Here is a 60,425-nt window from a genome sequence, read left to right as displayed (position 1 = left end):
CCTTAGAAGAATATGCCTTTCTCCCAATGTGCTTGTGAATCTCTTAGTAAGGGATCTACTGTGTAACAAAGGGCTATGATATTCCTTACTGTGGATGTAGTGTTTCTGGACCACCTGGGATGCAAGGCATCTAGGCTGGTCAATTTTTGCTTTCTGAAACAAAAGGGGCCATTGGAGAGACTCGTTCAATACTGAAGAAGCACACTCAAATTACAGGAAATAGATCTATCTTTATGAGTCCTCAGAACAAATTATAGCAATTTAATAAAAGGGATTAATCCCATTGTTATAGCTTACAGTAAAGAAAACCATGGCTGTGTATAGAACATAATCTCTATGTCGAGCTCAAATACAATGTATAAAACCAGTAATTAGAGAACTATAAAAACTGGACATAATAAATAAGGGATATTTACCTTCCATTCTCCCATATTATGTGAGAAAGAAAGGAAAATTTGACAAGGATGGTCAACTTGTTCACAGATTTGTACGTGACCTCAGAGAAATAAGTTGTGATTCCTCTGACATCCCTAAGACCCAACCTTATACTGTATTTGCATCTATGTCTGAGTCTGCTAAATATTTTTCTGTATTAGATTTATTTATGTTTAGCTTTCTTTTCTTCACCTTAGGTAAGAAGACAAGGTTTCTGTCTGAGTTTACCCATGGAGGCTTTCAATTTTTGTGGTAATTGATTCCCCAGGAACTCAGAGATTTACCTACTGTAAATTCTAGGCATTTACAAGAAAAATTAAAGAATTTTCTCCACGTTGGTTTTCATACTAATTCAATATTGGTTGATTTGCTCAGAGTTGCGAATACCTTTCATGCTAGCAAAGAAGATACGTTAAGTTTCACTAAATTTCTTAGACTCCCAGGACATAAAGCATTCCTGGATAAGTTGCAATATTATCAAACCGAAGTCAAATATTTGAAATAGGTATTGTTGGCCAACAGAGGAAATATGGTTGTATCTTGAACTCAGCTTAATATACAAATGAAACAACATACAACAAAACAATAACAGCAACTACAACTCCCATCAATTTTGAGGATTGTTTGTGAATTCCTAACTTTTATGAAAAGGCTAAGTAAGTCTCTCCTGAGATGTTTCACAAAGTATCAAAATTGTAGCCAAAATAAGCTGAAGAAACCTTTCATACTCTTAAAATAGCGAATTGTTTCCTCATGTGTATTAGTTTTTAAGTTTAATAAAATCTTCCACATTTTCTGTCATGAGATTAAGGGTGCTTCTAATAGTTTGCTTATTCAAAAATAGGCCCTGATTATAGGCAAATGCTTATATTTCTGTGCTGTTGGATTTTGTTGCTCTGGGAATGCAAGGGTAGCACCCACTTTCCTGATAGAAAAGTTTCAGGCTTTGACCTTGTGACTCTTTACAGATACCTCATGCCTTTACTATTTTACAACTGCTTAAAACTCATTCATTTCTCAATGTGCTTCCAGATTAGCTATAAACAAATTTTATTGTCTAATCTTAATTCTATTCTGGGCCACTGTAAGCTTTCGAGTGCAGATACTAAGTTTGCTAGATCCTCAAAAAATAGCTTGAATATGACTGTCTCCGTTATTGAATGTGATACTAGACTTTGATCTGATTTAACTAATTCGTTTATTGAAGAATAGTTGACATAAAATATTATATTAGTTACAGGTATGCAACATAGTGATTTGACAATTATACACATTATGAAATGCTTACCATTTTCCGCCATACAAAGTTATTACAATATTATTGACTATATCCCCTATGCTGTACTTTTCATCCCTGTGACTTATTTATTTTCTAACTGGAAGTTTTTACCTCTTTATCCCCTTCACCTATCTTTCCCATCCCCCTACCTTCTTCCTGATGGCAAACACCAGTTTGTTCTCTGTATTTATGAGTCTATTTTTGTTTTGTTTGTTTCTTCATTTGTTTTGCTTTTTAGATTCCACATATAAGTGGAATCATATGCTATTTGTCTTTTTCTTTGTATTTCACTTAGCATAATACCTTCTAGGTCCCTCCACATTGTTGCAAATGGCAAGATTTTATTCATTTTTATGGCTGAGTAATAGTTTATTGTGTATATACATACACCATATCTTCTTTATCCATTCATTTAATGATGGACACTTAGGTTGCTTCCCTATCTTGGTTATTGAAAATAGGGTAGCGATAAACATAGGGGCACATATATCTTTTTGAATTAGATTTCTTGTTTTCTTTGATTAAATACCCAGAAAAGGAATTACCGAGTTGTATAGTATTTCTGTTTTTAATATTTTGAAGAAACTCCATACTGTTTTCTATAGTGGCTGTACCATTTTACATTCCCACCGACTGTACTTGTGTACAGTTCCCTTTTCTCCACATCCTCTCCAACACTTGCTACTTCTTGTCTTTTTGATAATACCCATTCTAACTGGTGTGAGGAAATAGATATCTCACTGGTTATTTTTCTTTTCCCTGGTGATTAGTGATGTTGAGCATCTTTTCATAAGTCTGTTAGCCATCTATATGTTCTCCTTAGAAAAAGTCTATTAAGTTCCTCTGTCCATTTTTAAATTTCATTATTTGGTTTTTCTTCTGGTTTTGAGTTTTATGAATTCTTTATATATTTTGGATATTAACTCCTTATTGGATACATCATTTGCAAATATAGTTTTCTATTTAGATTATCTTTTCATTTTGTTACTGGTTTTCTTTGCTGTGCAAAATCCTTTTAGTTTGATGTAGTCTCATTTGTCTATTTTTACTTTTGCTTCCTTGGCCTCAGGAGACATATCCAGAAAAAAATTGCTAAGGCCAACGTCTGAGAGTTTACTGCTTATGTTTTCTTTTAGGAGTTTTGTGATTTCAGGTCTTTAATCCATCCCAAGTTTTTGTGTGCGGGATAAAAAGTGGTCCAGTTTTATTCTTTTCATATAGTTGTCCTGTTCTCCCAACACCATTTATTGAAGAGACTGTCTTTTCCCTACAGTATATTCTTACCTCTTACATCATAGATCGATGGACATATGTTTGGGCTTATTTCTTATCTCTGTACTCTGTTCAGTTGATCTATGGGTCTACTTTTGTGCCATACTGTACTGTTTGGTTAATGTAGATCTGTAGTATAGTCTGAAATCAGGGAGCATGATAGCTCCAGCTTTATTCTTTTTCAAGATTGCTTTGGATTTTCAGGATCTCTGAGGTTCCAAACAAAATTTAGCATTATTTTAGTTCTGTTAAAAATGGCATTGACATTTTGTTAAGGATTGCACTGATTCTGCACTTTGCTTTGGGCAGTATGGACATTTTAACAATCTTAATTCTTCCAAACCATGATCATGGTATATCTTTCCATTTATTTTTGTTTTCTTCAACGTATTTCATAATTTTCATACAGCTTTCAGAATACTGGTCTTCTACCGTCTTGGTTAAGTTTATTCTTAGCTATTTCATTCTTTTTCATGCAATTGTAAGTGGGATTGTTTTCTTAATTTCTCTTTATGCTAGTTCATTATTAGTATGTGGAAGTGCAATGGATTTCTGTGTATTGACTTTGTATCATGTGACTACTAAATTCATTAATAAGTTCTCATTTTTTTTCTTGCTGTTTTTTCTTTAGGGTTTCCTGCATATATAATATCATGTTATCTACATCTAGTGACCATTTTACTACTTCTTTGCCAATTTGGATGCTTATTTCATTTTCTTATCTCAGTGCTATGGCTAGGACTTCCATTACTAGGTTGAATAAAAGTGGTGACAGTAGACATTCTTGTCTTGCTCCTAGTTAAGAAGAAAGGCTTTCAGCTTTTCAACATCGAAGATGATGCTAGATGTTGGTTTGTTGTATATGGACTTTATTATGTTGAGTCATGATCGCTCCATACCCACTTTGTTAAGTTTTTCTTATGAATGGATATTGAGTTTTGTCAAATGCTTTTTCTGCTTCTATTGAGATGATCATATGGTTTTTATCCTTCCTTTTGTTAATGTGATGTATTTCTTAGTTTGCAGATGTTGATCCATGTGAGCATCTCTTGAATAAATCCCACTTGATCATGGTGAATGATCATTTTAATGTATTTTTTATTTTGCTTTGCTAATATTTTGTTAAGAATTTTTAAATCTATTTTCATCAAGGATATTGGTCTGAAATTTTCTTTTATTGTAGTATCTTATTTTGCTATCAGTGTAATGCTGGTCTCATAAAATGAATTTGGAAGCATTTGTACCTCTTTTATATTTTGAAATAGGTTGAGAAGGATAAGAAGTAGCTATTTTTTAAAATGTATGGTAGATTCACCTATGAGGCCATCTGGCTCTGGACTTTTGTTTCTTGGGAGTTTTTTGACTACCATTCAATTTGTTACCAATACTTGGTCTGCTCAGATTTTCAGTTTCTTACTAATTCAGTCTTGGAAGGTTGTGTGTTTCTAGGAGTTTATCCACTTCTGTGTTGTCCAATTTGTTGGCATATAATTTTTCATAGAATTCTTTTATAATTGTTTACATTTCTGTGGAGTCAGTTGTAACTTTTCTGTTCATTTTTAGTATATAAAACAACAGATTTCTGTACATTGAATTTGTGTACTGCAACTTTACAGAGTTCATTTATCAGTTTGAACAATACTAATATCTTTAGTAGTTTTAATAATTTTTTTTTGTTTTACTTATATGAATCCTTTTTTTCTTGATGAGTACACTAAAAGTGTATCAACTGTTTGCCTTATTCAAGAACCACCTCTTGGTTTCACTGATATTTTCTTTTGTTTTCTTAGTCTCTGTTTCATTTGTTTCTGCTCTGATTTTTATTTTTTCCTTTCTTTTACTAACTTTGCGCTTTGTTTGTTCTTTTTGTAGTTCCTTTAGTTCTAAGTTTATATTGTTCTTGTTTCTTGAGGTATGCCTGTATCACTATAAACTTCCCTCCTAGAATTTATTTTGCTGAGTCCCAGAGATTTTGAAAAATTATTTGTTTTCATTTGTCTTCATATCTTCTTTTATTTCTTCTGATTTCTTCATTGACCTATTTTTTTGTTCAGTAGCATGTCATTTAGTCTGCATGTGTTTGTATTTTTTCCAGTTTTATTCTTATAACTGATTTCTAGTTTCATACCATTATAGACAGAAAAGGTATTTGATACAATTTCAATCTTCTTAAACTTATTGAGGCTTGTTTTGTGGCCTAATATGTGATCTATCATGGAGAATGTTCCATGGCACTTGAAAAGCATGTGTATTCTGCTGATTTGAGATGGGGTGTTCTATATATTTCTGTTAAGTCCATCTGGTCTAATGTGTCTTTCATGAAGTTACTGTTTCCTTATCAATTTTCTGCCTGGATCATCTATCCACTGATATAATTTGGGTTTTAAAATCCTGTACTATTGTTGTATTACTGTCAATTTTTCTCTTTATGTTTTTAAATATTTGTTTTGATGCTCCTCTGTTGGGTGAATATTTACAATTTTTAAAACCTCTTGTTGGATTGATCCCTTTATCATTATGTAATGCCTTTCTTAGTCTCTTGTTACATCGTTTGTTTTGAAGTCTATTTTGTCTGCTATAAGGTTTGCTTCTCCAGCTTTTGTTTGCTTCCATTTGCATGGAATATCTTTTTCCATTCTTTCACTTTCAATTTGTATGTGTCTTTAGATCTGAAGTGAGTTTCTTGTAAGCAGTATATGCATGGGTCTTGTTTTTTCTCCATTCATCCATCCCTATGTCATTTGATTAGAGCATTTAATCCATTTCTGTTTAAATAATTATTGATAGTTATGTGCTTATTGCCATTTTAAAAATTGTTTTCTAGTTATTTTTGTAATTCCCTGTTCCTTTCTTCCTTTGCTCTCTTTCCTTGTGATTTGAAGACTTTCTTTAGTGTTATGCTTGGATTACTTTCTTTTCTTTTCTTGTGTATCTATTATAGGTTTTTGGTCTGTGTTCACCATGAGGTTCATATATATTGTCCCATATATTTATACATGGCTGTGTATATTATTACATTGATGGTTGCTTGATTTCAAACACATTCTAAATGCACTATTTTTTATTATTTTTCCCCTCTTCATTTTCTGTATATGATGTCATATACATACTTTTATTTTGTGTATCCCTGGACTAATTTTTGTGTATAGCATTGATTTTACTATTTTGTGTCTTTTGAATTTCATACTAGCTTTTTAAGTGACTGATCTGCTACTTGCACTATGTTTGTTTTTAGCCGTGAAGTTTTGTTTTCCTATCCTAGTTTTCTTATTTCTAGTTTTAGTGTTTTCTTTTCCACCTAAAGAAATCGTCTTAAAATTTTCCTTAAGGCCCATTTAGGGGTGATGAACTCTTCTAACCGCTGTGCAGGACATTCTCGCTCTCTCAGTTCTGAGTACCTTGCTGGGTAGGTGACTCTTGGTTGTAGTTTTGTTTTTTTTCCCCTTTCAGCACTTTGAAAGGAAAATCATGCCACTCCCTCTGGCCTGTACAGTTTGTGCTGAAAATTAGCTGAGAGCCTTATAGGATTTTCATTTTATATAACTGTCTTCTTTTCCCTTGCTGTTTTTATGATTCTCTCTTTATCTTTAATCTTCGACATTTGATTATTATGTGTCTTGTGTGGACTTCCTAGACCTCCCTGGTTCATCTTGTTTGGGGCTTTCCTTATCTCCTGGACCTGGATGTCTGCTCCCCACGTTAGGGGAGATTTCAGCTCTTTATGTCTTCAAATAATTTTTCTGTCCCTTTCTCTCTGTCTTTTCATTTTGTGATCTCTATATGCAAATGTTATTTCACTTGAAATTGTCACAGATATATCTTAACATCTTGTTTTTTTAAAATTATTTTCCTTTCTGTTGCCCAGCTTGGTTGATTTCCACTACCCTGTCTTCCAGAATATTGATCCATTATTCTGTATCCTCTAATCTGCTGTTGATTCCCTCCAGTGTATTTTTCATTTCAGTTATTGAATTTTTCAGCTCTCACTAGTTCTTTTTTATATTTTCTTTTTGTTGATGTTCTCACCGAGTTTATCCACTCTTTTCTCCAGTCCCATTAGTATGTTTGTGACCATTACTTTGAACTCTTTATCAGGTAGATTGCTTATCTCAGTTTCATTTAGCAATTTTTCTAGCATTCTATATCATTCTTTCATTTGGAACATATCCTTCTCCCTCCTAATTTTCTCTGGCTGTCTGTGTTGATTTCTGTGTATTAGGTATATCAGCTATGTCTCCTGATCTTGAAAGAAGTGGCCTTACTTATTAGGCATCCTGTGGTACTCAGAAGTGCAACGCCTCCTGGTCACAGGAGCCAAGCATTCCAGGGTGTCCACTTGTGGGCTGCATGCACCTCCCTGTTGTGGCTGAGCTGTGACTGCTGCAGGCGGCCTGGTGGCTGAGGCCAGCCCTCTGGCCAGGTGTCAGCAATGCAGATGGAAGTGCTACTAGTGTGTTGTTGGGCGGAGCCAGCTCTTCCTCTCCCTGTGACAGCACTAGTCCCTTGGGAGGGTCACCTGCATGGTGGGCAGGTTCCATGGTGCAAGTCCGCAGGGGAATGTTTTGGCAGGGCAAGCAGTGCTGGCACAGTAGATGGAAAGCCTCAGGGCTGGCTCCTGCCGGTGTCTGGACAGCTAGGCTGAGGGAGGGCAAGAAAAATGGTGAGTGCCAGTGCCTCCTCCTCCAGAGAAAGCGCCAACAGATCCCTACCCCTCCAGCACATGTCCCAAAATTAATCCAGAAAACTCCTTCATGTATACCTCATGGGCTTTTCAAACTGCTGCTTCTGCATTGGGTCTCAGACCAATTGATACAGAACATCAGCCCTTCAAGAGCAGAGACTAAGCCTCCCATGCCCTCCAGCTCTTCTGGAGTTACGCCCTACTGATGTTTTTCAAAGCCTCCAAAGTAAAGCCCCACTGATTTTCAAAGAGATGTTATGAGAGCTTATCTTCCCAGTGTAGACCCCCAAGGGCCAGGCATGGCCGGATAACCTCACCCTTCTGTACTTCCCTCCCTCCTACTTATGGGCTGGGTGGGGGAAGGGTTTGGACCCCAGTCATGACTTTGCCCCTTTTGTAATTCTTGATGTAGCCTTCTCTTTGTCATTAATTGTGGAAGGTCTGCTCGGCTAGTCTTCAGGTCATTTCCAGAATAAGTTGCTGCCTTGTTTTTTATGTGGGAGGAGGTTTTCACAGTGACCTCTTATTCTATCATATGCCCAGCATCCTTCCCGAAAAGCTTCACACTTTTATTAGCCCCCCACACACTTTATATTATTTGTGTCAGAGTTTTAAAAATTGTGAATCCATTAAATAGTTTTTGTGGTTATAGTTACTCTTAACACTTTTGACTTTTAATTTCTATACTTGGGTTAAAGTGATTTATGTGGCAGTATTCAGTATTTTGATATTGTCTGTCTATATATTTACCTTCATGAGTGGGATTTATACTTTCATATGCTTTTGTGTTTCTGTTTAGTATTTATTCATTTCTACTTTAAGAACTCCATTAAGCACTTCTTATAAGACAGGTCTGGTGGTGACAAACCCCCTCGTATTTTGTGTTACTCCTTCATTACGTGTTTATTTGAGAATCTTTCTCTCTCCTTCATTTCTAAAGAGCAGTTTTGCCAGGTTTAATATTCTTGGTTGGAGGGGGTTCTTTTCTTTCAGTTTTTTGAATATACCATCCCTTTCTCTCCTGCCCTTCAAGATTTATGCTGAGAAATCCACTCATAGTCTTGTGGGAGTTCCTTCATGTGTGAGGAGTTGCCTATACCCTGCTGCTTGCAAAATTCTGTCTTTGACTCTGACAACTTAATTATATTCTGTCTTAGTGTAAACCTCTTTATGTTCTATCTACTTGGGGACTTTTGGGTTTCATGAATTCCATTTCTTTCCTCAAATTTTGGAAGTTTTAAGCCATTACTTCTTTGAATAGACCTTCTGCCTCTTTCTTTCTCTTCCCCTCTGGGACTCCTGTAAAGTGCCTGTTGCTTCACGCACGGTGCCAGTCACCACTGACTGGTGGTGACTATGGCTGGTCCCCTAGGTTAGGTGGGACCCCAGGATTAGCTCTGTTGGGCAGAGCTACTGGCTGGGCTCCGTGTTTCAGTGGGGCTGCTTACTAGTCATCCTGCCTGAACAGGGCTGCTGACTGGGCTCTGTAGTTAGGTGGCCTGCTGGTCAGCTCCCCAAGCAGGTGGAGGTGCAGGTGGGCCTGTGGTTGGGTGACTACAGGCTGGGCTCCCTGGTTGGGTAGAGTGGGTTGGGGGAACTCCTTGTCCTAGCAACACTGCTGGCAAGCTCCTTTGCTGGGTAAGTCCGCCGGCGGGGACACAAGTCTTCTGCCAAGATCTGCAGCATCAGTCACTGTGAGCCCATCTCCCTTTTCCCTGTTCCCGGCTGTCCCCAGGTAGTTTACCAGTGCCAGTTCCTCAGTGTTCCATGTGAGGCAAGAGATAAGTGCTCCTCTGAATGTCCCAAACACTGGGGAAGTTGAAGGTATGTCATAGTCTGTCCACCCCCTAGAGAAATTAGGGGACAAAGAGATCCTTCTCTGTTTGGTATAGAGCCATCTTGGGGGTGGGGGATAAAATGGAAAAAGTGAAGCATTTTCTATAACCGTTCTTGATGTGTTTTTTTCTGGGGTTTTGTTCTCCACCACCGTGCTGAGACCTGAGGTCTGGGATTCTCATAAAGGCATTTCAATCTGCGTATAGTTGCTCAGTGGTTTCCCGTGAGGGAACTGGGGCCCGGCTCCTCCTACTCTGCCTGAAGTCACTCCAGATTTGCCTTCAGTCTGAAAGTGAAGCTGATAATACATGTTTGTGGGTCTGTTATGCAACTAGACAACTGGAAAAATTGTTTTTTAAATATTGATAGGAACTATAATATTACATGAAAATTAATTACTGATTATTATTAGAGTCATTGAAAATTGTCCAGCAGATATAGATAGTTTTTATTATACAACTCATACTGGAAAACAATGCAAACTACCTAAAAATAATTTCAAACCAAGCTGTGAAAAGATTAAGTTTTGTACTGGGGAAATTAAATGCCTGTTTCTCCTATCCAAGAACTCCTATTCAGACTTTCAGAAAAACATAACTCTCTAAAGATTAGAAAATACAAAATCAAGGGACGCAAGAAGAATACTATGGGAAAATGAGAATTACATGATGGGATTTTTCCTTTGTCCCAATCATATGCTTGGGGGGCTTTCTCATGCCACCAACAAACTGTCAAACAGAAGGAATATGCTGAAAATGTTGGAATCTTGCAATACTTGCATAGGATTAAATAAAACAGGAAAAATACAAAGATGTGCTGTTAGAAAAATTCTTTACAGGGAATACCTAAGATAAGTCAAGAAAGCCCTTTAAGGCTGGTGTTACCTGGGAAATGGTGGCAAACAGACTGTATTTGCTTCCATCTTTAGAAGGTATTAAATATTTTTGGCAATGCTGTGTATGATGTCTAGATGGCCAGACATGGTTCCACAAATGAAAGCTGATGCTCTTTCAGTGAGCACCACCTTACTAAATTATATCATTCCAACTTTTGGAATTCCTTGACATCTAGAATCCAATAGGGGAAGTCATCAAATATCTGAGGTAACTCGAGCTTTGTAATATCCTATGAACACTCAACATTTTCCTACTTTTTATCATCTCCAATCTTCTGGACAAGTAAAATGAATGAACCATACCCTAAGAAATTATTTAACTGAATTACATCAAGCCACCGGCTTACACTGGCCCCAAACCTAATAATTGGTTTTAGTAAAAACAAGGTTAACCTACTCTAGTAAGTATGGTATTTCTTCCTTTGAATTTGGAAGATCTATGAAATTAAGGTTTAAGCTTCACCTATTATCTGATATGATGAAAACAGTCATGACCAATATAATACTCGAAGAATTTGTGCCTTTCCCTGAGCTAATTTTGCCACCAAGTGGCCAAGCGCTAGAAAAATCACCCACAGAGGTGTATTATTAATACTGAGCAGGTGACCTTTTATGTATCTATATCAAAGTGTTCCATGACAGACTGGTGATCACTACAGTAGAAAAGAGTCCTCCTGGCTGTTGCTGACAATACACTACCTTTAAGGTGAAAACTAAACCCAAGTGACTGGATTCTTCACACGTGAGACCAACAATTATGACTGAGCAGGCTATGATTCCCATTAAGGACCTTAAGGTTAAATTCTCAAGATAGTAACTTAAAGTAATAGACAAGCTGAAGAGGAAGTTCCTCTAATGGACAGACAGAAGGAGAAAGAGAGTATTTTATTACATTCATCTCAATGATCTTAACCATTATAAGTTGATACTTATTCTATTTCACATCAGTTGGTCATGAAGCTTATGGTATTAGCCCTTTTTAAAAAGAGTATCTTAACCTCAAGGAATGTTGAGTTGATTACAAAATGCCTGAATATGGGACAAGGGCTCATGATATCCCTATTTTTGTCATAATACAGACCCAGCAACTAGGTGGTTTAAATTGAGAAGAAATGAAAAACTTCAAGTCCCATAGACTGATCCGTATTACCCAAATAAAACAATCTTAAATATCACCCTTTGGTTATTGAATATGCTGGTGGGAGGAAATTTTTAGCCAATCAAGCTCAATACAATTATATTCAAATTGAGAGTCCCTGAGCAATAACACAAACCTCCAACTGCTCTCTGTCTTATACTGACACTGGGGTCCAGGCTCACAAAACCAAAATGGATGTACAGTTGAAGAAGAACTATCTATCCCAACCCAAACGATTAGAGTTAGTTTCCTCAAAAGTCCCCAAATATATTACCCCATAAAAATGAGTATACTATTTATAACTTGGAAATCTCCAGACCCCATATTTAAGGTTTCTAGAATCATTAAATGGATTGTGTTATTAAATATTACTATTTTTATAATATGAGTAAATTCAATTCTACTTCTATGTAATAGGTTTTTTACCACTATGAAAAGTTTTTGTAAGGGGATTAAAATGGTGCCATCATCAAACCAAAAGAGATTTATTAAATACAACCTTTATATGTAAATAGAAACTGTAACCACAATTGCAAGCTCTCTTAATAGAGAAATACTGACAAACATATTTAGTTCCTTGGTACAACTGTAGAAACATGCAATTCAGATGCAAGCAGGATGGAACAAAAACCAAATACATGATATAGTAATAGAGGTAAGTGAGTAGGGAATTGAGGAAGAATTTGGAATTGCATATCTGGGAACAAAATCTTGCAGCAATAAAATATATAGCTAAGCAATTTACACAAGTCTTTACTTGTAAAACTGAACAACAACTAGTTATTCAACAAATATAGTATATACTTACTAGTACTGAACTACATGATTGTGCCTACTTGGGGAAACAAATAGATGTTGGGCATGTCACTATTTATGGAAAGATTAAACGACATAAAAAGATAAATCATATTGTAAATAGAAGAGCTGAAAGTTGGCAATTACAAATTGAAACTTCTGCAAAGCAAACTAACAAAACTAATTTCACTAAAAAAAAAGTTTTGTCCTGTACATCTATGAAACTAATATGTCAGATGTGTGCCTGTCCTTCAAGGAAATAGACTTGAATTGAGACAATGGAACCTAGAGAGAAACGTTTGTGGCTCACCCAATGTATGTGCTTGTAAGTGAAGGATAAATGCTCATCCTTTAAATTTTATTTAAATAATTTGTAATACCAATAGAGTTGCACATTTTGGTTCTATTCCTGGCTCTTCTTCTTTGTGTCTTACAGTAAGATGTAACTGCTAAGAGTTTCACCTTTGTGTTGATAAGGGGTGAGTGACTTCATTTCATCATAGATTCATCCCAAATAATCACTGGACTAATGAAGATTCACCCCAAAGCAGTTAGGTTTACTCATTTAGTCAACCTGAATATAGATACAAAGTGTTATTCTTATTGAATGACTGGTCTACTTGTTGTAGACCTAAAATATTTGCTTATTACCTGAATTTGATATGATTAACAATTAAGGAAATTTTGATTCATCAGTATTCAGATCAATGTTCATTACTCATTTGAGTCTCTATACACAAAAAAAGTCAATATCTCTACAAACTTAAATGGAAATCTAATGGTGCCATGTTGCTTTAGGGTCACTGAAGAACATTCAGTGAATAAAGGACCCCACAACAAAGATGAGATTGTAAGGTTCAGTAATTTTCCATCACTATTAAAACCAAAATTGATTATATTAATGAAGAACATATGAGCATGAGCTCCTGAATATCATGTAAATGCATTATTTTCAGTATAATAAAGTACATGCTATGAATTATGGAAGCTGATTAGAAATGAATATTATTACCAGTGACCTTATACTTGATTTATAAATCCTGAGTTTCATGTGGCTTTAGTTGTGTCATTTTAGGAGAGTTCATATATAGTGTACCATTCCAAATCTCACTAGTATGGTCCTTTGATATATAGAAAATGGATGATAAATGGTATGCTCTTGTGTTTGCCTGACATCTGAGTGGTTTGGCAAAGAAACATGTATTGTATTGGGTGCGTGTTATTCCTGTATAGGCTGAAAAATAGTCTACAACCTTCATAAAATGTCATTTATTTTAAGTGGTAACCATATTGGTCCATTAAGGAAAATAACTTGAGCCATACTCCATTACAGACTTATTTCTATGTTTTGATACCTGTTCGCCTATATAATGACTACAGAGGAAGAACACAATTTAGTTTGTCATAGAGCCTTGGAGAATTAATGTGAATCAGGTGCTAAGCACTAAATATATCAAAACTACTGCCCGTGATAGTAGCATAGTTGCCTGGAAATTGTATGCAGGTTCAAGGGTATGTATACTTGAAGAGTGCCGCATCTTGGGTCAATAATGAGGCCTTACTGTCTTGAAGAGAGATGATGACCTGAAGAAGATAAACCTAGGTAGCAATCTGGACAGTATATAGAGAATCATTATTTCCTTTCTAGGCATTTTATTTTGGGCTTGAGATAAGGACCTGAAAAGAAACTCATGTCAAACAATCCTGTCTATGTGATGAAAAGTGAAACAAAATTATAATTCTATAAGCTTTATTTCAGGGATTTAGAATTATTACTAGTAAGGCACCTTCAGGGCTCAGCCCTTCACTGTTTGCTTTCAATGTGTCTTTGAGTAAGACAATCAACGAAGACTTGCAGCCCTGCATTTATATTAGGTTTGTTTTACTTTGGTCACAGCTAAATAGACATTCTAAATAGACAATTGACTGAGAAAGAAGCACTGCTGAGGCAAATCTGCATAGGGATGTGGGATTTTCTTCTGAACAAGTGACTGACTTACATGGTGTGATCTTATGACGAAGACTTTCATTTGAACTTGAAATTAATAATTGAAGTCAAGAAAAATTTAGATTCACCGGTTCCCAGTACAATGCTTAATATTCATCCCATTCTACATAAATGATGAGATCAATATTCTATAATTTTAGGGTATTCTGCTTTGGGCTACTTTGGGGTCACTGAATAATTTTGATGATTATATTAAGAACCATTCCACTGAAGAGGAGATTTGAGATTCAGTAGTTTTATTTGTTGTAGGGCTAATATTTGAAACTTACAACTGAGTATATTCATGAAGAAACACATATCAGAATTCCATCTCCTGCTGCAGATCCATTATTTCATATAACAAAGAATGTGTTATGAATGATGTTAGAAGTTCCTGATTTACACTTTGAACTGGCTAGTCATCGAAAGTCACCAAATCAGCATATTGAATTATTCTTAATAAATGACTGACCTACAAGCAGGCATTCTCATTAGGAAAACATTACTTTTTCTTAAATTTCAATGAAGTGATGTGAGACTTTTTTCTGAGCTACTCCTAATGTGATTTTTTTTTTGGCCAAAATATATCAGTAGACATGTTTACACTGATTACTGAATTTTTGTTTTCTCTGTTTTGTCAAGTTTGTGAGACATTGAAGAAAACTCACAACATAATAAAATGGATGACTGGCCATATTCTGAGATGTCCTTTATAGGGCCTAAGAATATTCAGAAAAATAATGACAATTGCAGGTGCCCTGGCATCTGTTTTCTAGATCCAGAGTTTCATGTGCTTAAAGAGAATGATTAATCAATTGGCCGTATCGAAGACCATGGTATTACCCCTTGACTGGGTAAAAAAGAATGACCAATGAAATGCTATCATGTTGCAAACACCACATGAATGTTTATCCAAAGTCAAGAAACCTTTGTACACTGTCCTTCTGCTCAGTGAATGGAGGCTACATAAACTCTGTAAAGAGCCATTCTGAAAGAATGGTCCTATTATCACTGAAAGAGCATGGATGAACCAAAGCCCGTAAGAGATGCAGTGCTGCACCTTAGAGGCTGCCCGAATGAGTCCGCCCAGACTGTGGTTCTGAGGAAGAACACTGTTTGGCTGCCACCATAGGACCGATCTAGGACACCCAAGAGTTCATAAGAGTCTATGACAAAACTCATGTAAACCTTGGCATAAAAAATTCCAGAGTCAGACTCTGGCAAGAGTATTTGAGTCTAAGTGCATGCATGAGTGGTATTGCCCTTGTAGAGTCAAAGAAGAGACTTTACATTGTAAGTCACAATGTAGGTGACAATCATGGGGCAGGAAGTTGCAGCTCCTCATCCCCACTGTAAAGCAAGGAAGCAACCAATCCCTTGAGGGAATCCCTTGAGGATCAGCTAGATCTATGGGGTTCCAAGTAGCCAAGATGTGTTCATTTCTTAGGCGTTCATTTAAGATAGATGTGTCTTCACAGGGCCATTCCTTCGCTATTCCTCTCTCTCGTGTCTTTCAGTTGGATGTTGTGTGAAGGGGGATGTCATTTTCTGAGCAATCCCAAGTGAGAAGATGCTTTCTTCGTAGATATGGGGCCTCAACATGAGTTAACATGGGGAGAACTGCCTGAGCAACACATGAATTTGAGACATTTTGGAAACCTAAAACATGGCTGAAAGTTGATTCTTCATGAGTGTCGCCCAAGGGAAATAAAAGAGTTTCACTTTGCCCTCAAATGGCAGACTCCGAAGGGAGGAAAGTTTTCCTTCATAGAACTTGGGCTATGTTTACATCTGTCTGTGCACAGGATGAAGCAAACAACTAAAAGATCCTAAAGGAACAGTGCTAGGGTCTGCATTGAAAGTCAAAAGCATCACTCCAGGGAAAAACCATGCACATGGCCTTGGGAGGCACAGATGCAGGAAGTCCCTCATCCCAGGAGGAATCTGGAACTAGGAAGATGGAGGACACTGGTGAGTATTTAGGGGAAGAATGGCCCCTGAATAAAAAGAGGGATTCAACATGTCAAATTAAGGAAGGGTGGGCTCAAGCTAATGTCTACTGTCTCTCACTGGGCCATGAATCTATCTGCATTCCCCAAATAGTGCCTTTACCATCCCATTTGGTGTTCTACAACTCTAGGAACATTGCCTTAAATGTTGGCACATTTAGGAGGAAAAAACATTTTGCAATGTACTGTTGAAAAATCCTCAGAGCACTGAGATCATGTCCATCATGGCATCGCATTTGCCCAAATTAGAGGAGTGGGCCTGTATATCCCAGAAAATGTACATATGGGTGACTGGGGTTATTAGCAGAACAGGCAAAAGAATTTTAAAGAGATGGTCTTGGGCCTGGCTTCAATTTCCCATTCATTGGAAATTCACTGGAAAACAGGTGCTGAGCACATATAAAGGCCTCCAGGTACCTGTTTTCTATAAAGTAATTTCCATGGGAATCCTTAGTGTCATTTTCTATGGTTTATGGGCAATAACTCAAGACCAACGTTCCATCTAGCAGACATGGTTCCCCATAATAAGGAAGGAGAGTAGATAGCTATCTATTCAGTAAACCACAACCTGAGGTTGTAACATGATAAAAGACATGTACATACTAGGCCTTGTGTGTGGAAGTCAATTATTGCTGCTCATTATACCCTGTAGTCCCAGGAGTTAAAAAGGCACTGTATGTTTTAATCATTTATTCAAATATGTGTGTCCTTGTGCCATCATCTATTTCTTCACTTATTTATAATTTTCATTTAAGTTTATTTATTTATTCATGCATTGAATCATTTGATTAGTTCAAAAGTAGGATGAATAAACCACTTGCTCAAATATGATGGAAGGAATATGTCGTTTAGATACTGGTCCTGTGTCCACTGAGAAACTGTCACGAGAGAAGATCCCACATAGGCCCGCTGCCACTGAGGCAATGCATGTTGCCCTCTGGTATTTGTACCCCTGGCATAAGCAGAAACTGAACTCCAAGTGAAAGCATTGTCAGGAGCAAGTACCAAGGTGCAAGCCGTGCGGATGAAGGCAGCCTTGAGGTTCTGTTAGGGGAATGGCAGCCCCTGGGGGGACCAGGCATTCAGCCTGTGGCCTGGGGTAAGGGTGGGCTCGATTTGATGCCTGGCGCCCCTCGCTGGCCTTGGATCCCTCTCCCTCTGCCACGGGTCACCTCCCTTGACACATTGGCTGTGCTCCTCACCTGGGAGCCACCGCCCTGCACCCTGGGAGGGAGAAGCCCATTGCGATGTCCTCTCCTCAGGGCCCTGCCAGCCTGTCCCTCGTGAGGTGGGGCTTGCCCAGGTTGCAGGACTGGGCCTGTGTATGGTGGTGATGGCTGTCCACGTGCAGACCTCTGGCAATGTTGGTGGGCTAGGAAGGGGAGCCCTGCAGCAGGCAAGACGGTGGTTCGCATGCATGAGCGTTGCTCGGGACGCCTTGTGCTGGGCGTATTTCCAGGCCCCCAGGTATCTGTTTTCCACACCATGATTTCCAGCGGGCTTGCCGGCCTCCTTTTCTGCTTTGGCCAGCGCCTTGCCGGAAGCCGCACGTTCACCTCATGGAGGGCGCCGTGAGCAGCCCTCCCTCCCTCCCGTGCAGGCCAGCCTGCGGGGTTCCGTGGACAGGACCAACGTGCCTGCCAGGCCGTGCACGCGCGCAGGCCCACCCGTGGCACACGCTGCATCTTTGCATCGCCGGCCTGAGGACGTAGGTCTGCCTTCCTCCGTGTCTGGGGCTCCTTGTTGACTGTGTCCTTCCCTGGCCCTTTGGCGCTTTGCTCCCCGCCTCCCGACGTGGCCTGGGTGAGCCCCGCGCCTCAGAGTGAGGGGGCGAGCGGGTGGTTCTCACAGTCCTGCTCCTCTCCCCCCAGGCGTGGGACCCGGGGGAGGGTCGCCGTCTGGGCCGCTGCCGCATCCCCCTCCCACCGCCGGGCCTCCCGCGTCCCCCTCCGCCAGCCGCCGGCCCTGCAGGGACCCCCGCAGCCTGGCTCTCCCGAGGACCGGGAACCCTCTCCGGTAAGCGCGGTCCGGGGCGGGCGTATGGACGCTTGGCGGGCGCCTCGGGGCGGGGGGGGGGGGTCGGTGACGAGAGCTCATATTGTCTTGAAGACGATGACCTAAAAACCATGCTCAATAGGATTACGCTGGGGCCCAGTGGAGGGGAGGGTCCCGGGGCAGGATGCGGGGGACCCTTGACCTGGGAGAGCGGCAGCGCCTGGGCCTGGAGGGGATCCCCGCGGTCCCCACTCGGCCTGTGGGGCTCCCCGGGGCCAGGACCTGCCCCTGTCCTCAATTTCTGTCCCAAGGCACAGTTCCACGCGGCACTGCTTTCTTCGGGCCGACCCTTAGTTCTTCCTCTCTTCTGAGCCCCCAGGTATCTGTTTTCTGCACCATGATATCCACGGGGCTTGCCGGGACCCATTTTCCTTGTCAGCCGGGTCCCCCCTCCAAGTCCGGGGTTCCTTGTGGCCGCCACAGTGTGCAGTGCCCTCGAGGGCGTTGTGGTAAGCTTTTCCTTCTGTACAGGCCTTCCTGGGGGTTTTCTGTTTACTAATCAAATATGCCTGCTTTGTCTTGGGTGCAGCATTCTACTTTTTAAAAATTTTCTCATCTTTATGTTTTTTCTGTTATTCATGTCTTCATCGGTATTTCCATGCTTAGGAAATCTCATGGATGAGTTGACATTCTCATGAGTGTGGAATGAGTAAGTCGTCTTGACAGCTCTCTTCGCTTCCTCTTCTCACACATGTGCCCCCACGAAGATCTCCATTCGGCCAGGTACTCGTTTATTCAAATTTTGTCCACCTGTAATATTTCTGCCCTTGGTATGTGAAGTACTCAGGTATACCTGAGATTCTCATGGTCAGAAATCCTTTGTATTTAGCAAATTTGAGCAGGTGAAGATATTTTACCATGGTGTCACAGTCTTATAGCTAGACTGCCAAACTTTCACAGTGCAATTTTTAATCCATGGATTGCCCTTAGTTCATTGTTTTATGGGGGCACAAATGCTAGGGGTCTTCTACATTACCATTTTGCTCTGTCTTATGTCTTTTTACTAAATGTGTGTGCATTTTGAATGACTATATAAAATTCTAGAATCCCTAATTGTTCTTTATTATAATATTTTTTCTTATGTGATTTCCCACATATTAAGACACTTTTGCCACCAGTTCCTATGCATTCTTTTAATGAGATTTAAAAATTTACTCCTAAAATGTGGGTCATCTGCTGTAAAATCATATGCTACGTTTTCTTGTTTCATCTTGTCACATTTTCTTGTGTATATATATATATATATATATATATATATATACACACACACATACTGTGCTTTTATTTTATTGTTGTATTATTATCTTGTGTCTAGGGAAAAAGAATTATTCAAATTATCATAGCATAAGTCCAGTTCTGGGAATGAATAGTCAATTTTATATTATACCATTTACTTAGCCTCATATGTACATCTTTATTCCTCTCTGTTTATAAATACATAACATAATTTTTATCTGGACTCTTCAGGTATCTTGGTGTCTTTATAAATGTTTATTTTATATTTAACAACTTTCTAAATGAATTTTGAGTCTTTATCCAATAATTGCTGATAATTTGTTCATTTAGCAGATGTAGTTGTTTATATTTTACATTTATTCATCAGTTATGTATATTGTATCTATTTCTTATTTTCATTTATTTGCTGTGAACACTTGTTTTTTTCAGTAATTGTGCTTTAAATAGAACTCAAGTGTTGAGAAGTCTTTAGATCAAGAAATTGACAAATGCTTTCTTTTCCTAAGAGACTTTGCATGGCTTCCAGAATGAAATATATTTTGTACAAGAGCAATGAGGAATGGATTTAATAAAAATCCAGATAATTGGGAATATTTTCATGTTAATGAAGTCAAGAAGTCATGAAATAGAATTGGCTTGCATGTATGTATTGAAATAAAGTTGTCCCTAGACAGATAAATCTGAGACTGGTGTAAGAAGATGATCCTATGAATCTCCATTAACATACATTTTCTCTAGTTAGGGAGTATGGATGGATCAGGCAAAAGGAGTATACATTGCATAGATTTGTCAGATGGATCTTAACATACTTTAATAATCTTTTAAATGATATAGCCAAAGTTCACCATTTACTCCTGATTCTTTGGTTCTGTCATATTCTGTAAGTATATCATCATTGAAAACAATCTCACTGCAATATCACATTATGCAGAGAAAAGGACCTCGGGCCACTTCTGGAATTACTGTTATACCCAGATTCCTGAAAGTCAAGTCAAATATCCACCTGTGCTGTTTGCACCTTAAGTTGAATACAAGTGGCAAGTCATTAAGAGCATTAATACGATGTGAGGAATGCTTATTGGCTGGTTGTGGTCCTGTCTGAATCAAGGGTAGGATGAGTACCTGAGATTGCTAAGGTCCAGCCCAGTGGCCTTCTCATAGGATTCTTGGTTTAATTGATGACCTCCTTAATAATCTCACAATACCCCTACCATGTGCCTTGCTGTTTCACATCATAAGGAATCTTTTACATTACAAGATATTTTCATAGCCTTTAGTGGGTGAAATAACACCTTAGAATTTTCTGTTAAGGAGACAACTGCTGTGTCACTTAATGAAGCACAGCTTGATAGAGAGGATTACTGGCTCTTTGCAAAGTATTCAGAAAGGAACAAGTGAATAAGTGAACTGACAAAGGTGACAAAGGATTGAGCAGATGTAATGTTTGTGGCAAAGGATGCTTGTACAATTAATTAGGATGGAACCAATGTTATGCTTCATTTTTATTAATTTAATACATTGTATGATCTAATCTATTTCCCTTGTGATGTTTTGCTGCAGGTCAAAAGCTAGAACAAGTTACTGTTCTTCTAAGTGAACAAGTTATTTTCAGGGAAGAAAGGTGAGCAGCCACCCTGGTGCTTTTGAAATTGTTAATGTGTTTTATGATCAATGATAGCAGTACTTCAAAGTCTTTGAGTTTAATCTTCCAGAGGCTCAAGGAAGAATATTATTATAATAGATATTCTTTCCTGTGAGTGTCCCTGTATGACTCAAGGAATCCTCATTATTGTTCCTTCCCTTTTTAAAATCTCTTTTTTTAAGTAACCTGAATAATGTGGGCCAATCATTGCCATATTTCCTTTTCTCACTATTTTTATTGGATGAAAATGATCTTGTAGTGAAATCTGAGTGTGCTATTGATTTCTTTATCTTTATCGGAAACATTCACAACACAAATGTCTCTACTTATATTTATAATATAATCATGCTTTGTATTATTTTTGCTACTTTATATATTGTTTAAAATTTTGGTTGATTAAGGGATTTCTTAATTTTCCCGACAGATTTTATCTTATTTTTTAGAACAAGCAAAGGTCACATTTTTAATGCTATGTGTGTATAAGAGTTCAATTATTCAGATACTAAATAAAATGTGTCCTCCTTTTTTTTTTAAACTGTTCTTTATTCAAGCCTGCCCAAAGTAAGCCTGGCTATAGAAATGCTTATTTGTTGGGAGGGTGCTCATCTGGATCAATGATGAGCACAACTGTCTGAGGATGCTGAGGGACTCATTCCAGATGTCAATCTGAGGTCCAGATGAGTGGCCCTTTAACAGGACAAATAAGACTCTCAGAGCCCGGCTCAATTTGGTGACCCCTCAGTGACATAATAACATATTGCCTCTGTTAGTATGCTTTTCCCCTCTCAGAACAGGGTATTAGTGTCTTATCTTATAAGGCAGTATGTACCTTTAGATATGATCAGTGATCCAAGCCTTGCTTCATTTTGCTCACTTTGAACAAATAGTTGTAGGCAGATACTTGTAGACAGGAAATACATTTCTGAGCAATGAATGAAGAAATGAAAAGATTGAATTAAAGGGACAAGCAACTGTGATGAGTACTGAAATTTTCATTCATGTTAGACTTAAATTAATATTGCATGTCTATATTAATAACAATGCAACTAAATTTTCTTTGTTTTTACTTTGGAATATTTTCTGAGACTGTCTTTGCTTTTCTTTTTCTGTCATGTTTTGCTGAGATAGAAGGGCTGGAGTACAGTGGTGAGTAGCTACACCAAGAGCCTTTGAAATTCATGTCATGTCATCTGTGCCAGGTGCTCAGGTCTCTATGTTCATCTTTTCAGAGGCTTATTTAATAATATTTTCACAGCGTGTTGTTTTCCTCATTGAGACTCTTACCAAGATCACCTACATTATTGAATCCTTATAGTTTCTTATTTTATTTTAATTCTCTTCTGCTTTGGTGGAAAAAAATGTAGGTTCTTAGAGGATTGTTTTTTGGCAATTTCATATTGGATCAAAAATTATTGTAGTGAAATTCAAATGTGTCAAAATATCAGATTTTCCTCATCTGTTTAATTATTGGGATTTCAGAAAACAGAATCCATTATTAATAAGGTCTTTGCGCTCACATGCATTATATTCCTGCTTCTACTTTAATCTTTGCAACATGGGAAGATATATGTAAAATACTGTTAAATCTCTCTAAGACTATGAAGTATTTGTATGATGAAATTTGCAATATTTCTTTTGAAACACAAAACAGTTCAATTTTTCTGTGTTAGGCTAAAATGGATATTATGCTAGATGTAGCAAATGGAGAGATATAGAAATACCACGTATGACATCATTATTTATTACTAAAACTTAAAATATGCATCACTAAAATGAGTGGTCCATATATGTCCCAACAAGCTATGTTTGAAATTTTGCATTACCTGGGACCCAGTGATTAATGCCATCAGGATAGGTAAACTTTTTCTTGACAAAGTTCTGTCACAGATCCTATCAAATAATGTTTACTTTTGTATTCATTTATTACATATTGTTTATTTCTTCATTTTTATCCTCTAGAACCATAGAAGATAACTCTAAAGAGTTGAGTAATAACTAAAAGTAGTCATAAATCAATTAGCTCTGGTAGTTACTGAAATGAACTCTGGAACCTCAATCATTTACAAACCTTTGATGGCATATGGATAGCAGGAACAATGAGGCATGTTGTTACTTAAAAAGTATATGTTCTCACAAACCCTACTTGTATATTTGTTATCATGCAATAGGGACTATTCTCTCACTCAGCAGTATAACAGCACATTGATGTAGCACGTATGTAGGAAATTGCCTATATTATTATACTACAATAGTGCATGACTCAGACATAGAAGCAGAATAATACTAGCATAATAGAGCCCTCCCTTATGACAGCCTTTTTCACCCAAATGCTGCTCCTTCTGAAAATGTATTTCATTTTTCACTTGACTTTTTTGTTTACAAAAATGGAATTATATCATTTTGTTCTCTTTGTGACTGCATCGGTTACTCAAGACTTTTTCTAGTCAGATGAATATTTTTTTTTGAAACATCAAATTCATTGTAAGTTTCTTAGTAATATGCTCTTCTTATTTTGTATGTCTTTTAGATATCAATATTTTCTGTTATCTTTCATTCTTGATTAATCTTGCTGGGAAGGTGTCAACCGTTATTTCAAATTACTGTTTCTGTTGTTTTTTCCAGTTGTATGTCTGCCTCTATTTTGCTGATTTCTGCTCTGAACCTCATTGATTTTTCCTTGGAAACTTACGCATTTTGACTTTTAAAATCTAGCTCCTTATGAAATATAATTTATTGATTTTCATTCTTCTTCCATTCTAATATATTGGTTTACTTTAAATTTCCCTGCAAGAACTTTTCAGTTGTATGGGCACAAGTTTGCCATTTTGCATCTTTTCTCTTACTCATATAAATATGTTTTCTAAATTCCATGTTGATTTATTTATTTATTTATTTTTATTTTGGTATCATTAATATACAATTACATGAGGAACATTATGTTTACCAGACTCCCCCCATCACCAAGTCCCCCCACATACCCTATTGCAGTCACTGTCCATCAGCATAGTAAGATGCTGTAGAATAACTACCTGTCCTCTCTGAGCTATACAGCCTTCCCCATGACCCCCCCCATATTATGCATGCTAATCGTAATGCCCCCTTCCCTCCCCTTATCCCTCCCTTCCCTCCCATCCTCCCCAGTCCCTTTCCCTTTGGTAACTGTTAGTCCATTCTTGGGTTCTGTGAGTCTGCTGCTGTTTTGCTCCTTCAGTTTTTATTTTGTTGTTGTTCTTATACTCCACAGATGAATGAAATCATTTGATACTTGTCTTTCTCAGCCTGGCTTCTTACACTGAGCATAATACCCTCTAGCTCCATGCATGTTGCTGCAAATGGTAGGATTTGTTTTCATCTTATGGCTGAATAATATTCCATTGTGTATATGCACCACATCTTCTTTATCCATTCATCTACTGATGGACACTTAGGTTGCTTCTATTTCTTGGCTATTGTAATTAGTGCAGCGATAAACATAGGAGTGCATATGTCTTTCTCAAACTGGGCTGCTGCATTCTTAGGGTAAATTCCTAGGAGTGGAATTCCTGAGTCAAATGGTATTTCTATTTTGAGTTTTTTGAGGAACCTCCGTACTGCTTTCCACAATGGTTGAACTAATTTACATTCCCACCTGCAGTGTAGGAAGTTTCCCCTCTCTGCACATCCTTGCCAACATTTGTTGTTTGTCTTTTGGATGGTGGCCATCCTTACTGGTGTGAGGTGATATCTCATTGTGGTTTTAATTTGCGTTTCACTGATGATTAGCAATGTGGAGCATCTTTTCATGTGTCTGTTGGCCATCTGAATTTCTTTGGAGAACTGTCTGTTCAGTTCCTCTGACCATTTGTTGATTGGATTATTTGCTTTTTATTTGTTGAGGTGCATGACCTCTTTATATATTTTGGATGTCAACCCTTTATCAGATCTCTCATTTATGAATATATTCTCCCATACTGTAGGAAGCCTTTTTGTTCTATTGATGGTGTCCTTTGCTGTACAGAAGCTTTTCAGCTTGATATAGTCCCACTTATTCAGTTTTGCTTTTGTTTTCCTTGCCCGGGGAGATATGTTCATGAAGAAGTCGCTCATATTTATGTTCAAGAGATTTTGCCTATATGTTTTTTTTTCTAAGAGTTTTATGGTTTCATGACTTACATTCAGGTCTTTGATCCATTTCAAATTTACTTTTGTGTATGGGGTTAGACAATGATCCAGTTTCATTCTCCTACATGTAGCTGTCCAGTTTTGCCAACACCATCTGTTGAAGAGGCTGTTATTTCCCCATTGTATGTCCATGGCTCCTTTATCATATATTAAATGAATGTATATGTTTGGGTTAATGTCTGGAGTCTCTATTCTGTTCCACTGGTCTGTTGCTCTGTTCTTGTGCCAGTACCAAATTGTCTTGATTACTGTGGCTTTGTAGTAGAGCTTGAAGTTGGGGAGTGAGATCCCCCCTGCTTTATTCTTCCTTCTCAGGATTGCTTTGGCTATTCAGGGTCTTTGATGGTTCCATATGAATTTTAAAACTATTTGTTCCAGTTCATTGAATAATGTTGTTGGTATTTTGATAGCATTGCATTGAATCTACAGATTGCTTTGGGCAGGATGGCCATTTTGACGATATTAATTCTTCCTAGCCACGAGCATGGGATGAGTTTCCATTTGTTAGTGTCCCCTTTAATTTCTCTTAAGAGTGTCTTTTAGTTTTCAGGGTATAGGTCTTTCACTTCCTTGGTTAGGTTTGTTCCTAGGTATTTTATTCTTTTTGATGCAATTGTGAATGGAATTGTTTTTCTGATTTCTCTTTCTGTTTGTTCATCATTAGTGTATAGGAAAGCAACAGATTTCTGTGTATTAATTTTGTATTCTGTAACTTTGCTGAACTCAGATATTAGTTCTAGTCCATGTTGATTTATTTTTGAGTATGGATTATTTAGAAAGACACTGTTTTCCAAACAGCTGGGCTTTTTCTATTTGTTTTTTTTACTGACTTCTAACTTAATTTCATATGATGAGAAAACATACTTTGAATTGATCTCATTACTTTGGAATAATTTTCTATCTCTATAATGGCCCAGGGTATGGTAGAATTTACTAAATACTCCATTTGTGTTTTTAATTATATTAGCATCATATCATTAATAAATATATAATTGTGGATTCAATGTTCTATACATGCCAGTTAGTTCCATTTTGAAATTGCCTCATCCATATCTGATGTATATTTACTAATCTATGAACTGAAAATAGATTTAGTGACAGAAAACCATGTGGGAGACAGTTATGGAAATAAGACACCTGGGTGGTTTCTGGAATGCTTGTAATATTTTTATATTGATCCATGTGTTGATTAGTCACTGTGATTGGATGGTGCTAGTTTTTAAGCTGTACAATTTTAATGCATGCACTTTTCTACATGTTACATTTCAAAAGAAAGTTTTAAATTCCCCATAAAATTAGTCCAAAAATTAACTAGTAATTTCCTAGGAATGTTGTCTAGTAGATAACATGTTATTTGGGATCTAATGATTGATGTCTTCAGGATAGGTTAAGAGTGTTCTCCTTTAAATACACACATTTTCAGTAAATCAGATATTATAGTAGCATTTAACAATGACAGCTATACAAGATTAGCCTTTCATTTCAATTATTTCAATAGTAACATGAATTGCAAAGCAAAATTTGTATACTGATATTCAGATACTCTAAAAACGTTACTATCTGGGTAAATCATGTAGGCTTCAATTTTATTGAATATAATGACATATTCTGATAATCAAACCTAGGTAGCAATGATAGGGAAAAGTTGATTACACTGATTTTGAAAAGTGTTAACAACAAAAAAAATGTTAACATGATGGAATTAATCAGGATGGCTTCCACAGCGGGAATTTTTAAGATTCTAATGTTATGTGTGTTTCTTTCCCGATAATTTGAGCAGATTTATATTTAATATATGAGACTTTCTTTTCACTCCTTTGTCTTTAGTCCTGACAATACATGTTTGAAGGTGAACAAATAAGAAAATAAATGTAACATTGTAAGTTATGGCCCCAAGTTGAGGTAGTAGATGAATCACACAGGATACAAAGAATTAATCTAGCATAATTTTTACTTAGCTTTATAGAAGTGATTAGAATGGGACATACATGTGTACATTATTACCATCTCATTTAAGGACCTAATAGCTACTGATACACACAATTTTATTTTGCACCAACTACCCTATGAGCAATTTAAGGCTTATTGAGATGAGAGCCAGGTGTGTGTTTGTGTGTATGCGTGTGTGTATGTGCATGAGTGTATTTGTGAACTTGACAAAGAGAAACAAGAACATCTGGTTGCCAGTGTGCTTTGTGTGTATATGATTAGGGTCATGTTGACTCAGCTGTACATATCAAATATGGCATACCCAACTCCACAGGTAAGCAATCCCGGTACACATAACAGGCTAAGGTCTCTTTACACACAGTATTTCACTATTTATCTTATGTCATATTTTCTAAGTATACTCTCTGCATGAAGATAAATCCAAGGTCATTTCTCCAGGCCAGCCTACATATGTGGTCAATTATTTACTTACAAAAAATGATAATTAGATTGAACAACTGTGGTAAAGCAAGCATAATGGAATAGAGATTGAAGTGTAAGTTCATGATGCTTTTGGTTGGGCCAAGACAACCCAGGAGAACATTGGAAAAAACATACAGCAAGATACATTTACAAGATATGCAAAACATACAAGCATTGATATGACTCCTTTATCTACAGAGTTTAGCTATTTTTTTTTTGCAGACTAGAAATATGGCTTGTTGTCCCTAAATAGGGAAGTTAAAGTTCTTATATATTAATGGAACCAGAAAAATAAAGAAGTGAAATGTAAGTGCAGATTGAGTAAAAATATACAGTTAGATCTAGTGACACAGTCAGTAGATGGGTGTTGCTTATTGTTCCAATGTGGGAAAATATTGCTTAAGATTCTGCAGAGAGACAAAGTCATTGAAATAAGTTTACATGGGGTTTGTTTTGGTGTTAACTCTTCTTACTCCAATAACCTAAGTGGCAAATCTTGAAGATCAATTCCTGTCACATTATTTATTATGTTCTAATTTTTGTGCATGTCAGCATTGCCATATCCTTAACTGTGCCATCCCCCTAGAGAGAAGTGGTTCTGTAGAAGCCTATGAGGTTGCCATATTGCCAGTTTTAAAAAACTAAAGCTGAAATGTTAACTGTATTGTTAATAAAAAATAACAACTCTGTAGGAAAGTACCCCAGTTAGAGAAATACTAGTTTGTCAAGAGCTTCCTTATGAAGATCAGTGGTGAGCATAATAGTCTGAGGATTCTGAAGAATTATTTCCCGATAGCAATCAGAGATACAACTAAATGTCCTTTGATAGGAAGAGAAGACTTTCAAAGTTGTTTTATGAGGTGACCTCCACAGTTATTTCCCATGCCTATATGCATGTGCTTTTCCATTCTCTCATTAAATTGCATTGTCATAATAGCTTCCTTAGGCAGATTTCATAGTTTGAGTTTCACATGAAAGAGAGTTCTGGTGTTTCACTTATTTTAAACTACTTATTAACTGTGAACAAGTATGTGCATGAAAACTTGAGTATAGAAACACATACAGAAAGAAATTAAAAAGTGGCCAAATGACTGTAATGTGGCTTATCAATGTCAATAATATTTGGAGATCATAAGGGAATACAGGACACTCAGGTGTTACATAATGACAATGGGACCAAATTGTTATGACTGTTATTTGTGCAGTTTTTCAATTGATAAGTATTTTTTATTTCTGTGATGGTTTTTGCAAATAGAATAGCTATAACTAATAACAGCACATCAGAGAATAGAAATAAGCAACCCCTTGTTCCTTTGGAATTCTTCATATGATGAATTGTGCCTCAATACATTTAAAATGATTAAAGTAAGATAAGCCATGTTAATTTAATTCAACAATAGGATGAAATTAGAAATCAATAAAAGGAATATCTCTTAAAAATCCTCCAAATATTTAGAAATTGGAATAAGCATTTCTAACTTACTAATTGGTCAAAGAAGATATAAGAAGAAAATTAAACAGTATTTTTAACTGAATAAATATAAAAACAGCATATCAAAATGTATGGAATGCTGCTAAAGCTGTTTAGGAGAAAATTTGTAGCACTAAAATATCTATGTTAGACAAGAAGAAAGATCTCAAAGATCAATGACTTTATTCTCCACCTTAAGAAACATTAAAAAGAGCAAATTAAACCCAGAGTAAGAGAAAGAAAAACAATACAGCTGAGAGCAAAATCATAAAATAGAGAGAATGAAATTAAATAATCTAAGTCAATTGAGAAGATGAATAATATTGATAAAATTCTAATCACTGTAGGGAAAGAACTTTTGGAAAGTCAGAGTAAAACCTCCAAAAATGTGATCCTCCATAAAAATTAACAAAAAAATAACTAACAAAAATCGTCTGGATTAATTTTTCAGAACTTTGGAAATTAGACAATGGCTTATAATATTCCAATGATAATTTATTCAAGAAAAATGGCTGACTCTCAGTAAGAGCAGCCAAAGCTCTGTTGCATTTTACCATGCTCTCTTCCAACACTCCTGTCCCATGCACTGCGGCAGCCCTCACAAGAACAGATTAGCAGCCACTGAAGGAGGAAGAGCAAGTTTGGAATTCTGCAAAAAGCCTCCTCTCCAGAGAATTACCTCCAGGTGACCTCTCTGGAAACTCCCTGAAAAAGCCCCATTCACAGTATTTGTATTTATTTGGACTAACTCAGAGATCACCCAGTGGAGCAAGCCCAATCCCAGGGCATTAGTCAAAATAAAAAATCTATGAAAATGGTTGAGTACGACATGTCCATGAAGTGTTGACAACAGCTGGGTCCAACAAGGAGCTAGCCAAAAAGAAAAAAAGGAAGATCATAGGAATGAGATGTCCAGTGGATGCTTTGACAAGCTCTTACGTACTATTTTGGATCTAGAAGGCCATGTACAAGAGTGGAGCTGTGTGCCCGCACAGGAAATACCTGACAAGGTCTTGATTGGTTACCTCTGACTTTTCCTGAGGCTTTGTAAAAGCAGGAAGCAAGGGCTAAGGAAGAGGTGTAAACTACCTGAGTAGCCCCACCCCCATCCCCAACACACACACACTCACACACACACACACACACACACACACACACTGGTATATTGTTCAGCCATAAGAAGGAAGGACATCATGCCATTTGGAACAACATGGATGAACCTGGAGGACATTAAGCGAGATGAGCCAGATTGGGAAAGACAAATATTGTATGATCTTACTTACACATGCAATCTAAAAAGTCAGATTCATAGACCCAGAGAGTGGAACAGCGGTTACCAGGTGCCAAGGGGTGGAAAAAGCAGGCAAATGTTGGTCAAAGGGTACTAAGTTTCACTTATAAAATGAATAAGTTCTGGGACTCTAATATACAACTTGATGACTAAAATTAATACTGTATTTTGCACTTGAATTTCCTAAGAGAGTAGGTATTCTTACCACAGGAGGAAAAAGGTAACTATATGAGGTAATGGATGTATTAATTAACTTGGTTGTGGTAATTATTTCACAATGTATACATACATCACACCATCATGTTGTAAACCTTAAATATACAAAAACTTTATTTGTCAATTATACTTGTATAAAACCTGAAATAAAAGATAGATTAACAAGGAAAGATTAAAAAGGAAATAGAAATGTAACAACACCTAACAGACTGCAGAATACACCACCCAACAATTCTAGAGTTCATATTCTTTTCCAGTGCACTAGGAACATTCTCCAGGATGGCCATATGTTAGACCATAAAACCCACCTCAACAATTTAAAAGAATTGAATTCATACAATTCATATTATCTGACCACATAGATATATTAGAAATCAATAACAAAAGGAAATATGGGAAATTCAGTGATGTTTATATTAAACAATACATTTCTAATGCCTAGTTCCTAAATATTTTCATCACCCAAATAAGGAAACCTCACACCCATCAAATAGTCAATCCCAGTTTCTCCTTCCTCTCAGCCCCTTACAATGACTTATCAGCTTCCTGTCTATAGAGTCACCTATTCTGGCTGTTTCGTGTAAACTGAATCATATAAGTGACCTTTGTGTCTGACTTCATTCACTTAGCAGAATGTTTTTGAGATGCACTCATGTTGTAGTATATATCAGTACTTTATTTCTTTATATGGCTCAACAATATTCCATTAAATAGCTACATGACATTTTGTTTATCCATTTGTCAGTTGATGGACATTTGGGCTGTTTACACTTAGTGGTTATTGTCAATATTGCTTTATGAGCAATTTTGTACGACTTGTGTTTGAACACCAATCTCAATTTTTAAAATACATACCTATTGGTGGAATTGCTGGGTACATGGTAATTCTGTTTAGTTTATTGAAAAATTACCAAACTGCTCTCCACAATTACTACATCATTTCACATTCCTACCATCAATGGATTAGGGTTCCCATTTCTTCACATAGTCACCAACACTTGTTACTTCCATTTTTTTATTATAGCCATCTACAGAATGTGAAGTGGCATGCCATGTGGCTTTGATTTGCATTTCCCTAATGGCTAATGATGTTGATCATCTTCTAATGTGCTTGTTGACCAATCTATACAGATTTGGAGAAATCTATATCTTATTTGGAGAAAGGTCTATTCAAGTCTTTTACCCATTTAAAAAATTAGGTTGTATGTCTTTTTTGTTATTGAATTAAAAGCCCTTAATATAATCTGAACACCAAACCCTTATCAGACATATGATTTGCAAGTATCTTCTCCCAGTCTATTGGATGTCTTTTCACTTTTGTGATATTGTCCTTTGATGCGCAAAATATTTCAGTTTTTATGAGTTCCATTTGCTTTTTCTTTTGCTGCTTATGCATCTTCCCATTTCAGTGTCATAACAAATCTCTCCTGTTTTCTTCTGAGAATTTATAGTATCACACTACTTTAATTACTGTAGCTTTAAAATAAGTTTTGAAATTGAGAAGTGCTTATCCTCCAACTTTGTTTTCACTTTCTAGATTTTTTTTGCCTATTTGGAATCTTTTGTGATTTGAGATTCCATATGAATTCCACAATTGGCTTTTCCATTTATACAAAAATGGCAGGGTTTTCATAGCAATTAGGTTGACTCTATAAATCACTTTGGATAGTATTGATATCTACACAATATTAAGTCTTTGCATGAACATGGGCTATCTTTACTTTTTTTAGGTCTTCTTGGCTTTCTTTTAGCAATATTTAGTAATATTCAGTGTACAAGTATTGTACTTCCTTGGTTAAATCTATTCTTAAGTATTTCATCCTGTTTGATGTTATTTAAATGGAAATGTTCCATTAATTTCCCTTGTGGATTGTTTATTGCTGATATAGAAATACACAGTATTTGTTGTATTGTAAATGTATAACTGTACAACTGTGTATTGTCTAGTCTGCAACTTTGCTGAATTTATTTATTGTTTTTATTATCATTTAGGATTATCTATATATAAGTTTCTGCCATCTGTGAATAATATTATCCTATTTCTTGTTTTCCAATGTGGATATTTTTATTTCTTTTTCTTGCCTAATTGTTGTAGCTAGAACTTACAATAGAGAATATAAGGGGTAAAAGTGGCCATCCTTATCTTGTTTCTCATTGTAAGGGAATAACTTTTGAGTCTTTCATCACTGAATTAATGGTGGCTATTGATTTTAATTAAATGCCTTTTAATGTATTAAGTAAATTCCCTTCGATTTCTTGTTTGTTGAATGTTGTTATGAATGGGGTTAGATATTATAAAATTATTTTCTGCAACAGTTGAGATTATCATGTATTTTCCCTTTCATTCCATTAATGTGGTATATTGCACGATTGGTTTTCATATCTTGATCAGCCTTTGCAACCCTGGGATAAATCCCATGATTAAAATGAACACAGTCTCTTAGGTTCTGTTCACTTTCTGCACTTTTCTTTCTGTGCCTCTCAGACTGAGTAATCTCAACCGACCTATTTTCAAGTTCACTTATTCTTTCTTCTGTTGCGCAAATCTGCTTGACTTCCTCTACTGAATTTTTTATTTCAATTATTGTACTTTATAGCTCAAGAATTCCTCTTTAGTCCCTTTTTATAATGTCCATCTCTTTGCTGATGTTCTGTGTTTGAAGAGATATCATCCTCCTGGTCTTCAATTATTTGTCTATAGTTTCCTTAGATCTTTGAGCATATTTAAGACATTTGATTATAAGTATTTGTCTACTCAGTCCAGTGGCTCAAAGAATTTTCTGTTAATTACTTTTCCTAAGAATAGCCCATGTAATATTTCTTGAAAACTGGACTTTTAGAGTATTATAATGTGGCCATTCTGGAAATGAGATGCTCCCCAACTCCAGTGTTTGTTGTTATTTAATGTATGTTGTTGTTTGCTTGTTTAGTGACTTTTCTAAATCACTTTTAAGTCCATATTCTTTGTCATGTGTGGCCAGAGGACTCTGTGTTCTGTTAACTTTGTGGTAAGCTAGTGTTATAAAAATTCCATCAAATTCTTGGAGCACAGGGAAACTTTAATTTTATTTTAAAAATATGATAAAAAAGGGAAAAAGAGCTTTAAAAAAAAACCTTTCCCAGTGGAGGCAGGCATAGCAGCCGGGAGGCAGGAAACAGCTCTTTCCTCCCCTGAGGCACCAACACCACTCCCCAGCGACAGACAACATTGCTCCAGGGGCTGAGCAGCTCCAGAGAGTAGAGATTCTGGGCACTAGAAGGCGCCACATACAAATATGAAACATCAAAGGAAACTGGTTCAAAGCAAAATTATAAATACACCACAGAAAGAGTCAAATGAAATTGACCTCATGAATCTTCCTGAAAGAGATTTCAAAATAAAAATCATAAACATGCTCATGGAAGTACAGAAAAATATTCAAGAACTCAGGAATGAACTCTGGTTGGAGATACAATCATTACAAGACACAGTATCAGAAATGAAACATACAATGGGAGGTTTTAAAAGCAGATTAGATACAGTGGAGGAGACAATAAATGAAATAGAAACTAGAGAAGAGGAATACAAAGAAGCTGAGGCATAGAGAGAAAAAAGGATCTCTAAGAATGAAAGAATATTGAGAGAACTGTGTGATCAATCCAAATGGAACAATATTCATATTATAGGGATACCAGAAGAAGAAGAGAGAGAAAAAGGGATAGAAAGTGTCTTTGAGGAGGTAGTTGCTGAAAACTCCCCCAATCTGGAGAAGGAGATAGTCTCTCAGGCAACGGAGGTGCACAGATCTCCCAACACAAGGGACTCAAGGAAGACAACACCAAGACATATAATAATTAAAACAGTGAAGATCAGTAATAAGGACAGACTATTAAAAATAGCCAGAGAGAAAGAAGATCACATACAAAGGAAATCCCATCAGGCTATCATCAGACTTCTCAGCAGAAACCTTACAGACCAGAAGGGAGTGGCATGATGTATTTAATGCAATGAAGCAGAAGGGCCTTGAGACAAGATTACTTTATCTGGCAATATTACCATTTAAATTTGAAGGTGGGATTAAACAATTTCCAGATAAGCAAAAGCTGAGAGAATTTACCTCCCACACACCATCTCTACAGTCTATTTTGGAGGGACTGCTATAGATGGAAGTGTTCCTAAGGTTTAATAGCTGTCACCAGAGGTAATAAAACCAAGTAAAGAAAGTAGAACAATTAATTACTAAGCAAATGCAAAATTAAATCAACTACCCCAAAGTCAATCAAGGGATAGACAGAGTACAGACTATGATACCTAATATATAAAGAATGGAGAAGGAATAAAAATGAGGAGAAAAAAGAACCTTTAGATTATGTAATAGCACACTAAATGAGTTAAGTTAGACTCTTAGTAAGGAAGTTAACCTTGAACCTTTGGTAACCACGAATCTAATGCCTGCAATGGCAATAAGTACATTCCTATCGATAATCACCCTAAAGCTAAATGGTCTGAATTCACCAATCAAAAGACATAGACTCACTGAATGGATGAAAAAACAAGACCCATCTATATGCTGCCTACAAGAGACTCACTTTAAACTCAAAGACATACACAGACGAAAAGTGAAGGGATGGAAGAAGATACTTCATGAGACTAATAGGGAGAAAAAAGCAGGAGTTGTAGTACTTGTATCAGATAAAATAGACTTTGAAACAAAGAAAGTCACAAGAGACAAAGAAGGACATTACATAATGATAAAGGGGTCAATCCAACAAGAAGATACAATTATTATAAATATCTATGCTCCCAACACAGGAGCACCCACATATGTGAAACAAATACTAACAGAATTAAAAGGGGGAATAGAATGCATTGCATTCATTCTAGGAGACTTCAACACTCCACTCACTCTGAAGGACAGAGCAACCAGACATAAAACAAGTAAGGACACAGAGGCACTGAAAAACACATTAGAACAGATGGACCTAACAGACATCTACAGAACTCTACACCCAAAAGCAGCAAAATACACATTCTTCTCAAGTGCACATGGAACATTTTCAAGAATAGATCATATATTAGGCCACAAGAAGAGCCTTGGTAAATTCAAAAAGATTGAAATTGTACCAACCAGTTTCTCAGCCCATAAAGGTATGAAACTAGAAATAAATTACGCAAAGAAAATGAAAAATCCCGCAAACACATGGAGGCTTCACAACATGCTCCTAAATAACCAATGGATCAATGACCAAATACAAACAAAGATCAAGCAATATATAGAGACAAATGACAACAATAATTCAACACCACAAAATCTGTGGGATGCAGCCCAGGCCGTGCAAAGAGGAAAGTATATTGCAATACAGGCCTACCTCAGGAAAGAAGAACAATCCCATATAAACAGTCTAAACTCACAATTAACAAAACTAGAAAAAGAACAAATAAGACCCAAAGTCAGTAGAAGGAGGGACATAATAAAGATTAGAGCATAAATAAATAAAATCAAGAAGAATAAAACAATAGAAAGAATCAATGAAAGCAGGAGCTGGTTCTTCAAGAACAAAAAAAAAAAATTGATAAACACCTAGCCAGTCTTATCAAGACAAAAAGAGAGTCTACACACATAAACAGAATCAGAAATGAGAAAGGAAAAATCATGAGGATGCCACAGAAATACAAAGAGTTATGAGAAAATACTAAGAAAAATTATGTGCTAACAAACTGGATAACCTAGAAGAAATGGACAACTTTCTAGAAAAATGCAGCCTTCCAAGGCTGACCCAGAAAGAAACAAAAAATCTGAACAGACCAAGTACCAGCAATGAAATTGAACTGGTAATAAAAAAACTACCTAAGAACAAAACTCCTGTACCAGATGGCTTCACCACTAAATTTTATCAGACATTTAGTGAATAACTAATACCCATTCTCCTTTTAAAGTTTTCCAAAAAGTAGAAGGGGAGGGAATACTCCCAAACTCATTCTATGAGGCCAGCATCACTCTAATATCAAAACCAGGCAATGACACCACACACTCAAAAAAATTACAGACCAATATCCCTGATAAACATACATGCAAAAATACTCTACAAAATATTAGCAAGCTGAATTCAAAAATATATCAAAATATCATCCACCATGATCAAATAGGATTTACTCCAGGGATGCAAGAATGGTACAATATTAGAAAATCCATCAACATCATCCACCACATCAACAAAAAGAAGGAAAAAAATCACATGATCATTTCAATAGATGCTGAAAAAGCATTTGACAAAATTCAACATCCATTCATGATAAAAATTCTCAACAAAATGGATATAGAGGGCAAGTACCTCAACATAATAAAGTCCATATATGACAAACCCACAGCCAGCATCATACTTAACAGTGAGAAGCTGAAAGATTTTCCTCTAAGATCAGGAACAAGACAAGGATGCCCACTCTCTCCACTTTTATTCAGCATAGTTATGGAGGTCCTTGCCACAGCAATTAGACAACACAAAGAAATAAAGGCAATCCAGATTGGTAAGAACAAGTTAAACTGTCACGGTTTGCAGATGACATGATATTGTACATAAAAAAATGTAAAGAATCCACTCCAAAACTACTAGATGTAATACTTGAATTCAGCGAAGTTGCTGGATACAAAATTAATACACAAAACTCTGTTGCATTCCTATACACTAATGATGAACTAGGAGAGGGAGAAATCAGAAAACAATTCTATTCACAATTGCATCAAAAAGAATAAAATACCTAGGAATAAAATGAACAAAAAACAAAACAAAACAAAGAAAACCTCTCCCAGTCTTTACATATTGGCCCTATGTTTGGACTCTCCTTCAACTCTTAGCCAGGCCATTTACAACTCTGCCTTAGCCTTTACTTCCCACTTGTATGGTACCTGAAGTCCAGCTAGACATGAAAGCTTAGTATCTTCTCAGGTCTTTTCTGAGCATGAGTTTTCCCCTGGGCATATGCATGGTCTTTTCAATTCCCTAGGATATGCAGGAGTTTTAAAAACCCTTATTTGTCTGTGTATCTCTTTTCTCGCCCTCTTCCTTTCCATCATCTCCAGCTGTTGTACTGTGCTCCCATGTTGCTATAGCAAATATTGAGTCTTTCAATGCTTTTAGCACAAACTACCTGGGAGCTTCCTAAACTGTGTGGCTGCTGAGTTGGGTGAAGTAAAAGCAAGTCTGTGCATCCGACTTTCAGACAGCCACAAGAGAACCGCAATTATTTGAGAATCAGATCTGTGTTGGTCTCTCCGGCCCTGGTAACCTGCACTATGAGTTTGGAGCTGCCGTCTTCATGGCTGCTTGCACTGGTCTGCTAGGGTTATATGGCAAAATACTGTAGATTGCGTGGCTTAAGCAGCACTAATTTGTTTTCTTACAGTTTCAGAGGCTTGAAGTCTAAGATCAAGAAATCAAAGTAGGAAGTATCCTGAGGCCTCTCTCCTTGGCTTTCAGATGGCCATCTTCTTACTTTGTCCTTAAATGGCCCTTTCTCTGTGAATGCCCAACCTGCTGTGCCCACTTATAAATTCCACCCACTTATTAATATACCAGTCAGATTAGATTAGGAGCCACTCAGCTGACCTCAGTGAACCTAATTACATCTTTAAAGGCCTTCTCTCCAAATTCAGTCATATTCTGAGATACTGGAGCTTAGGACTTCAGCATGTTAATGTTGTAGGTACACAATTCAATCTATAACATTCCACCCTCTGCACCCCCTAAATTCATGTCCTTCTAACATGTAAATACATCCATCCATCCCAAACAGCCTCAAAAGTCATAACCCATTTTTGATATCAACTCTAGCTCCCAACTCTCTCCTAAGTATTATATAAATCTAGTATGAGTGGGATGAGTTATGATTCATCTTGAGGCAAAATTCCTCTCCAGCTGTGAAGCTGTGAAACAAGTTTTCTACTTCCAAAATACACAGATGGGACAGCCATAGAATAGGCATTCTCCTTCCAAACAGGAGATTGAAAGAAGACAGCAGGAGCCCCAATAAGCCCAAAACCTAGCGGAGTAAATTCTGTTTATTTTAAAGCTCAAGAATAATCCACTTTAGCTGGATGCTCTTCCAGACCCATCAGGATTATAGTCCTGGTCCCGAGGTGGCAGGCCTGTTCATCGCTGAATCGCCTTTGCTGTCATTCCTCCCTTTTCTTGAAGGAATATGCATGTTCACAGCTAGATAGCTGTACGGTCCCATCCCGTAGAATCCCAGAAGTCCAACAACTTTCTCTCATTTTGCTCTATCAGACAAACCCTTTTAGTTCAACCTGGCAGCATTTCCACTGATAAAACCCTGTCTCTATCCTTGGCTTCTGCTGAGCTCACCGGTTAGATCAGTGAGTCATGTCTGTAATCTCTTTATGGAGTTGTTTTCCAGTGACACTTTGGTACTCTCACCAGAACAGAATTGTGCAATACAGACTGAGAACTTCCAAAATATTCAAGTTCTGGTTCCTTTTTACTTAACAGTTTCTTCAGTTTATCTCTCTTCTCTCAGATTTTACTATAAGCAGCAAAGAGAAACCAGGACATGTCTTCAATACTTGGCTTAGAAATCTCCTCAGCTAAAAGCCAGGATCATCGCCTACACTTTCTACTCTCCATGAGACACTACAACACAATTTGACCAACTTCTTTTCTTCTTTATAACAGAGATCACCTTTCCTCAAGTTTCCAACACGTGTTCTTCATTTTTGTTTAAGACCTCACTAGGATCACCTTTATGCCCGTATTCCTACCAGCCTCCCCAAGGCAGTCTGGGCTTTCTCTAACATGCACCTCAAACTTCTTCCAGCTTCCACCCATAACCCAGCTCCAAAGCCACTTCCACATTTTCAGGCATTTGTTACAAGGGCATCTCACTCTAATGGCACCAAAATTAGTATTATTTTGCTAGGGCTGCCATACCAAATGCCTTAAACTGGGTAGCTTAATATAAATTAATTTTCTCACAGTTCTGAAGGCTAAAAGTTCATGATGAAGGTGTTGGAAGAATTTGGTTCTTCTAAGAACCCTCCCTTGGCTTGCAGATTGTCCCCTTCCTATTGGGTCCTCAGAAGGCCACTCCTCTCTATGCATACATCCTGGTGTCTCATTTATGTAGCCAGATCTTCCCTTCTTACATGGATACTAGTTATATTGGGTTAGGGATCACCCATATTACTTCATTTAACCTCAATTACCTCTTTAAGGGCTATATACAAATAGAGGCACATTCTGAAGAACTTGGGGTTTGAGTTTCAACATTTTTGGGGGGAACACAATTCAATCCATAACTCCAGTCAGTGCTGGCATGTGGCATGATGGTAGGTAAGCAATTAAAAGTTCCACAACACTTCTCACCCCTAACAGTTGCTTCTTTCTTTAAAAAACCTTTCCTTAGATGTTGTGTGTATTTTACCAAATCTCAGAGTTCTACTCAACTTGATTATGACAATGTTTAATTTTGAAACTTTATTTTTTAGATCAGTTTTAGGTTCACAGAAAACCTGAATGGAAAGAACAGATATTTCCCATATATTCCCTGTTTCCTCACATGTGCAATATTCCCCACTATCGATATCCTTCACTAGAGCAGTACATTATTACAATCAATGAACTCACATTGACACATCATTATCAAAGTCCATAGTTTATTTTAGAATTTACCCTTGGTTTTAATATTCTACAGGTTATGAAAACTGTATAATGACATGTAAACACCATTGTACACTTTCACTGACAAAAATTTTCTGTGTTCTTCTTATTCACCTCTTCCTCCTTTTAACCCCTGATGACCACTGATTTTTTAAATTTTCTCTGTAGTTTTGCCTTTTCTGTCATATAGTATGTATCATTTTCAGGTTGGTTTCCTTCAGTGTAATATGCATTTAATTTTCATTCATGTCTTTTTATGACTTAATGACTTTATTTCTTTTACTAAATAAAATTCTGTTGTCTGGAGGCACCACAGTTTATGAAGTCACCTACTGAAAGACATATCAGTTGCTTCCAAGTTTGGCAATTATAAATAAACTTCTATAAACATTTGTGTAGATATAAGTTTTGAATTCATTTGGTTAAATACCAAGGAGAATGGTACCTGGATTGTATGATAAGAGTATATTTAGTTTTACAAGAAACTGCCAAGCTGTCTTCCCAGGTAGCCGTATAATTTTGTATTCTACCAGCAATGAATGAGAGTTCCTATTGCTCCACATTCTCACTGGTACTGATGCCTCATTTGGTATTGTCAGTGTTTTGGATTTTGGCCATTCTAATAGATGTGTACTGGTATCTCATTGTTTTAATTTGCCTTTCCATGATATATGATGGGGAACATCTTTACATATGGTTATTTGCTACAGATATATCCTCTTTGATGAGGTCTCTGTTAAGGTCATTGGTCCATTTTTTAATTGGATTAATCATTTTCCTATTGTTGGGTTTTAAGTGTTCTTCCTATCTTTTGGATAACAGTTCCTTACCAGAGGTGTCTTTTAAAATACTATCTCCCAGTCTGGGAATGGATTGTGTCTTCATTCTTTTGACACTGTCTTTCTTAGTGCAGAAAGTTTTTTTATTAAAAAAGTCCAGTTTGTCAATAATCTCTTTCATTGCATGAATCCCTGGTGTTGTTTCTAAAAGGTTTCTGCAGTGTTTGACATCATCTAAGTTCTATCCTGTGTTATATCCTAGGAGTTTTATAGTTTTGAATTTTACATTTAGATATATTGTCCATTTGGCTAATCATAGGGTTAATTTTTATGAAAGGTATAAAGTCTGTGTGGAAACTCATCTTTTTTGCATGTAGATGTTCAGTTGTTCCGGCATCATTTGTTGTACAGACTATCTTGGCTACATTATATTGCCTTTGCTCCTTTGTCAAACATCAGCTGACTATATATATATGGGTCTACTTCTGGGCTCTGTATTCTGTTCCATTGATTTGTTTATTCTTTCACTTTCTATTCAATCACTTTTATTAATTACTGTAACTTTATAGAAAGTCTTGTCATGGTTAATATTAAATTTCCAATTGTATTTTTTCTCTTCAATACTGAGTTGGCTATTCTGGGTCTTTTGCCTGTCATATAGATAGTAGAATTATTTTGTCAAAATCTGCAAAATAACTTGCGGGTATTTGTATTGGGATTACATTGAATCTATGTATCAAGTTGGGAAGAACTGACATCTTAACAACACTGAATCTTCCTACCAATGAACATGAAATATCTCTCCATTTATTAAAAAAGTCCAGTTTGTCAATTATATCTTTCATGGCATGTACCTTCTTTGATATATTTCATCAGCATTTCAAAGTTTTCTTAATATAGTTCTTGTACACATTTTGTTAGGTTTATACCTAAGTATTTAATTTTGGGGGGATGCTAATGTAAGTGGTAGTGTGTATTTTATTTCAAAGCTTATTTGTCTATTGCTGGTATATTTGAAATAGATTGACTTTGTATGTTAATCCTGTATGTATGTTAATTCCCATAATCCAGGAAACTTTTTTGTCAATTCTTTCACATTTTTTACAGACAATATTGACACCTCTGAACAGAAAGTTTTGTATCTTCCTTCACAATCGGTGTATCTTTTATTTCATGTCCTTTTCTTACTGCATTACCTGGGACATCCTGTGTGATGTTGAAGAGCAGTGGTGAAAGGGCACCTCCTTGCCTTATACCTGATCTTAGGGTGAAAGCTTCAAGTTTCACTATTAAGTATGATGTTAGCTGTAATTTTTGTAGACACTCTTTATCAAGTTGAGGAAATTCCCCTACTATCCCTAGTTCATTGAGAGTTTTTATCATGAACGAATGTTGGATTTTGTCAAATGCTTTTTTCTGAATCTATTGATATGGTCATGTGATATTTTCTTCTTTTGTTTCTTGATTTGATGATTTCATTGATTTTCAAGTGTTGAACTAGACTTCATATGTGGGATAAATCCTGCTTGGTTGTGAGATATAATTATTTTTATATATTGTTGAATTTGATTTACTAATATTTTGTTGAGGATTTTGCATGTGTTTTCATGAAGATACTGGTCTGTAGTTTTATTCTTTTATAATGTCTTTGACTAGACTTGATATAGGTTATTGCTGGCATTGTAGAATGAATTATGAAGTATTTTTTCTGCTTGGTTTTAGAGAATTGGCATAATTTCTCCCTTAAATGTTTGGTATAATTCACCAGTGAACCCGTCTAGTTCTGTTTTTTTCTTTTGTGGAAGATTGCTATTTATTGATCCAATATTTATCAATTTCTTTAATATATATAGATGTACTTAGATTATTAATTTATTCTTGTGTGAATTTTAGCAGATTGTGTCTTTCAAGGAATTGGTCCTTTAGATCTAATATCAAATTTGTAGATATGGAAATAGTCATATTTTTATTATCCTTTTAGTGACCATGGGATTTGTAGTGATGTCCCTCTTTCATTTCTGATATTAGTAATTTATGTCCATTCTGTTTTGTTAGTTAGCTTGGCTGGAGGATTATCAATTTTATTGATATTTTCAAATAACTAGCATTCCCCCAATTTTATTGAGAAATAATGATATAAATTACTATTTAAGGTATAGCATAATGGTTTGATTTACATATTTTGTGAAAGGAGTATTGCAACAGTAAAATAGCCAGTCAGTGATTTTATTGATTTTCTTTATTGATTTCTTGATTCCAATTTCATTGATTTCTGCTCTAATTATTATTTCTTTACCTTTGCATACTTTGGATTTAAGTTGCTCTTCTTTTTCTATTTCTAAAATGGGAACATAGATTGTTGATTTTAGATCTTCCTTCTTTCTTAATACTGAAGGCTGTACATTTCCCTGCAAGCAAAGCTTTCACTGCATCCCAAAAATTTTGGCAAATTGTATTTTTATTTTCATTTAGTTTAAATATTTAAAAATTTCTCTTGAGATTTCTTCTTTGACCTATCTGTTAATTAGAAGTGTGTTGTTAAATATCTATGTATTTTTGGCTTTTCCAGCTATTGGAATTCTGTTATTAATTTCAAGTTCAATTCCATTGTGATCTGAGAACAGATATTGCATGACCTATATTTTTTAAGATTAAGATATGTTTTATGGCCCAGAATGTGGTCTATCTTGATGGGATTTCCATGTGAGCTTGCAAAGAATGTGTAATTTGCTGTTTGGGGATGAAGTAGTCTATGTCAATTATATCTCACTCATTAATAGTTTTGTTGGACTCCATTATGCCCCTTCTGATTTTCTACCTGCTAGATATGTCCATTTCTAGAAAGACAAATACCATGTGACTTCACTTATATGTGGAATCTAAAAAACAGAACAAATGAACAAACATAAAATAAAAATAGATTCATGAACACAGAGAACATGGTGATTGCCATAGGGGACTGGCATGAATGGGAAAGAGGTGAAGGAGATAAAGACATACAAGCTTTCAATTATATAAAAAAATCACGTGCTTAAAAGTGCAGCATAGGGAATATGGCCAATAATATAATATCTTTGTATGATTATAGATGGTAATTACATTGATAGTGTTGATCATTTAGTATTATATGTAATTGTCTTTGAGTTCATTCATTCTTTCCTCTGTCATCTCCATTCTACTATTTGAGCCCATCTATCAGGTTTTTTGTTTGGTTGTTATATTTTCATCTCTATAATTTGCTTTTGGTTCTTTTTATAACTTCTATTGCTTTGCTGATATTTTCTATTTTTTCATTTGTTTTAAGGAAATTCATAATTGCTTGTTATAGCATTTTATGATGGTTTCTTTAAAATTCTTGTCAGGTAATTTCAATATTGCATTCATGTTGGTGTTGACACTTGTAGATTGTCTTTTCTCATTCAAGTTGTGATTTTCCTAGTTCTTGGTATGATTACTGATCTACAATTTTATCTTGGACTATTTAGATATTATGTTACACTGGATGCTACTTAACGTTTTTGTTAAAATCAGACAGTTCTATTTAAATGTATCTCAAGATCTTGGTGAGTGTGTATGTTCAGCTTTTTATTGCCCCCCCCCCCATACTATTAAGCAAAACTGGAGTGCTGACACTTCTTTGTTGTGTGTTGGGAATAGTTTAACTTCTCTTTCAGGCCCAGCAACACCTTCTCAGAAAAAGTAAGACACCAACTCAACACTTTTGTTGCCTGCAAGTAGGAGTGCAATATCAGTTCCCAATTGGACCCTGCAGACATTTGAGGAAGAACTAGCCCCCTCTCCCCTGACACGTTTATTCTCATTGATGCCAAGTGGGAGTGGGAGTTCAGATTCATTCTGGGCCCATTGTACTTCACGTGGGGTAGAGAAAAAAGGAGTGGTAAACAGCCTCACCTCATGCTCTCTTATTAAATATCATAGCTGCCTGGAGGGCTGGAGGTGTAGCTTGCTGCTGAATTCCACTGACATTACTGAGGTGGAACCAGGAGCAAGACCCCACTTACTTCCCCTTGGCAAGCAATGGAAGTTCAGCTCTCTACACGGTCCTACTGACACTATCCTGGCAGGGAAATTGACATGCCTTTCATCCTTCCACAAGATAAAAAATGGAAGATAAGCATGGTAACACTATCCTTCTAGGTAATCAAAGTATGATCACCTGTTTGTAGGTGTTAGAAGAAAAGGGAACAAAGGGTAGGAAAAAAATCAAGAATATCTTTGAGAATAAGCAAGTGTCAGGAACAGGGATAAAAGAAGAGAGAAGAGATCCGACAGAGTCAGCACATATTAAATGAGCTGAAAGAAGGGAGAATCAAATCTTGGGGAATCAAGAGTCATAGGGGGAGATGAAGGAAAAAGGGAAGGAAATCTTAGAGAATTAGATTCCATAAGGGAAAATACAGTGGAGACTTGCAGAGGTAAGAAGATGAGAGAAAAGTGACAAAGGGGGAGAAAATCATGGAGAATTTGCCAGAGTGTGAAAAACAGATCTTATGAAATATCCACGATCAACATCATGTTCAGGTTCAATTCTGTGGTTTAGGTCCCTAGCCTAGACCTGAAAATTTTGGTAAGGATGTGGAACCTGAACCTTGGATCTGGACGTATACCTTGGACCTAGACATTAGAATTATATTTTTCCAGTTCCTCAAGGGACACATTCTTACACCTGTAACTTGGACTGGGATCTGGAACTTATATTTAGGCTTAGACATTTGGCCTGGATCTACATTGTAAAAGTGGGCCTTGGAATTAGTGGACTTTGGAAACTAAACCTGAAACTTGGACCGTGGAGTTAGGTCTTGGCTTTGGAACTTAAACCTGGACTTGGCGTTGGACCTGGACCTTGGGTCTGGATCTTAAGATCACCCTAAAGTTTTACTTACACACAGCTAGAGTACACATTTCAAATCACATTTTTCAGTGAAGACCAGCATTATCACTGTAGAGCATAGTCACGTTTCTTTGAAGGACCAGATATAAAGCTTTCTGGTGGTCTAGTTTCACTTGGGATACTAGAGGAATGACTGGACTGTGTGTCCTCCCTTCCACAAAAAATCCTTAAGTGTTGTTTCCCAAAATTAAGATCTAGAAATGCAGAAAGCATATAATGCAATGTTGTACTATTGGGAAAAAAAAGAAAGAAAAAGAGAAAGAAGGAGAACATTAGCTGTTATTTGTTATTAATCATAGGTGAAATTTTATGCTTCCCCATTCACCGTGCAGAAGTTAGATTCAAGCAAATAGCTTTTCTTATATAAAAGTAAAGGATTTAAATGTATATACATCCAACAGAAGTGGAAGAATTATAGTTTTAATTTTGCATTTTGCACACATTTAAATTTGACTTTGCCTTAACTAGTCTGAATTAATGAGATCATTCAGTTGTGACAACACCTAAAATTTTTATGACACTCTGTTCACAGATCACAGTCCCACCCCAGGGACACTGCCATAGTCCTCAGCTTTATTATCTCTCACTGGAATTGTTACATGTGCAGTCGCTCTGGTCTCCTGCTTCTAGTCACATGGATGTTAATCGATGGGCCACTGCAGGATCTGATAGAGTCTCTGAATGCACTCTTAGAAAAACATGCTTATGCACATTCACAGGAAACTTTTCTTAGAATTTCAAAGGTTTTCCTCTCCATCTACTGCATCCCTGATTCCATCCTTTATTTCCTTCTGCAATAGTCTTATATGTCCTAACCAGGGAAGTCAATGAAACAGTCTATGATTCTTTATTGTTTTTGAATAAAATCTGAATCCTGCAGAACAGTATGTGAAGCTACTCATGACCTGCCTCTGCCTACTTTTCATACACCATAGCCGCTGACATACACCATTCTCTCCAGGCTTTTCAACAACTGTCCCTCTGAAACCATCTCTGCTTGGAGAGTGACTTCTCCCCAACTCCTCCCCTCTCTCTCAGAGCTAGGGAACACATTGCTTTTCCTGAACAGCCACTACCTGGGGCAGATTTGAATACCCCTCTTATGTTTTCATTGCCCCACATAAACACAACTACTAGGTTACTTTGCCACATTCAAGTGTAATTATAAACTGGCATGTTTGTCCTTAACTTCACTCTAAGCTCCTAGAAGGCAAATAAAATACATACATTTATGTCTCCAACATCTAGTACAATGTGGCCAGAGTAAAAATATCAATGAATATTTGCTAAAATTTTATTTGCTGAATAAAATGGATTTTATGGGTGATAGGCTCTGTAACTTCTATATGTAACTTTATAGAATCCATGCCAATCTGAAGAGTAGAGCTGGAATTTAAATCTAAGTACAATTCCTAACCCCACTGCCTGTAACCATACGATGTTCATTCGACATTATTTTGTAAAAGTTCCTCAGAGACATGCAGGATATGATCATTAGGATTAGGGCCTCTGGTTACACAGCTGGATGAAGGAAAAGCTCAGAAAAAGGCATAACCTTTCCAAGGAGAACCACCAACCTTCTACTGCTTTTACATATCTTCTTGGGTGAAGTGTTTTTTAATTTTTTGCTTATTTTATTTTTTATGGAGAATTTATATCCAATCTTGTATTAGTTTCAAGTATACAACAGACTGGGTTAAACAGTTACCCATACTATTAAATCCTCACCCCACTAGTGCCATTATTATTTGTCAACATAGGAAGATGTTACAGAATAATTGACTACATTCTCCATGCTGTACAACTATCCTTGGACCAGCTTATATTACGATTGAGAATCTTGGTGGCCGTTTATCCTCCTCACCCTCCCCAACCACCCACCCACCTTAACCCCTCCCCCATGGTAACTACAAGTCACTTCTCAGTCTCTATGAATTTATTGTTCTTGTGTTCATTATGTTTTGTTTTTAGATTTCACAAATAAGTGATATCATATGGTATTTGTCTTTCTATACCTGGCTCATTTCACTTAGTATAATGCCCTCTAGTTCCATGCATGTCATTGCAAATGGCAGGATTTCTTTTTTATGACTGAATATATTCCACTGTGTATATGTACCACACCTTCTTTATCCATTCATCTATTGATGGACACTTAGGCTGCTTCCATAACTTGACTATTTAAAATAATGTGGCAATAAACATAGGGGTGCATACATCTTTTGAATCAGGGATTTTTTTCCTTGGGTAAATTCCTAGAAGTGGAATTACTGAGTTGAATGGTATTTCTATTTTTAGTTTGGGAGGAACCTCCATACTGAGTTCCACAGTGGCTGCATTAATTTACATTCCCATCAACACTGTACGAGTGTTCCCTTTCCTCCACATCCTCGCCAACATTTGTTATTTATTGTCTTTTGGATAGTGGCCATCCTATGTGGTGTGAGGTGATACCTCATTGTGGTTTTGATTTGCATTTCCCTGATGATTAGCTATTTGGAGCATCTTTTTATGTACCTGTTAGTCATCCATATTTCTTCTTTGGAGAAATGTCTGTTCAGGTACTCTGCTCATTGTTTAATTGGTTTTTTTGGTTTTTTTTGGTGTTAAGGCATACGAGTTCTTTATATATCTTGGATGTTAACCCCTTATTGGATAAAATGTTTACAGATATATTCTTCCACACTGTAGGTTGCCTTTTCATTCTGCTGATGGTATCCTTTGCTGAACAGAAGCATTTTAGTTTGATATAGTCCCATTTGTTCATTTATTATTTGATTTTCCTTGTCTGAAGAGATGTTTCATCATGCTTATGTTCAAGAGATTTTTGCTTACAATTTCTTCTAAGAGTTTTATGGTCTCATGTCTTATATTCAGTTATTTGATCCATTTAAAGTTTACTTTTGTGTATCTCACAATGTAGCTATCCAGTTTTCTCAAAACCAGTTATTGAAGGAGTTTGTCTTTTCCCCATTGTATATTCATGGCTCCTTTATCATATATAAATTGACCACATATCTGTGTGTTTATATCTGGGCTTTCTGTTCTGTTCCATTTATCTGTGGGTCTATCTATTCTTGTGTTAGTACCATACTGTTTTGATTACCATAGCATTGTGATATAGCTTGAATTTAGGGTGATACTACCCCCAGCTTTGTTCTTTCTCAGAATAGCTTTGGCTATTTGGGGTCTTCTGTGGCTCTAAATGAATTTTAGGATTACTTGCTCTAGTTCATTGAAAAATGCCATTGCTATTTTGACAGGCATTGCATTAAATCTGTAAATTGCTTTTGGCAGGATGGCCATTTTGACAATTTTAATTCTTCCTATCCATGAGCATGGGATAGATTTCAATTTATTGGTATCTTCTTTAATTTCTCTCATAGTGTCTTATAGTTTTGAGAGTATTTCTCTCACCTCTTTGGTTAGTATTTTTCCTAGGTATTTTATTCTTTTTGATGCAGTTGTATATGGAATTGTTTTACTGATTTCTCTTTTTGCTAGTTCATTGTTAGTATATGGGAATTCAATAGACTTCTGAGTATTAATTTTTTATCCTACAACTTGCTGAATCCACTTATTCTAATAGTTTTTTGGGTGGAGTTTTTAGGGTTTTTTAAGTGTAATATCATGCTATCTGCAAATAGTGACAGTTTAACTTCTTCCTTACTAGTTTGGGTGCCTTTTATTTATCATGTTTAATTGATGTGGCTAGGATCTCCATTACTATGTTGAATAATAGTGGTGAGAGTGGACATCCTTGTTCCTGATCTTATAGAAAAAGCTTTCAGCTTTTCACCACTATGATGTTAGCTGTTTGTTATATATGGCCTTTATTATGTTGAGGTATATAGCCTCTATAGCCATTTGCTGAGTTTTTATCATGAATGGACATCAAATTTTGTCAGATGCTTTTTCAATGTCTATTGAGATGATCATGTAATTTTTATCCCTTTTAATGTAGTGTCTGACTTTGATTGATTTGTGAATATTGTACTATCCTTGCAATCCCAGGATTGCATAAATCACACTTGGTCATGATGGATGATCCTTTTGATGTATATTTAAATACAGTTTGCTAATATTTTGTTGAGAGTTTTTGCATCTATGCTCATCAGGGATACTGGTCTATAATTTTATTTTTTTTATAGTATCTTTGCCTGGTTTTGGTATTAGAGTGATGCTGGCCTCATAGAATGAGTTTGGAAGTATTTCCCCCACTTCTACTTTTTGGAATGCTTTAAGAAAGATAGGTATTGTCTTCTTTACATGTTTGGTAGAATTCACCACTGAAGCCATCTGGCATGGGACTTTTTTGGGGGGGAGTTTTTGATTACCAATTTGATTTATTTGTTGGTAATTGGTCTGTTTCATTTTTCTGTTTCTTCCTGGGTTAGTCTTGGAAGGTTGTATTTTTCTAGGAAGTTGTCCATTTCTCCTAGGTTGTCCAATTTATTGGCATATAATTTTTCATAGAATTCTCTAATAATTCTTTGTATTTTTGTGGTAACTGCTGTGACTATTCCTTCTTCATCTGTGATTTTATTTGTGTTCTTTTCTTCTTGTACATCTGGCTATGGGTTTGTCTACTTAATTTGTGCATTCAGTCCATTTACATTAAGGTAATTATTGATAGGTATGAATTTATTGCCAGCTTTTGATTTTTTTCTATTGTTTTATTCTCTATTTATTTATGCTGTGACCTTTCTTTATTGATAGGTATGAATTTATTGCCAGCTTTTGATTTTTTTCTATTGTTTTATTCTCTATTTATTTATGCTGTGACCTTTCTTATGTCCCTCCTTCTAGTAACTTTGGGTTTCATTTGTTCTTCATTTTCTAGTTTCTTTAATTATGAGTTTAGACTGCTTACTTGAGATTGTTCTTGTTTCTTGAAGTAGGCCAGTATTGCTATGTACTTCCCTCTCAGAATGGCCTTTGCAGTGTCCCACAAATTTTGGACTGTTTTATTTTTGTTTTCTTTTGTCTCCACATATTGCTTGATTTGTTTTAATTTGTTCATTGATCCATTGATTATTTAGAAGCATGCTGTTTAGCCTCCATGTATTTGTAGGTTTTTTTGTTCTCACTGTATAATTTATTTCTAGTTCATACCACTGTGGCATGAAAAGTTGCTTGATACAATTTCAGTCTCTTTTTGAATTTATTGAGACTCTTTTGTGGTCTAGGATGTGATCTACTGGAGGATGTTCTATGTACACTTGAGAAAAATGTGTATCCTGCTGCCTTTGGTTGGAATGTTTTACAGGTATCTGTTAAGTCCATTTTACCTAATGCATTGTACAATGCCTCTGTTTCCTTATTTATTTTCTATCTGGTTGATCTGTCTATTGATGTGAGTAGTGTGTTAAAGTCTCCTAAAAATGAATGAGTTGCAATCTACTTCCCCCTTTAATTCTGTATTTGTTTTGCATATTTAGGTGCTCCTGTGTTTGGTGCTAGATATTTATAATGGTTATATCCTATTCTTGGAATGATCCCTTTATCATTACATAATGTCCTTGTCTCTTGTTATTTTTTTGTTTTGAAGTATATTCTGTGTTGGTTTAAGTACTACTGCTTTTTTCCTCCCCATTATTTCCATGAAATATCTTTTTCCATCCCTTCACTTTCAGTCTTTGTATGTCTTTGGGTCTGAAATGAGTGTCTTGTTGGCACCATATAGATTAATCTTGTTTCTTTATCCATTCTGACGCTCTTATGTTTTAATTTGTGCATTCAGTCCATTTACATTAAGGTAATTATTGATAGGTATGAATTTATTGCCATTTTATTGTTTTCTGGTTGTTTTTATAGTTCCTTTTTTCCTTTCTTCCTCTCATACATTTCTCTTGTTATTTGGGTTTTCTTTAGTGTTGTGATTGGATTTCTCTTCTTAAATTTTTTGTATATCTATTATAGGCTTTCAGTTTGTGGTTATCATAAGGTTCAAGGACAGCTTCCTAAGTATATAACAGTCTATATTAAGTTGATGATTGCACTACTTCAAACACAGCCTAAAAGTACTTTTCTTCTTTTTCTTCCTCACACTTTATGTATGTTCCTGTTGTTAGGGGCTCTCTGCATTTCCATGAGCTGAGTGTCTATTTCCTCCAGAGTGGAGAAGTTTTCAACAATTACTTCCTCAAAGAGACTTTCCATCCCTTTGTCTCCCTCTTCTCTTTCTGGTACCCTGGTTATGGAAATACTGTTTCATTTCTTATTTGCCACACAGCTCTCTTATCATTCTTTCATTCCTGGATATTCTTTTTTTTTTTTTTTTTTTTTAATAATTATTTTTTATTGAAGGGTAGTTGACACACAGTATTACATTACATGAGTTTCAAGTGTACAACACAGTGGTAGAACATTTATATACATAATTCTAGGTTCCAGCTATCACCCTACCAGGCTGTTACAATATCTTGACTATATTCCTTATGCTATACATTACATCCCGGTTACTAATTTATTTTACCATTGGAAGTCTGTCCTTTTTTTTTTTTTTTTTTTTTTGTGAGGGCATCTCTCATATTTATTGATCAAATGGTTGTTAACGACAATAAAATTCTGTATAGGGGAGTCAATGCTCAATGCACAATCATTATTCCACCCCAAGCCTAATTTTCGTCAGTCTCCAATCTTCTGAGGCATAACAAACAAGTTTTTACATGTAGAACAAATTCTTACATAATGAATAAGTTACATAGTGAACAGTACAAGGGCAGTCATCACAGAAACTTTCGGTTTTGCTCATGCATTATGAACTATAAACAGTCAGTTCAAATATGAATACTCATTTGGTTTTTATACTTGATTTATATGTGGATACCACATTTCTCTCTTTATTATTATTATTTTTAATAAAATGCTGAAGTGGTAGGTAGATACAAGATAAAGGTAGAAAACATAGTTTAGTGTTGTAAGAGAGCACATGTAGATGATCAGGTGTGTGCCTGTAGACTATGTGTTAATCCAAGCTAGACCAGGGCAATAAAACATCCACGTATGCAGAAGATTTCTCTCAGAACGGGGGGGTGAGGTTCTAAGCCTCACCTTTGTTGATCCCCAATTTCTCACCTGATGGCCCCCCTGCGACTGTGCCTGTCTTAGGTTGTTCCTCCCTTGAGGAATCTTACCCGTCTCTGGCTAACCAGTCATCTTCCGGGGCCATACAGGGAAATGTGAAGTTGGTAAGTGAGAGAGAAGCCTTATTGTTTGAAAAAGTTAGCTTTTTACTTCTTTGCATATTTATGCCCTGTGGCTTCTATGCCCAGCATTTGTCTTGAGGTATCTTTACCACTTGGAAGAATTATGATACTCGGTAAATTTGATATGAGGCACGAATTCTATTTAAGGGTTGTAATTAGGAAGGAAGAAGAAAAGCTATAGAAGTAGCAGGCGGAAGAAAACATGGGAAGATTGATTATTTCTTTGATATATCTTCTTGTAGAGTAACTTCAGCATGTATAGGTTTTAAGCTACTACTTAAATTGCACACACACATTAACATAATAGGAGTATAGTTACATAACCAAAGCATATCTGTAATTACCAGCCATCTGCAGTGAAACCAAGAAAACCAGCTAGGCACCCCAGGCATTTGCGAAAACCCATCTATGATATGGTGGATATTGTCCAAATGAACCCGAACAGTCTGAGAGAAATCAGACAAACCAAAACAACCCATTCCTGGGGACTGTTCACACGCCACACGCTCTTTTAACAATAAATAGTTTGTAGTTGTAAGACTTTGGAGCGCTACAATTTGCACTTCTCCAAATTCTTGGTTGAGTTCCAACAGTATAGATCCAGTCCAATTTTGTTGTTTTACTGTATGCACAGGCCAGCTTAGATATCTCCTTCCTCATTCCCATGGCAGGTCCAGGAACTGGTGGGATGAGTGCATCTACAGCTGTAGCAGTGCGTGGATCTTTGTTGGGGTTTTTTGATGATCATCTTCTGGCATGAGTCTTCCAGAGGGTGCAGATGTTGGAAGTTCTTTTTCATATCGTATCTTAGTTCATTTTCGGGGTAGCCCAATTAGGCTTTGATCCTCTGTATAAACACAAACAGACCCTTTGCCTACACTTTTATATGCCCTTTATACCCTTGTGTAGAACTCGTTGGAGGTTACCACACAGGAACTGCCCTTTTTTTTTTTTTTTTTTTTTTTTTGCTTTCACTAATCTACACTTACATGACGAATATTATGTTTACTAGGCTCTCCCCTATACCAGGTCTCCCCTATAAACCCCTTTACAGTCACTGTCCATCAGCATAGCAAAATGTTGTAGAATCACTACTTGCCTTCTCTGTGTTGTACAGCCCTCCCTTTTCTCCTACCCCCCATGCATGTTAATCTTAATACCCCCCTACTTCTCCCCCCCTTATCCCTCCCTACCCACCCATCCTCCCCAGTCCCTTTCCCTTTGGTACCTGTTAGTCCATTCTTGAGTTCTGTGATTCTGCTGCTATTTTGTTCCTTCAGTTTTTCCTTTGTTCTTATATTCCACAGATAAGTGAAATCATTTGGTATTTCTCTTTCTCCGCTTGGCTTGTTTCACTGAGCATAATACCCTCCAGCTCCATCCATGTTGCTGCAAATGATTGGATTTGCCCTTTTCTTATAGCTGAGTAGTATTCCATTGTGTATATGTACCACATCTTCTTTATCCATTCATCTATTGATGGACATTTAGGTTGCTTCCAATTCTTGGCTATTGTAAATAGTGCTGCAATAAACATAGGGGTGCATCTGTCTTTCTCAAACTTGATTGCTGCGTTCTTAGGGTAAATTCCTAGGAGTGCAATTCCTGGGTCAAATGGTAGGTCTGTTTTCAGCATTTTGATGTACCTCCATACTGCTTTCCACAATGGTTGAACTAACTTACATTCCCACCAGCAGTGTAGGAGGGTTCCCCTTTCTCCACAGCCTCGCCAACATTTGTTGTTGTTTGTCTTTTGGATGGCAGCCATCCTTACTGGTGTGAGGTGATACCTCATTGTAGTTTTAATTTGCATTTCTCTGATAATTAGCGATGTGGAGCATCTTTTCATGTGTCTGTTGGCCATCTGTATTTCTTTTTTGGAGAACTGTCTGTTCAGTTCCTCTGCCCATTTTTTAATTGGGTTATTTGTTTTTTGTTTGTTGAGGCGTGAGAGCTCCTTATATATTCTGGACGTCAAGCCTTTATCGGATGTGTCATTTTCAAATATATTCTCCCATACTGTAGGGATCCTTCTTGTTCTATTGATGGTGTCTTTTGCTGTACAGAAGCTTTTCAGCTTAATATAGTCCCACTTACTCATTTTTGCTGTTGTTTTCCTTGCCCGGGGAGATATGTTCAAGAAGAGGTCACTCATGTTTATGTCTAAGAGGTTTTCGCCTATGTTTTCTTCCAGGAGTTTAATGGTTTCATGGCTTACATTCAGGTCTTTGATCCATTTTGAGTTTACTTTTGTATATGGGGTTAGACGATGGTCCAGTTTCATTCTCCTACATGTAGCTGTCCAGTTTTGCCAGCACCACCTGTTGAAGAGACTGTCATTTCGCCATTGTATGTCCATGGCTCCTTTATCAAATATTAATTGACCATATATGTCTGGGTTAATGTCTGGATTCTCTAGTCTGTTCCATTGGTCTGTGGCTCTGTTCTTGTGCCAGTACCAAATTGTCTTGATTACTATGGCTTTATAGTAGAGCTTGAAGTTGGGGAGTGAGATCCCCCCTACTTTATTCTTCTTTCTCAGGATTGCTTTGGCTATTCGGGGTCTTTGGTGTTTCCATATGAATTTTTGAATTATTTGTTCCAGTTCATTGAAGAATGTTGCTGGTAGTTTCATAGGGATTGCATCAAATCTGTATATTGCTTTGGGCAGGATGGCCATTTTAACGATATTAATTCTTCCTAGCCACGAGCATGGGATGAGTTTCCATCTGTTAGTGTCCCCTTTAATTTCTCTTAAGAGTGACTTGTAGTTTTCAGAGTATAAGTCTTTCACTTCTTTGGTTAGGTTTATTCCTAGGTATTTTATTTTTTTTGATGCAATTGTGAATGGAGTTGTTTTCCTGATTTCTCTTTCTGTTGGTTCATTGTTAGTATATAGGAAAGCCACAGATTTCTGTGTGTTGATTTTGTATCCTGCAACTTTGCTGTATTCCGATATCAGTTCTAGTAGTTTTGGGGTGGAGTCTTTAGGGTTTTTTATGTACAGTATCATGTCATCTGCAAATAGTGACAGTTTAACTTCTTCTTTACCAATCTGGATTCCTTGTATTTCTTTATTTTGTCTGATTGCCGTGGCTAGGACCTCCAGTACTATGTTAAATAACAGTGGAGAGAGTGGGCATCCCTGTCTAGTTCCCGATCTCAGAGGAAATGCTTTCAGCTTCTCGCTGTTCAATATAATGTTGGCTGTGGGTTTATCATAGATGGCCTTTATTATGTTGAGGTACTTGCCCTCTATTCCCATTTTGCTGAGAGTTTTTAACATGAATGGATGTTGAACTTTGTCAAATGCTTTTTCAGCATCTATGGAGATGATCATGTGGTTTTTGTCTTTCTTTTTGTTGATGTGGTGGATGATGTTGATGGACTTTCGAATGTTGTACCATCCTTGCATCCCTGGAATGAATCCCACTTGGTCATGGTGTATGATCCTTTTGATGTATTTTTGAATTCGGTTTGCTAATATTTTGTTGAGTATTTTTGCATCTACGTTCATCAGGGATATTGGTCTGTAGTTTTCTTTTTTGGTGGGGTCTTTGCCTGGTTTTGGTATTAGGGTGATGTTAGCTTCATAGAATGAGTTTGGGAGTATCCCCTCCTCCTCTATTTTTTGGAAGACTTTAAGGAGAATGGGTATTATGTCTTCCCTGTATGTCTGATAAAATTCCGAGGTAAATCCATCTGGCCCGGGGGTTTTGTTCTTTGGTAGTTTTTTGATTACCTCTTCAATTTCGTTGCTGGTAATTGGTCTGTTTAGATTTTCTGTTTCTTCCTGGGTCAATCTTGGAAGGTTATATTTTTCTAGGAAGTTGTCCATTTCTCCTAGGTTTCCCAGCTTGTTAGCATATAGGTTTTCATAGTATTCTCCAATAATTCTTTGCATTTCCATGGGGTCCGTCGTGATTTTTCCTTTCTCGTTTCTGATACTGTTGATTTGTGTTGACTCTCTTTTCTTCTTAATAAGTCTGGCTAGAGGCTTATCTATTTTGTTTATTTTCTCGAAGAACCAGCTCTTGGTTTCATTGATTTTTGCTATTGTTTTATTCTTCTCAATTTTATTTATTTCTTCTCTGATCTTTATTATGTCCCTCCTTCTGCTGATCTTAGGCCTCATCTGTTCTTCTTTTTCCAATTTCGATAATTGTGACATTAGACCATTTATTTGGGATTGCTCTTCCTTTTTTAAATATGCTTGGATTGCTATATACTTTCCTCTTAAGACTGCTTTTGCTGTGTCCCACAGAAGTTGGGGCTTAGTGTTGTTGTTGTCATTTGTTTCCATATATTGCTGGATCTCCATTTTGATTTGGTCATTGATCCATTGATTATTTAGGAGCGTGTTGTTAAGCCTCCATGTGTTCATGAGCCTCTTTGCTTTCTTTGTACAGTTTATTTCTAGTTTTATGCCTTTGTGGTCTGAAAAGTTGGTTGGTAGGATTTCAATCTTTTGGAATTTTCTGAGGCTCTTTTTGTGGCCTAGTATGTGGTCTATTCTGGAGAATGTTCCATGTGCACTTGAGAAGAATGTATATCCCGCTGCTTTTGGATGTAGAGTTCTATAGATGTCTATTAGGTCCATCTGCTCTACTGTGTTGTTCAGTGCTTCCGTGTCCTTACTTATTTTCTGCCCAGTGGATCTATCCTTTGGGGTGAGTGGTGTGTTGAAGTCTCCTAGAATGAATGCATTGCAGTCTATATCCCCCTTTAGTTCTGTTAGTATTTGTTTCACATATGCTGGTGCTCCTGTGTTGGGTGCATATATATTTAGAATGGTTATATCCTCTTGTTTGACTGAGCCCTTTATCATTATGTAGTGTCCTTCTTTATCTCTTGTTACTTTCTTTGTTTTGAAGTCTATTTTGTCTGATATTAGTACTGCAACCCCTGCTTTCTTCTCACTGTTGTTTGCTTGAAATATGTTTTTCCATCCCTTGACTTTTAGTCTGTACGTGTCTTTGGGTTTGAGGTGAGTTTCTTGTAAGCAGCATATAGATGGGTCTTGCTTTTTTATCCATTCTGTTACTCTGTGTCTTTTGATTGGTGCATTCAACCCATTAACATTTAGGGTGACTATTGAAAGATATGTACTTATTGCCATTGCAGGCTTTAAATTCGTGGTTACCAAAGGATCAAGGTTAGCCTCTTTAGTATCTTACTGCCTAACTTAGCTCGCTTATTGAGCTGTTATATACACTGTCTGGAGATTCTTTTCTTCTCTCCCTTCTTGTTCCTCCTCCTCGATTCTTCATATGTTGGGTGTTTTGTGCTGTGCTCTTTCTAGGAGTGCTCCCATCTAGAGCAGTCCCTGTAAGATGTTCTGTAGAGGTGGTTTGTGGAAAGCAAATTCCCTCAGCTTTTGTTTGTCTGGGAATTGTTTAATCCCACCGTCATATTTGAATGATAGTCGTGCTGGATACAGTATCCTTGGTTCAAGGCCCTTCTGTTTCATTGTATTAAATATATCATGCCATTCTCTTCTGGCCTGTAGGGTTTCTGTTGAGAAATCTGACGTTAGCCTGATGGGTTTCCCTTTATAGGTGACCTTTTTCTCTCTAGCTGCCTTTAACACTCTTTCCTTGTCCTTGATCTTTGCCATTTTAATTATTATGTGTCTTGGTGTTGCCCTTCTTGGATCCTTTCTGTTGGGGGTTCTGTGTATTTCCGTGGTCTGTTTGATTACTTCCTCCCCCAGTGTGGGGAAGTTTTCAGCAATTATTTCTTCTAAGATACTTTCCATCTCTTTGCCTCTCTCTTCTTCTTCTGGGACCCCTATAATACGGATATTGCTCCTTTTAGATTGGTCACACAGTTCTCTTAATATTGTTTCATTCCTGGAGATCCTTTTGTCTCTCTCTATGTCAGCTTCCATGCGTTCCTGTTCTCTGATTTCAATTCCATCAATGGCCTCTTGCATTCTATCCATTCTGCTTATAAACCCTTCCAGAGTTTGTTTCATTTCTGCGATCTCCTTTCTGGCATCTGTGATCTCTTTCCGGACTTCATCCCATTTTTCTTGCGTATTTCTCTGCATCTCTGTCAGCATGTTTATGATTCTTATTTTGAATTCTTTGTCAGGAAGACTGGTTAGGTCTGTCTCCTTCTCTGGTGTTGTCTCTGTGATCTTTGTCTGCCTGTAGCTTTGCCTTTTCATGGTGATAGGAATAGTCTGCAGAACTGGGACGAGTGACGGCTGGAAGGACTTCCTTTCTTGTTGGTTTGTGGCCCTCCTCTCCTGGGAGAACAGCGGCCTCTAGTGGCTTGTACTGCGCAGCTGCGCGCAGACAGGGTTTCTGCTTCCTGCCCGGCTGCTATGGAGTTAATCTCCGCTGTTGCTGTGGGCGTGGCCTGGCTCGGGCAGCTACTCCAAAATGGTGGAGTCGCGTTGGAGCAGGAGCTGCTGGGAGGCTATTTATCTCCGTAAGGGGCCTCCCTGCTCCCTGCAGCCCAGGGGTTAGGGTGCCCAGAGGTCCCGGATTCCCTACCTCTGGATTAAGTGGCCCGCCCTGCCCCTTTAAGACTTCCAAAAAGCACCCGCCAAAACAAAACAATGACCACAAAAAAAAACAAGAAAAAAAATTTTTTTAATTAAAAAAAAAAAAAATTTTTTAATTAAAAAAAAAAAGGTGGTCGTTCGTTTTTCTTTATTCTCCGGTGCCAGCCTCAGGCCTCTGCTCACCGGTCTTTCTGCCCTGTTTCCCTAATATTGGGGTCCCTGTCCCTTTAAGACTTCCAAACAGCGCTCGCCAAAACAAAGCAGCAAAAAAGCAAAAAAAAAAATGGTCGCGCGCTTTTCTTATGTCCTCTGTCGCCCAGCCTCCAGTGCCCGCTCACTGTTCTTGCTGCCCTGTTTTCCCAGTATCGAGGGCCCTGCACTCTGGCCCGGATGGCTGGGGCTGGGTGTTCGGCAGCCCTGGGCTCCGTCTCCCTCCCGCTCTGCCTGCTCTTCTCCCGCCGGGAGCTGGGGGGAGGGGCGCTCGGCTCCCGCGGGGCCGGGGCTTGTATCTTACCCCCTTCGCGAGGCGCTGGGTTCTCTCAGGTGT

General features: G+C 37.0%; 3 non-coding genes across 3 annotated transcripts; all 3 read left to right on the top strand.

Moving 5' to 3' along the window:
* Window positions 1–18,403: 18,403 nt before the first annotated feature.
* Window positions 18,404–18,480, top strand: LOC118908846 (small nucleolar RNA SNORD115). Its single transcript, XR_005023390.2, has one exon. It is a non-coding gene; the product is annotated as a small nucleolar RNA SNORD115 (small nucleolar RNA).
* A 3,388-nt stretch (window positions 18,481–21,868) lies between these two features.
* On the top strand, window positions 21,869–21,935 carry LOC118908844 (small nucleolar RNA SNORD109A). The gene has a single exon (XR_005023388.1). It is a non-coding gene; the product is annotated as a small nucleolar RNA SNORD109A (small nucleolar RNA).
* A 6,641-nt stretch (window positions 21,936–28,576) lies between these two features.
* Window positions 28,577–28,642, top strand: LOC118908845 (small nucleolar RNA SNORD109A). The gene has a single exon (XR_005023389.1). It is a non-coding gene; the product is annotated as a small nucleolar RNA SNORD109A (small nucleolar RNA).
* The last annotated feature ends 31,783 nt before the right edge of the window (window positions 28,643–60,425 follow it).

Source organism: Manis pentadactyla, chromosome 18, assembly GCF_030020395.1.
Source record: "Manis pentadactyla isolate mManPen7 chromosome 18, mManPen7.hap1, whole genome shotgun sequence".
Lineage (NCBI taxonomy): Eukaryota > Metazoa > Chordata > Mammalia > Pholidota > Manidae > Manis > Manis pentadactyla.
Note: the sequence above shows the minus strand (reverse complement) of the source record. Positions and strands in the feature narration are given on the sequence as shown.